This window comes from Vicia villosa, unplaced genomic scaffold (assembly GCF_029867415.1).
Source record: "Vicia villosa cultivar HV-30 ecotype Madison, WI unplaced genomic scaffold, Vvil1.0 ctg.000182F_1_1, whole genome shotgun sequence".
Lineage (NCBI taxonomy): Eukaryota > Viridiplantae > Streptophyta > Magnoliopsida > Fabales > Fabaceae > Vicia > Vicia villosa.
Window position 1 is genome coordinate 29,802 of NW_026705057.1, and position 72,089 is coordinate 101,890.

At 36.3% G+C, this 72,089-nt stretch overlaps 3 protein-coding genes across 3 annotated transcripts; 1 reads left to right on the top strand and 2 right to left on the bottom strand.

The window, feature by feature from the left end:
* Positions 1-109: 109 nt before the first annotated feature.
* On the bottom strand, positions 110-2,535 carry LOC131625048 (cationic peroxidase 1-like). The gene is made up of 4 exons (XM_058895964.1): positions 2,251-2,535; positions 1,855-2,046; positions 1,124-1,289; positions 110-807 (listed from the first exon to the last, which is right to left on the bottom strand). The coding sequence occupies exons 1-4, from the start codon at positions 2,461-2,463 to the stop codon at positions 422-424; spliced, it is 957 nt and encodes a 318-aa protein (XP_058751947.1). The 5' UTR covers positions 2,464-2,535; the 3' UTR covers positions 110-421.
* An 18,331-nt stretch (positions 2,536-20,866) lies between these two features.
* LOC131625049 (beta-galactosidase 9-like) lies at positions 20,867-25,092 on the top strand. The gene is made up of 8 exons (XM_058895965.1): positions 20,867-21,048; positions 21,255-21,343; positions 21,999-22,104; positions 23,038-23,125; positions 23,255-23,376; positions 23,775-23,978; positions 24,147-24,382; positions 24,715-25,092. Exons 1-8 carry the CDS (start codon positions 20,980-20,982, stop codon positions 24,836-24,838), a joined length of 1,038 nt encoding a protein of 345 aa, XP_058751948.1. The 5' UTR covers positions 20,867-20,979; the 3' UTR covers positions 24,839-25,092.
* A 9,424-nt stretch (positions 25,093-34,516) lies between these two features.
* Positions 34,517-41,489, bottom strand: LOC131625087 (protein TIC110, chloroplastic-like). Its single transcript, XM_058895985.1, has 15 exons — positions 40,983-41,489; positions 40,480-40,539; positions 40,267-40,390; positions 40,088-40,156; positions 39,889-39,987; positions 39,538-39,604; positions 39,141-39,205; positions 38,908-39,002; positions 38,505-38,632; positions 38,302-38,402; positions 37,423-37,639; positions 37,178-37,332; positions 36,356-36,481; positions 35,297-36,265; positions 34,517-35,191 (listed from the first exon to the last, which is right to left on the bottom strand). The coding sequence occupies exons 1-15, from the start codon at positions 41,438-41,440 to the stop codon at positions 34,949-34,951; spliced, it is 2,976 nt and encodes a 991-aa protein (XP_058751968.1). The 5' UTR covers positions 41,441-41,489; the 3' UTR covers positions 34,517-34,948.
* Between the last annotated feature and the right edge of the window lie 30,600 nt (positions 41,490-72,089).

Sequence of the window (72,089 nt, forward strand, 5' to 3'; positions counted from 1 at the left end):
TTTCATAACTTAATGTCTTTAATTGGTTAATATTATGTATTTTATTTAATAATGAAGTAGTGAAAGTGGTTAATGATTTATAAGTAAAGAAAACAGTCTCCATGTTAAATTTTTATTGTTAATGCAATGATGAAGTTGGTTAATAACACTAACCATTAAATTAATAAAACATGAAAATGTCCCACACTATTTTAGTATGGAACAAGATATTTTGTTCTATAGAAGAACAATACAACACTAAGACACATACATGTTACAAGAAAATACCATTTTATGATATTCTTATTGCATAAAACACTCTAACTGAACAAGCATGTTTTGCTCTTCATATTTTCTATAGGAAACTAGAACTTCATATTATTACATGAAAGTTTGTGACTGAACAACCATGATTTCTTCTTCATATTATAAACGAAACGATTCAGTTAACTTGACGGCAGTTCGTACGAATCTGACCGTTATTTCCTGTTAAAGGGCTGAGATTTCCCATTTTCACCATTGCATTAGCAAAATCTGCATAGAAAGATGAAAAGCTTGTGCTATAGGCAGTGACTTGAGAGTCAGTAGAACCACCACTGAAGAGTTGTTGATCAGAATGTAAAAGTCCTTTTTTGTTGACTAGATTTTTGAAATAAGCATTATCAAATAGCACATTGGTTGTGACATCAAGTGGGGTTAGGTTGCTGTCACCACCTGTGCTTGGACAGTTTGATTGCACTGAGGTTGCGAAATTTGTATCGATGGTTGTTTCGTTGTAAATTCGGCCTCTGAATAACTGACACCTGGCTTGTCCTGTTGTATGAGCACCTATGCATACAATATAAATTTTATAAAAAAAATTATGATTTTAAATTGTAGTCTGCAACCGCAATTACAACTGCAATATTGTTGCAGTCTTGCCAATTGCATCATCAGACTACAATTGCAGTGTGATTTGAAACCACATGCCTTTCTATATCACTGCATCAGACAACTTCGTCCAGATTTATTAATGTATTTTTATCAAATCTCATAATTTAGAAACCAATTTAATTTACTTCTGAAAAACTTTAATATTAAGTGCAATTTTAAACCATGATAATAATTATGGGGTTAATTTATTAATTAAGAAATATGAAGTTACCTGAAAGGACTACCATTTCTTTGGCTGTAAATCCCTTATTTGAAAAAGCAGTTATGAGGTTACTGAGATCCATTAGAGGAGATGGAATATCACTAGTGGCAGTATCTTTACTAGCAGTTGTTGAATCTCTTCTGCCTAACCCAACACTCCATGTTGGACCACCCAACTATAAGATAATGAGTTGAAGAAACAAAATATAAATTAGTTCAAGTTATATTTAGAATAATTTATCTTATAAAATTCAAAGTTTTTTTTTAAAAATTATTAATTTATAAATATAAATAAATATCAATAAAGTTACAAATTTATAAATATCAATAATTTATTTACATTAATGTATAATATAAATAAAAATTTGACACCAGAGATTAAATCCTACATCAGCAATTTATACTCACTTAAGTTAACTAGTGTATCCAAGTTCGACTACTCTACCACTAGAAATTTCAAAGTTTTGGGTTTATATAAAATTAAAATTGTCAACCTACAAGTGGTACAGGTATAAATTCAATCATACTAAGTTACATTATATTTTATATATTAAAATACATTTTAAAATTTATTAATCATTTATGGAATTATTTACAGTATTTTTCTGTCATTAGTCTTGCATAGTAAAATATATTTTCTACAAGTTTATGTGTGATTATTTTATTTTATATTTTGTTAAGTTTATTTGTGATTATTTTATTTTATTTTTTGTTAAGTTTATTTGTGTTATTAAAACTTACTGCTACAACAGAATCACGGGCAGCAGCAGCAACAATATCTGCACAAGAAACAATTCCAGGACAAGCAGTCTCCAACTGTGTTTTAATGTTATCAATCACATCAAAACCTCTCAGCGAATTCACATTTGCACCCGCCGACTTCTCTCCGGTGAAGCTCGAAGTGTCATCCAACAGGACTGATGCATCACATCCCTACAATTTATAAAACCATCATAATGAAAATTATACTTTCTATACAATATATCAAAGATTCTAAATTGCACTTTGCAACCGCGGTTGCGGACGCATGCATTTTCTAACCGCAATAACAAATCATAATCATTAGGGTAAATATTAAATTTTATGTAAGTCAAACTCACACATGCATTTTCATGCATGAAGAAATTTAGGACGTACATTGACAAAGCAATCATGGAAATGAAGACGGAGCAACGAAGCGCCCATGCGATGCTCTTCCGAAACAGCGCTACACACTGCAGAGTTTATGATAGAGAGAGCTTTGGGACATGTTGTTGCATAGAAATTTGGAGATAGTTGAGCAGAGGTAATGGCCAAAAAGCAAAACAAAATAAAGATACAAAATGTGTTATTATGTGATTGGAAAACCATTGTATTTTCAAGTTAAAGAGAACAGGAGTCACCACTAGTAAGAAATTAAATCAAGTTTTATTTGCACTTGTGATTCTGTGAGTAAGGCATGTTTCTTGAGCTTAATTTATAGGGTGGTGTTTGGTTTTGGATATGATTAACTAATTTGGTCAAAGGAGTAGAAAAACAGACTGTGGTGCAAGTGCTACATATGCATTATTGGGTTTCAACCAAACTTTCCTATTTTGTCGATTATTATTGGTTATTCATAATTGGTTGGTTGGCAATGGAACTGGCTTATTTTGAATTGCGCATTAATAGTAAAGGTGTAGGAAAATAAAAATGACCAAATGCATTGCTTTACATTAAAAAAAAAAAAACTATAACAGTTTATTTTGCGGAAACATTACTAATTTTAGAGGGAAAACATATTTTAATCCCTAAAAATAATTGTAGAGTCCAGATTAATTTTTGAAAAAGAAAAAATTTCAATTTAATCTTTTATAAAATTTAACCGAATTACATTAGTCTTTTTATTAATATTTTTTTTAAATCAATTTTTTTCTACTTTTGAACAGTGACTAGAGTGTCATGTGTATTATTTATGCTACATGTATTATTTACAAAAATAAGAAAGGAGTCATATGCCGTCAACATTGCCCTCAGTATCATTCTTCTGTTGTCGTCCTCCACTGTCATATTCCTTTTTTGCATCTCACTCGTGTTGGAACTGTAGATGACGACTTTTTCACCGGCAATGATGATAACGGTCGTACTCTCTTTGGCTCAAATTCTAAGTTCTCGATAACGGTAGCGTTGTTCCTTTTGGCCCATTCACTCTTGATTCCGGATTCTCCAACCTTGTTGTTGATAATAAGGTTAATTAGGATTTTGAAGTTGAAGGAGGAAATTTATTTAATTCACTTTAAAAAAGAGGATGATGATGATGATGATGAGAAAGAGGAAAAGGAGAAGGAGAAGAGCGGTTTGAAGAACGGAAAAACAATAAATGGTTTCAACTGTTGATTTGCAATTATTTGTGAAGGAATAGGAGATAAATCATCGCGATATTGTGGCGTTCTTTGTTTTACTTGGTTTATTATCAGATCTATAGGTGGGTGATTATGGTTATTCTTGGTACTTATTTGTGTGATTATTGTTTCAGTTGTTAATCATCTTTTAGAAAAGATATAGTTCTGCTACTTGAGTGGTTTGGGATGGTTTCTTACTTTTGTAAATAATACATGTGACATAAATAATACACATGGTAGTCGAGTCACGGTTCAATAGTAGGGAAAAACCGGTTTGAAAAAATTATTAACGTAAGAACTAATATGGCTCGGTTAAATTTTGTAAAAGATTAAATAAGGATTTATTTGCTCATAGATTAATCTGAATTTTAAAATTTTTATGAGGGACTAAAATGAGTCTTCACTCTTAATTTTATTTTTAAAATTTTGAGATTTTATAATAGCAAAAAAAACTAATTTTATATACATATATGTGTGTGGCTTAAATAGTCTTTTGGTTCCTGTAAGTTGGCGTGTTTTTTATTTTCGTCACTGTATCTTATTTTTTTTGGAAATGGTCCCTGAATGTTAAAATCTTTTTAGTTTTAGTCCCTAAAATTAAAATTCACAGGAAAAAATTCAAATGAAAATCCGGAAGAAACCTACAGATTTTCCTGCGAATTTTCATTTTAGGGACTAAAATCAAATGAAATTTAACATTTGAGGACTTTATCTCCAAAAATAAAAATACAGGAACGAAAAACAAAAACACGCTAAGTAGAAACAAGTGGATGTTTACAAGCCTTCAACGAGTCATTTTTGAGCAAGTGGAGGTAGAGATTTCTGAATGATAAAGAAGCATTATGGAGGCCTTTTCTGAAATATAGGTATGTGACCTTGGAGCATATTGTGTTAGGAGGCTGGGATCTAAGTAGAAACAAGAAATCATCCCTTTGGTGGAGGGACTTTAAAGATTCAGACAGTTCGAAAATTAATTCGAGGGACTGATTTTTGAAAGGAATATCTTGTAGGTTGGATAGCGATCAAAACATTCTGTTCTGGCATTATAATTGGTTCGGAGGAATTCCGTTGCAGTTAGTCTTTCCTTTGTTGTTTTTGAGATCTTATTTCCCTCATGTAACAGTTATGGAAATGAGAGTGTTCATAGAGAACACTTGGTATTGGCATTTTAAAGGTGATCTTTCGTCTCTGACCGACTTGGAAAGGGTACAAGAAAGGAGCTGCAAGCGATTTTAATGAACGTTGCACCAGCTATTGACATCAAAAATACATTCATTTGGTTTGCAAATGCGGAAGGGAATTATTTTGTGCGAGAAGGTTATGTGGCGTTAATAAATAAGGTCAATGAAAGCACGCTCAACATAGAAGTGGTAGAGGCAATGGCAAGCATTTTGAAGACTAAGGATCCTTCGAAAGTTCAAATTTTCAATTGGAGATGTTTGAAAGATAGAATCGCAACTAAGGAGCAATTATTCAAAAAGGGGTCATTTCTAGTGCCAACGATAAATTGTGTTCAGTGTGGGCATTATCGTTCGAAACTTTGGATCATTTGCTTCACTCATGTGCAAGTTTAAAATTTGTTTGACACAAGGTATCGATTTGGTTGGGAATTCCATATGGAGATAACGAAACAGTGGTGGATCATTTGCTATGGTTCAAAAAGGCTCTTCGCGACAAAGCTTCTCCAAACAAGAGATTACTAAGTATAAAATGGTAAGTAGTCAATAAATTTTTTATTTTAACTAAGTATAGAATGGTAAGTAGTCAATAAATTTTTTTTTTTTATCAAAATCAAATTAAACAGAAAAATTAATAAAATACTAAAATATCAAAATAGTTTTTTGATATCATTAATTATATGAATATTATAAAAAGTAATACATGTGTTTTTCAACTAATTTTTTTAAACATTTTAAATTTTATTAGATAGATTTACAATATAGAATGGAGTGAATAATTGTTTTCCCCACGCAATAGTGTTCCTCCCTAGTCCCAGAAATTAAACTTATGAGGTCAATATGAAAAATCATGACAAAATAAAATATTAATTTATTCTGGGAAAAATATAAATTTTATATTTATATTACATACTAAAATTTAATATTGTTAATAACATATCTTGCTAAAGATTTCACTTTTTTTTTTTAAATTGTTAATAACTTCTTAGAAATATATCATGAAAATAAAAATTAATTAGGAAAAGGAAGTTTTGTTTGTAACTTTTTCATTTTAACTAAATAAATTTGTTCACTACTTAATTTCTTTTTTTTGTTGCTAATATACACAAATGACAAAACAGTTTTTGTAATTGGAAGTGGGATACTATTGTAAATAAAACTTTAGGTACCAATAGTGTTCATTGTTCACCTTGATTCATTCATAAACTATTTTTTTTTCAATTGGAATGTGAACACTGAGTCAAAGGAATCAGTTCAATTAGTCAACAAAATTACTTTGAAAACTTAGAACCAAGTTTTGCTATTCTGCCAAACTAAAGAACATTCCAAAGTAAAGATAATATTAATTTTTTAGCAAATTAAAAGTAAACGTTACTAGTTGCAATAAAGCGTCCAAAAGGTTCATATTTGAAACTGGTTTGTCAAAGGCATGCATGAAATCATATGCAAAATGTTTACATCATAAGATGGCTTTATCTAACAAATTGGTAGTAGTGACTAGTGACATCAACTTTCACAATTCTTTTGAATTTGTTAGCAAATTGTCCAAATGGAAAATAATATTCAAGACTGCGACACTTACTTGCCCTTGCCCAACCCCCACTAAACTCGTGATATTTCTCTATTACAAAAATAGACTCATTTAATTTTAAAAATGTTTGATATTAAACAAAAAGCTTAATGAATATACATTAGGGATATGTATTTATTGAAGAGTAATTCATATTCAGAAGATGAGCATCAGAAGTTCTGATGTGGGCTAATCTTCTGATGGTTACTCAAAAGATAGTGTTGACCAGAAATTCTACTTTCTAGGTCCTGTTAGCTTAACTGTTTAATTAGTAAGGGTACTTTAGTATTTTGTAGTATTGTAGTGTTTGTACCTTAAACTTGTTCACTAAGTTTAGTCTGTTAGGGCTTAGGTGGCAATTTTTCTTTTGTATAAATAGCCTTGTAGTAGCTATCATTTAAAAACACAAGTAGTAGAATATACAACATTTATTCTCTCATCTCTTTTGCGCCGTTATTTCCTTTTGTTCATTCTCTTTGTTATCATCTTTAATTCTTGTGCACCAACAATTGGTATCTAGAGCTCTGGTTCCATACACGGGGAAACACGAGTGAACGTGAGTTTGTGTGATTGTGTGATTGATTTTGTTTCCGGGAAACAAAGTTGTGTTTAATCACATTTTTCTTGGTTGTTTGTGGGTTGGGAAACACTGTGAGTGTGAGTGAAATCTTTTTGTCTGCACAAGTTTAAAGATGAGTGGAAGCAATTTGAATACCAAACTTCCAGTTCTTGATGGTAAAAACTGGAATAGATGGATGATTCAAATGCGTGTATTATTTGGTGCTCAAGATGTTCTAGATCTTGTCACTGAAGGATATGTTCCGGTTGCAGCGGATGCAACGGAAGAACAAAAAGATGCGCAAAGAAAAACGAGGAAGAAAGATCAGAAGGCGTTGTTCTTCATCCATCAGTGTGTGAATGTGAATGTGTTTATGAAGATTGCTGATTCTATGACGTCAAAGGAGGCGTGGGATATACTGGTCAGGTGTTACGGTGGTGACGCATCAGTGAAAAAGGTGAAGCTTCAATCCTTGAGAAAGCAATATGAGAATCTCAACATGAAGAACAATGAGAAAGTTTCTGAGTATATTTCTAGAGTGATTTTGATCACTAATGAGATGAAGGCTTGTGGAGAAACCCTTTCTGAACAAGTAATCATAGAGAAGATATTGAGGTCACTTACTCCTCAATTTGATTATATTGTTGTATCTATTGAACATTCTAAAGATTTGGAAACCATGAGAATAGAAGAGTTGCAAAGCAGTCTAGAAGCACAAGAGTTGCGTCTGACTGAAAGAACTTCTGAAAGAGAAGTTGAGCAAGCTCTGAAAGCTTCTTTTGTCAAGAAGGACCAGAAGCATTCTTGGCCAGAGTCCAAGAATAGACGTGGTGATAGATTCCAAAAGGAAGCCTCAACTTCTGATGAGAAGAAATATCAGAAGGGAAAGGAGAAGAAGAAAGTTCAATGTTACTGTTGCAAACAGTTTGGCCATTTTTCTAGAGACTGTTTGGCAAACAAATGAAGGAAATCAGAATAAGCAAATATAGCTAGAGGTGATTCAGATGATGAACCTGTGCTATTGATGGCTTCAGAGTCTGACGAAAGATGTTCGTCATAATGGTGGTATATGGACACTGGGTGTTCAAATCACTTGACTGGAAACGAACAATGGCTGATAGACTTTGACTCTGAAAGGAGGACAAAGATCAGATGTGCTGATGACAAGTATCTTTATGCAGAAGGTATGGGAAATGTCAAAGTCAGAGTGAAGAATGGGAAGAATGTTCTGATCAAAGACGTTTGGTATGTTCCTGGAATCAAAATCAATCTAATGAGTGTGGGTCAGCTCATTGAAAAAGGTTTCTCAGTTTTTATGAAGAACAACCTCTTGAAGTTGTATGATTCCAATCAGAAGTTTATTATGCAATCTGAACAGGGAAGCAACAGAACATTCAAGGTGAATGTAGAAACAGCTGAAACAGAGTGTCTGAGTGCAAAAGGCTTAGAAGGTGATAGTAAGCTGTGGCATAAGAGGTTGGGGCATCTGAACTATAGAAGTATGGGACATCTAAGTTCTAAGAAGTTCATACATGACATTCCTAAGATTGTGAAGCCTGAGAAGTCATGTGAGGTATGCATGAAAGGCAAACAACCCAGATTGCCATTTGTATCAGAAGTTGCTCCAAGAGCAAAGCATGCTCTGGGAGTAGTACACTCTGATGTGTGTGGACCATTTGCAGAACCTTCACTTAGAGGAAATAGGTATTTTGTGTCTTTTGTGGATGAGTTCACAAGGATGACGTGGGTAACACTTATCAAGTTTAAGACTGAGGTGTTCACAGAATTCCAGAAGTTCAAGGTGAAGGCTGAGAAGCAGAGTGGTCAGAAGATAAAGATTCTCAAAACGGATGGTGGAGGTGAGTATAACTCTACAGAATTCCAGAAGTTCTGTGATGATAATGGAATTGAGCATGAGGTTACTGCTCCTTATACTTCTCAACACAATGGTCTGGCTGAATGAAGAAACCGTACTTTACTTGATATGACGAGAAGTATGCTAACAGAGAAGAAGCTTCCTCATAATCTCTAGGGAGAAGTTGTTGCTACTGCAGCATATGTTCTCAACAGGTGTCCAACGAAGAGGCTGAAGGAAATTGTTCCTTTAGAGAAGTGGACTAAAGAGAAGCAAAGTGTTAGTCATCTGAAAGTTTTTGGTTCTGTGTGTTACAAACACGTTCCAGAAGCTAGAAGAAAGAAGCTGAATGATAGGAGCAAAGTGATGTTATTGGTGGGGTACCACAGTACAGGTGCATACAAGCTCTATTGTCAAGAAACTAACAAAGTTGAAGTCAGCAGAGACGTCATTGTGAAAGAATCAGAATGTTGGGATTGGAGAGAGTCTCAACCAACTTCTGATGTAGAGATAATTTTTGAAGAAGAGTTAGAGTCAGAAGATGAAGAATCTTCTGAAGATGAGTCAGATGGTGAGTCTGATTCTTATCCAGATTCTGATGATGATCCAGAGTCTGGTGGTAGTCATGATTCTGGAAGGGAAAACTCTGAAGATGAAGAGCCTGGAGGACAAGCTTCTGGAAATGACTCAAGAGGTGATGACTCTGGAGGTGGTGACTCTGAAGTAGCTCAAAGGCCATAAAGAGTCAGAACTATACCTAGAAGGTTTACTGATTATGACATGTTGCAAGACACAGAAGTTGACTCAGAGGGAGATGTCATTCAGTGTGCCATGTTAGTAGATTCTGAACCAGTGGGTATTGAAGAAGCGCTCAAGAAGAAAGTTTGGTTGAATGCCATGAAAGAAGAACTTGAGGCTATAGAAAGAAACAAGACTTGGAAGCTGACAGAACTTCCAAAGAAGAAGAAAGCCATCAGCGTCAGATGGGTTTTCAAGGTAAAGCCGAAGCAAGATGAATCAGTTGGTAAACACAAAGCGAGGCTAGTGGCAAGAGGTTTTCTTCAGAAACCTGGGCTAGATTACTTTGAGGTGTTTGCTCCTGTAGCTAGACATGAAACAATCAGACTGGTGATTGCGTTAGCTGCAAAAAGAGGATGGTCCTTGATGCATCTGGATGTAAAGTCTGCATTTCTGAACGGTCCATTACAAGAGGAGGTATACGTGTCACAACCCCCTGGCTTTGTGAAAAATAATCAGGAAGGGATGGTGTACAAATTACACAAAGCTCTGTATGGATTAAAGCAAACACCCAGAGCTTGGAATTTGAAAATTGATTCATTTTTCAAGAAGCAAGGGTTTCAGAAGTGTGAGATGGAATATGGAGTTTATGTGCAACATTCTGGAAGCAATATGATTCTGTTGTGTCTGTATGTTGATGACATATTGCTTATAGGGAGTTGTCCAGAAGATCTGATGAAGTTCAAGAAGGTGCTGATGAATGAGTTTGAGATTACAGACCTTGGAAAAATGTCATATTTTCAATGGATGGAGATTATGTACTCACGAGATGGTATCATTCTGCATCAGGTGAAGTATGAGTTAGAACTTTTGAAGAAGTTCAAGCTGGAGAATTGCAAAGCTGCTGTTACATCGTCAGAAACGAATCAAAAGTTGGACTCTGACTCTGAAGGTGAAGATGTTGATGCTAAAATCTTCAAACAACTGGTGGGTTCTCTGAGGTATTTGTGTAATACCAGGCTTGATATATGCTATGCAGTTGGATTGGTTAGTAGGTTCATGAGTAAACCTAAGTGGTCCCATTATCAAGCTGCTGTCAAAATCTTGAGATATATCAAGGGAACTCTGAAGTTTGGCATATTGTTTCCTTCTGGGAGAAAGGAAGAACCAGAGTTATTGAGTTACTCCGACTCTGATTGGTGTGGAGACCGAGTTGATAGAAGGAGTACTTATGGATATTTGTTTATGTTTCTGGGAGGTCCTATTTTTTGGAGTTCCAAGAAGCAAGTTGTTGTTGCTCTATCAACCTGTGAAGTTGAGTACATTGCAAGCGTTGTAGCTGCATGTCAAGCTGTGTGGCTTCTGAACTTATTAGAAGATCTGAAGATTTAAGTGAAGAAGCCTCTGAAGCTGATGATTGATAACAAGTCTGCAATCAATCTTGCCAAGAATCTTGCGTTACACGGAAGAAGCAAGCATATTGAGACTAAGTATCATTTCTTGAGAAGCCAAGTCCATAATTGAACATTAGAGGTTGTGCATTGTAGCACCCAGAAGAAGATGGCAGATGTTCTGACGAAGGCGATCAAGCCGAATCAATTTCTGCTCTTAAGGGATGGAATTGGCGTTGTCAGCTTTGATTGAAGAATATGAATTAAGGGATGGTATTGAAGAGTAATTCATATTCAGAATATGAGCATCAAAAGTTCTGATGTGGGCTAATCTTCTGATGGTTACTCAGAAAATAGTGTTGACCAGAAGTTCTACCTTCTGGGTCCTGTTAGCTTAACTATTTAGTTAGTAAGGGTACTTTAGTATTTTGTAGTATTGTACTATTTGTCCCTTAATCTTGTTCACTAAGTTTAGTCTGTTAGGGCTTAGGTGGCAATTTTTCTTTTGTATAAATAGCCTTGTAGTAGCTATCATTTAAAAACACAAGTAGTAGAATATAAAACATTTATTCTCTCATCTCTTTTGCGCCGTTATTCCTTTTGTTCATTCTCTTTGTTATCATCTTTAATTCTTGTGCACCAACAGTATTGACAGTGTAAAACTTTTACACTGTCAACCAATAACGATCGTTAATCAGGAAAAGTCAGATTAAAAATTTAAAAAAAATTGTATGACATGACAGAACATTATATTCAAATTAGATGACAGTGTAAAACTTTTTTACACTGTCAGTGCATAATCATTAAACTCATAAACAAATTTTTCAATAGATTTTCTATAAAAATTCAATTCTTTGAAAAAATTATTAATTTTCAGTGAGATTGTGTTACAAATAAATAAAAATTGGATTATTAAAGTGAATCAACACAAAATAAATTTTTTTGTTGATAAAATTGAAATATATCTCAATGTTATTTTTGGTGTTCTATGAGAAATAGATTAACAAATAAATCAAGGGTTTATTTTTGGCGTGTAATTTTCTTTCCGGCTTCGTTTTTTTAGTCCGGTGTTTTTGTATCCTCTTTGAGAACTTAGGTTCTCTATTCAATATATTTCTTGCTAAAAAAAAATCACTCCAAATATAATAAATTGGAAAATCTACTTTTGCTTCAAGTATACACTATTCAGTGCAGGTTTGCTTTTACTTTTGTAAATCTAAAAATCAATTCTAGAGGTATAGAATTAATTTGAAGTGATTTTAAGATATTTGATTAGACATAATTCTTTTAGGCACACGACATAATTATATTTATGTCCACTGTTTTCGTAGATACATCTCCGGAAACACTTTTTTTTCAAAATTTGGGTTTTTTCGGAGATGCTTCTACGGAAGTATTTTAAATAGAGAAACATTTGGGAAAACTCCCAAATAATTCAGTTAAGAAAATATTTCGTAGATACATCTACGGAACAAATCAACGTAAAATTAAAAAAAAAAAGATGCTTCCGGAGATACACCTCCAGAAGCAGAAGGGAAAATTTGGCAATGCACATAGTGTGTGAGAACTCCATGAAGTGAGGTAAGATATTCTCTTAATTTTTCACCTTTGCATTTTTATCTGTCTTTTTTATTATGACAAAGGGCGAGCAGAATACTCTCAAGGGAAGTAGAGTATACTCTCTACTCATGCGAGAAGGAGTTTAAACACTCCAAATTTATTTACTTATCTTTTCTTTTACCACCTCCATGTGAGATGCGTTTTCATCATCAAAAAGGGAGAGAATATGAAACTATGTGTTTGCAGGTTTAATCAGGAAGTGGTCAAAGCTAAGCAAGTCATGCCTAGATTTATCTTGGTTTTGATGATGATAACTCATGAAGATACAACATGACTTTGATGATAACTTATGAAGATTTAACAAGACTTTGATGATAAATCATAAAGATGTAGCTTGACTTTGATGACAGCAAATCAAAAAGACAAGCAAGTATTGATATTGTTTCAGGCAGTCAAATATGAGCAAGATAGTTTGATCAAGCTCTTCCTCCAAATAAAGTTTAAAATTCAGGGTTTAATGATCACTTTGATATCCTCTGATGATAGAGTCCGACTTGATGATATCTAAAGTCTTATCTCCAAGAAGACTCAAGTGAAGTGCTTATGTGATTGGTATATTTGAAAAAAGACTCGAAGTTTTAGAGTGTGAAAGAGAAGAAGTGTGAAAGCTCGTCTAATCGTGTCTGAGTGATTAGTGTTTTGTAAAAAAGTAAGAGAATTTTTGTAAAGTAATATGGCTAAATCATACATTTTCTAAAAATATTTTTAAAGCCTCTATTTTCTTAAAGAAAATAGCCTAAAATACTTTTTGAGCCTAGCTAGATGAGTTGGAAATTGTTAGAATGATTAGAATATATTTTTGAACTATCTAATTGATTGGACCATATACCCAACATCTAGAAAGGCGGAGTCGAACTCATTCTTGAGAATGAGGTTGGGTTAACTGTCGAGGTATCATTGAGATTTAAATTTCTAACCACTAAGCTGAATACGACGCAGTAATAGATTGTCTCACGTTGGCATCCGAGATGGGAGCAGAAAGCATTAAGTTGAAAATAAATTCTTATCTAGTAGTGTTGCAAATAAAAGGTGAGGCTCAAACGAAGGAGCCAGTGCTTCAGTGTTACGTCCAACTAGCTAGAGAAATACTAACCAAGTTCACGATGACTGAGAGAGGAAAACACCAGGGTATATATATATTATCCAAGTTGGCTACTATGAGACCCTCAACTGTGAATCATTTTTATATTCAAGAAACTTTGAAGATCCGTAACATTGAAGTCCTAAGGATTGTAACAATGAATATTGTACAAAAGAGGATTGCGAACTCTCTTGCTAAAGTGTTTAAAAAATAGGAAGCCTCTCATGCCTGGCTAAAGTACATGAAGGAATTGCGGGGTAGAACCTAGGAAATTCTTAAGAGCTGGTTATTATTAGCCAACCATGATAGAGGGTGCAAAACAATATGTTAGGAAATGCGACTAATAGTAGCGACACGGGGACGTGTATAATGCACTACTGTTCGAGCTACATTTCTTAACTGTGTCGTGGCCATTCTCATTGTGGGGAATGTAAATCCTCTTACCATTCCCCCAAGCCTCGGGGCAACTCAAGTTCCTGATTATGGCCATAAATTACTTCACCAAATGGATAAAAGCAGAAAAATTAGCAAACATCACATCAAAGAATATCTTGAAGTTTATCAAAATAAACATCTAGGCATGGTATGGGATTCCCCAAGCCGTCAAATGGTACGTAGTTCACAGACAAAAGGTTCAAAGTCCTTTTGGAGGGGCTAAAGGTTACACAACACTTCACGTCATTGGAACACCCTCAAACCAATGGACAAGCTAAAGATGTTAATCAGGTAATTCTTAGATGGTCAAAGAGGAGGTTAACCGAGGCCAAAGAAAATTGAGCAGATGAACTCCCACATGTCATTTGGTCCAAGAAAATAACGTTGCATTCAACCATTAGAGAAACATATTTTTAATTGATGTATGTAATAGAAACCATCATTCCCTTTGAAATTGAAGAATTAAGTTAAAGGATAGCTTATCCCCTAATCGAAGCAGATAAATCCAAAGCAATTAGATAAGAAGTAGACATGTTGGAATAAAAAAAGAGTGTCACATCTCTGCTGAGCATGGTCGTTAAGAGAGCAACGACTATTAAATATAACAGAGGAGTGAAACCCCGAGAGTTTGAGTCGAGCAGGCTCGTATGGAGACGAGCTGACGTGGGAGGAAATAATGTCAAGGACGACAAGTTAGCATCCAATTGGGAAGGGTCGTACATAAATCAGTTCTAGCACAAGGAAAGAGACTTTAGAAGTATTACGGTTAAGTAGCTTAAAGTTACTCCACAAAGAAAATGTAATGAATATGACGTTTTTTACAAGATACTTTGGTATTTTTATTTAGCAGAAATTAAGACAAAAATGTCAATCATCGCATCACATGCGGTACACTCATTCCACTCTCTTAGGAGATAGCCATTAAAAGGCCTATGCGATAATGCCTTGAAAATGTCAAAACTGGACTAGAACAAGACCTAGGGGCACACAAGAGGAGCCGACCCTTGGCCACAAAGAGTCTTCTACAATGTTGAAGAACGAAATGAATACACACCAAGAAAAAGAGACAAGAAACAAAATGGAGAAGCTATAAATTAAAGGAGAAGCATAAAACTAAGAAAGGAAAGATTTTTTTAAAAAATTCAAGGTCAGGAGGCCAGTAACATAATCCAAATATCACTATTTTCAAAAAACAATACAAAAGATAATCATGGACATTACACGTCCCTGTTTAGACTTCTCCTCTTCATCTTTTCTATCTCTGCCCTCGGTCACTTCCTCATCATTGCTGACTATTTCCCTGTCCATGATCTTCTTTCTCATGCCTATTTTATATAAAGGAATGTCAATTCAAGGATAGAGGAACTGAATTTGCTCGATGGCCCAATGAAAAGCAAGTGAGCGCCCTGAATACCATCATTGATGGCCTTGTTATTCTCCTTCATCCATCCCTAGAAAGATTCTTGTTATTTCTTCGGAACCTTCTGAGTATCAATCAAATAAGATAAAGACTTCGTAGTATAGGCATTTGCTTCTTCAAGAGCCTTGTTTGTCGTGGCAAGATTATTCTACAAATCAATGATTTTAGCCGCCAGGGCAGAAGGAGTACGAAGAGTCTTCACTTCCTTTTGGTGATTCTATAACTTACTAGATTCGACCTTCCAGAAATAACCTCCTCCTTAGGCTGAGTCAAATCTAGTTAGAGTTTATGTACCTTCTCTTAAAGGGAACTTCGCTCACCAGTAGCCATTTTGCACTTGCTCTTCCATTGGTCCCTTTATTTTAAAAGACTGCAATGCACAAGCATATCATGTCATCCGACAGCGTCCAAGGTCAACCTGGAAGCCCTATGGAATAAATGGTATGTCGTCTCGGCCATCAGCTCCATCTTCCTAGAATTGGAAAGATTATGGACGTAGGTAGAATCCTGATTCAAGAAGGACTTATGTACTTCATGGGACGTCCGAGGAACCCATTAGGAAAGAACAGCGGGAAGCATAGAAATAGAAACATCTAGGGCTTCAAGAGAAATCCCAACAGAACGAGAATCAGAAGTTTTCATATTTTACCCAGTACCTTCTAAGACGAGATCTTTGTCTCTTCCCCTTTTAAGGGGGGCGTTTGGTGAAGAATGAAGACGGTTGTGAGAATGTTCACTCATCCTTTCACCTTTTTTGTCAAAGTCGAAAGAGAAAAGTAAGATTGTGATACAACCAGGTCGGATGATAGCTGGTTTGGTTGGTCAGAAGTCGAGTCAGAAGGACCAGATGAGGGGAAAGCCTTGGCAGCATTCATGGCTTCTATGGCCTTCCTTCTTTCGTAAAGGTTCCTAACAGAGGCCATCAAATTTGTAAACAATGAAATACAATCAACCACACAATAAAAAAACTCTCCTATCACCAAAAGTCCTCTCTTTTCCTCAACACCAGAAGCATTTAGGATAGCTTGAGAGTTAATAAACTGCTTCTGCTCTTCATAGATCCTACTTCCTTAGTGTTTTTCTCTTCCTCATAACATAAATGTTCATAGAAGTACACCAAATCCTTCATCAACCACTCATCTTACGAAGAAGGTCAGTCATCGCCAAAGCAATTTAAGAGAGTCTCGTTCAAAATGGTCCCAAGACAAGTACTTCCTAACCCTTCCTGACATCGAGAAGAAGGAGAAGGGTAGGATGTAGGGGTGGCAAACGGGCATGCCCGCCCCGTTTAGGCCCGCCCCGCAAAAGCCCGCGAAAAAACGGGACAGGGCGGGCTTTTTTGAGAGTGCGGGTCTAAAACCTTGCCCCGCCCCGCAAAAAAGTGAGGGCGGGGCGGGGAAAGCCCGCGGGCATTCGGCTTTTTAGGCCTAAAAATAGTAAAATTCTATAAAAAATAAATGCCCGCAAAAGCCCACAAAAAAACGGGGCGGGGCGGGGCGGGCACATTAAAGAGAGCGGGCCTAAAACCTTGCCCCGCCCCGCGAAAAAGTGCGGGTAAAACGGGCTTTCCCCGCGGGCCAGGCCCGTTTTGCCACCCCTAGTAGGATGGAACCTCCTGGTCAACATTTCAAAAAAAATGAATGAACCCTTAGGCTCAGAGAAGTTACTAAAATATAGTGGTCCTTGAAGTTCTTCCAACAGTCTATATACGCCAAATATCTTGTTCAACTAACGAATAGAAATGATCCCCTGACTATGAACATAATCTTTTCGAAGCCTGAGATACGAGGAACAAATTGAAAAAGAGCCGCATATATGGCCCATCCCTTTGATATTCACGCCAATACTGGCACATCTTTGCAAAAGCCCTGACAGATGAATGAAATCAGAAAGGAGATATGGCCAAATGGTTCAGCAAGCCCTCTTTGAACGCACTAAAGGGTAGCCTTAATTTCAACCGGATGAAAAGACATTCGTAGAAAGGAATAGCACACCTGTCATAACAACTGCATATCCGTTTACCCTCGCTAACATGTGAAACGACCCAATCAGAAGAGGTACCCACCTCTATATGAGTGTCGACCACCTTCTTTGAATGACCAAATGCGGAGACAGTCCCTATTATCTCAAGATCAACCCAAGGGTAGAGTCATGAATTAGAAGGCCAAACTAAATTAGGTCTCCCCCATTTAACCATATTGTTCCATCTGTCTCATAAAAGATAACAACAATCAGAGGTGGGATTATCGTTCCTAAATAGGAGGTGTTCTTTAATTTCTTCCTTTATAAGTTCCTTGCCACTAGAGGCGGCGAAAGTCTTAGAAAAGTGACAGACCTTTGATTTATTTTGTGAAACAACCATCGCCTTCATGTCTTGGTAGTAAAGAACGGAGGAAGTCAAGCATACAACAACTTCCAGATAAACCAGAGGGTGAGAGTCTCCTTCCACGTTCCCATTAGAAGGTATGGAGGTCCACCCCCACTCTCAACAGAACCTCATCCAGTCCCAGAGTTATCACTAAGAATGATCCAATTAGAAATGAGATCATTGACCTATAGAGATTCCTCATTTGAAATGTCAGGGATTTTGTAAACAGCCAATATAGGAGAATCTCCCCCACCATCTCCATTTATGTTCAAAGGTATACCCCCTAGGCCATCCATGGAAAATAAAATATAAAAAAGGAGGGTAAAGGAAGAAATAGTACCTGAAGAAAAAGGTTGAACAAAATAAGTTGTTTGGATATAAAGAGTAGCAACAGATAAACTTAAGTAAGAGGAGAAACTATTGGGATCAAAGAAGGATCACCCAGGGTAATGCAAAAGAAAACACGAAAGTAAGAGCAAAGAGAAGGAAGACGGAAATCAAAAAGTTCTAAAAGAAACACACAAGGAATTTTATATAAAGAGGGGGAACGTTACAGAATCATGGGGTGGTGTCGGCATAATGATCCAATGGCCCATAAGCCTTCTCAGGGTAACAAATACACTCAAGTGCACTCGAATGGTCTAGCCATACGCGTCACTTACTAAATTAATCACCTAGAGCCACATGTGGTTTAATCAGGTGAAACGTCTTATTGATTAGACAATAATTTATTGAAAGTGTTCCTTGACTTTTCATTGCCCAACTCGAGAGATAAAAGTGTAACATTGCCCGACCCGGTGTGAAGATTTCCTATGCTTCTCACCATAGCAAGCCCGGTGGAAACAGTTCCGCGCTGGATCGAGGCCCTAAGAGAAATGTTAGTAAGTCTCGATTCTTCCTAACTTATTAATACTTCTTCTTTGGCGCAAAAACAGTTATGAAACTCATTTCTCCAAGATTTCACTTTACTTTGAGTTTGTCCATACCTAACTTGAGCGTTGGAGTGGTAACCTTCCAGATTAACTTCATTCACCGCATCGGATACAAAGCACCATCACAATGTAAAGCTCAAATTAGCTTCGCCGATCATCATCTGGTTCTCGTGCGAAACACTAGTAATTCCTTCTTTTACACCACTTGAAAGACAAAGTCATTTTTAAAGGTGTGTAAGATAGGCTACATCATAGGGCCTCAAATTTTCCATGGTGAAATTGTCGCTAAATAGGATCTAGTAATATTATCGAGACTAAATAGGGTTCTTATTCATTTTGTCACATTGAAATATAACTAACTTACACATAATCCTCCAAAAACTTAAGACGACTTTGCTGAATTACCCATCATTTCCATTACTACATTAAGGCGTAACAACTTATAACTTTATTATTCTATAAGTCACTTATCAAAAAACAAAATTAATAGTACCCTTTCCTCTTCACCTTCCCCACCTTAATACCCAAACCAGTTTAAACATAATACACTCTTGGCTTACCCACTTTGTGACTCCAGCCATCACCCCTCATCTTCACCAAAACCACCCATTTATCACATCAACATTCCATTCTTAAAACCACCCCAACTTCTCACTACGCACACCTCTCACCATATACAATTCCCCTTAATAACACTAGTGCAAAAAGCACAATATAATTTTAACATTTACACCCAATATATTAAAAACGGGTGTAAATAAGAAACGCGGTGGCAATTTTGTAAATAAAATATTATTTTAAATATTAGCATGCGACAATTTACACCCTATTTTTTAAAAACGGGTGTAAACGAAAAATATTATTATAATTAGATCTCAATTACTCCCGTTAAATTTAAAACGGGTGTAAATTTAAATGGACTAAAAAAATATTTAATTTTATAACTTAAAATATTAATCTATTTCACTGAAACCTTATTGTATAACATGTTTTGTTATAGTATATATTAAATATAATTATCACTTATCATATGTTTTATTACATTTCATTTAATATGTCACTTAACATTCATTATGCAAAAGAAACAAAGAATAATAAGTTACCTACAAAGCGTAGCTTCAACAAACGTGAAAACGGAAAAGCGATTCTTGCTCCTCTTAAAAGTGCTTATCTAATGTGGTTTTCATTCTCGTGGCAGAGCATGGTGATTAATGGAACAAGCAAATGAGAATGAAGTTAAGAGAAACCAAAGATACATGAAGATGATGCCGACGCGGATTCATGATGGAATTCGGTACGTGCATTTTTTTCCAGTGAATTTCACTTTCAATCTTCTTCGTCTCTCTTTTTCGATTGCTGCTGTGTGATTGTTGTTCAATTATGGATTAATAACGAATTCGTAACATGCACACCAAGTGTTGGGTGAAATGCCTGAACTGAATTATTTCTCTTTTTTGTTTGATATCTACTGCGGAATTGTTTTTGTGTTGATATTCAATGTTGTAACAGGTTGTGGTTGGCGAATTATGATTTGTTATTTAAAGGTGGGAAAGGGAAGGGAACAGGTAGGGTATTTTCCCATTAGAACTGGAATTGTAGGTTGAAACTGAATAATATCTACTAGAGCAGGTGCTAGATCAAAGTCAGTTACCTAGAATGGAGAGGACTTGGATTATACATTGGTCAAATAGTTCAATTTACCAATCAGACAGGTTACTATGATCCTCAAACAATTCATGTTCCTTTATGGAAAAGTTCCTTTGGAGGAATGGAGTGTTGTTAGGGCCTAGTCATAGCCCAATATTGTTGAACCTGCCCAAAATCTCTAAATAGTCACTGGCTAGTCAGCAAACCTATAGTAGAGAAGCTCCAATAATGTCAAGCAGCTCTCTTATGTATTTCGAGATTCAGATGCCTAGAGTGTTGGCTAGGTGACAGAGAAGGATTATTCTGATTTGTTATTCTTTGTCCCTCCAAATAAATCATTGTTCAAGACTTCTAGTACCCTAATAAAAATATAGGGACAATTTCAAGGAATTTAAACGAGAAAATATTTGAGCAAACAAGAGCCATAATTATTAGTAGCATCCAATATGGGTTCAACCTGGGCCATAGCAGCTTTCGCGTGGTAAAGCTTGTGGCTGTTGCTATTTCATTTTCTTTCACGTGGATAATGCACAACGTCCAAGTAGAGTGTGACAAGGATCTTTTACAAAGTGTTAAACTTTATGCTTCCCTTTGTACAAAGTAGTGTTTAACAAGGTGTGTGACTGAATTTTATCAGATTGAGAATGAATATGGGAACATTGAAAGCTCTTACGGCAATGGAGGCAAAGAGTACATTAAATGGGCGGCTAACATGGCTCTAAGTCTTGGTGCTGGTGTTCCATGGGTCATGTGCAGGCAAACTGATGCTCCATATGAGATTGTAAATTATATCCAGTTCCATTATTGAAACAAAATGTGATTTACCTCTACTTATAAAAAATAAATATGTTCAGTTCTCTCTTTTTATTATAAAAAGAATAACAAAAAGGGAAACATAGTTAAAATATTTCCTATCTAGAATAACTGATGATTAAATTGGTTTGTTAAGTTGATATTATTATTCATAGATTATATTGTTGTCCACAGATTGATACATGCAATGCATACTACTGTGATGGATTTAAACCAAACTCTCCTAACAAACCAACTTTTTGGACGGAGAACTGGGATGGATGGTATGAATACACTCATCCTTCAAGGGAATTGTCTTTTAATACGACAAATGGTTGTCAGTAGTGGCTGTAGCAACTGCTGTTGCAGATTGCATTAGTGTACTTGCCACCAATAGTCACTATTACCTCTTTCTGGAAACTCTAGCTTTAATCATGTCTATTACTATCACTTTACAAAATTCAGAAATTGAACTTTTACTCTGCTTTCTTAGCCATAGTATCTGCCACTGTAACATTTTACGCGGCATGCTGCTGCTGTGTCATGTTCTGCTATTGCCTACTTTGCTCATATGTGATGCAGATGTCAGTAATTTAAGGAATTATGTAGTTAAGGAGGTATTATGATATCAATAAGGTACTTACTTGTAGGTGCACTAAAACTAAATGACTAGAGCCTAGAGGGTGTGTGATTATATAGTGAATGGAAGTAATATACAAGTTTAAGAATCCATGTTGTATATAAACTGTTTGTAAATCTTTCAGATTAGGCTATATATTTTGATTTCATACTTCTGTGTGTGTGTGTGTGAGTGTTGAAATGCGCGCACGTGGTGTGTTGAACTGTTGATAATTAATAAAAAGTAGAAAGGATTGTGCTCATAACTTATTTGGCTTTGTTGTGATAAATATTTTTATTGCTTCCCAATGCTTTTTGAAGGTATACACAATGGGGTGAAAGATTGCCCCACAGACCTGTTGAAGACCTTGCATTTGCAGTTGCACGTTTTTTCCAGCGTGGAGGAAGCCTTCAAAATTATTATATGGTATGATAGTTGAGTACTTGAGTAAAAGTTTTATTTGGATTTTAGAGTAAAAGCTTATTTGTGGCTTCTTTGTCAGTGTTATCAATGACAAATGGCAGATTACCTGTGGCTGGTATAATAAACTTTGTGGCCGGTGGTAGCTGGCACAGAATCTGCCATGCCATGGGGCCACCATAGTAGCAACTTGACAGCATTTTCTGTACCGTGCCAAGCTAAATAGCCATTAGTTATCTAATGGAGAATTTTTGTCCAATATTTGTATTAGAGAGACTTACTACATTGTGTTTGTTTTATCACTTTTTTGTTCGTTATTAGGATTAAACAGTTTTTTGGTTCCTATAAAACTGACAAATTTTAATATTCATTTCTATTTAAATTTTATTCGTTTTTAGTCTATATAAATAGAAATAGTGTGTTTGTATTCTATCAGCCCACGGCCTAAAAACACAACATTTTTGTTTTTTAAGAACTAAAAATAAATAAAAATTAAATATGGATAAAAATCAGAAATCACTAATTTTGTAAGGAAAAAAAGACATATATAACCCTTTTTATTAAACATCAAATTGAAACTGAAAATTTGAAAGCCCGTTACTCAGATTAGAGGCATAAACAAAAAGATTTGCTCTTCAAAACTGAAAATGCTGAATTAAAGCATATCAAAACTTAAATTCTGGATAGTATCTACTTTTATTCTTCTGGGGCTTGAACAAAAAAAGACTTGGATAAGTAAAAAAAATAGATGACTCATTGGATGAATACTATGTAGAGATAATGCACAGTGTGGTGACATGTTTGAACACCATGTTTCACTTGAGATTTAAACATATATATGTTATACGGGGTTTATCTATGTCCATTTTATAATTTAGTTTTTATCGATATATGAGTTATCTGTGGCCTGCATCTTGACAGTCTTTTTATGTTTTATAGTATCATGGTGGAACAAATTTTGGCCGCACTGCTGGGGGACCCTTGCAAATTACAAGTTATGATTATGATTCTCCAATCGATGAGTATGGTACGTAAAAGAATAGCAAAGGACTTTACTTTTTGTAGTTGAAATGATAGCTAATTTGGGGAGTTATATAACTGCTTAGTGTTGACATGGTTCATGACAATCAACTGATTAACCTTGCTTTTTTATTAGGTTTGCTGAATGAGCCAAAATGGGGTCACTTGAAAGATCTACATGCTGCTTTAAAGCTCTGTGAGCCCGCTTTAGTGGCTGCTGACTCACCAACATATATAAAACTTGGTCCAAAGCAGGAGGTTTGAGCCATGGCTGAATAGTTATTTTTTAATAAAAAGGGAATAGTGGTGGGAAATGTCATAGGAGATAGTAGCCCTGATACCATGTTGGGGTTAAAAAGGTTTTAGATAGAGGGAAGAGAGAAAATGATGACTTTGAATTATGAATATAACTTAATATGGTTGATGATTATAATTTGAGACAAGACTAAGTACTAATCCACATTCATACTAATACAATATTTCAAACCCTAACTAAATAGGAATACGAATCATGATGTTTACAAAGAAATATGGAAACTAATCTTAAGAGATAATAAAATAGTGTAAAATACTCTAAATAAGAACTAAGAAGCTAATCCTACTAGATAAATGGGTGACGTTTTCTTTTTGCTGAAAAACTTGTATATCAATTTCAGGCACATGTATACCAAGCAGATGTCCACACTGAAGGATTAAACTTGTCTCTGTCCCAAATCTCTAGCAAATGCTCAGCTTTCCTTGCCAACATTGATGAACATAAAGCAGCAGCTGTGACCTTTCACGGTCAAACATACATTATACCACCATGGTCTGTGAGCATATTGCCAAATTGCAGGAATGTGGCTTTCAATACTGCTAAGGTTAGTTATGCAAGGAATAACTAATTCATACCCAAAATTTAGCCCATGTGGTGATGGTTTCTGCATCCTTATAACCAATAATTGGCCATATCATATCACTAGTCAATGTGGGATCGCCAGCAATTTTATATTGTGACTGTCTAAAACTTTCTTCTTGAAATATGCAAGGTTGGAGCACAAACTTCAGTCAAATTTGTAGGGTCTGATTTGCTTCCATCTGCATCTATTTTTTTGCCAGCCCAACAATTGGCACACCCCAATGGCATCTCCAACATCTCAAAGTCATGGATGACTACGAAAGAGCCAATAAATATATGGAGTAAGAGCAGTTTCACTGCAGAAGATATATGGGAGCACTTAAATGTAACAAAAGACCAATCTGACTATCTTTGGTATTCAACCAGGTAATTATGCACTCCTGAATACTCTTCTATGTGTATCATTTTCATTACAAAGCATATCGTACAGTTTGTTTTACTGTTACTGACTTATGTGTGAATATATGCTTCCTGCTTAAAATCAACCTTTTTATTAAGACGAGGGTAACATGGATTAGACTTTTAACAAGTTGGTCTTAGAAGCTTTCTTGCCATCTTTGTTTATCTGCCCAAGGGGTTTCCTGGAAGAAACCATTTCTGAATTCCATAAAATGGCAATCGATTTTTTTCCTTTAAGAATTTGATCAAATAATAATTCAATTGTTTTCTGATTCCATTAATTTGTGTACAAAATGCAGAATATATGTTTCAGCTGGTGATATCTTGTTTTGGAAGGAAAATTCTGCTCATCCAAAACTTACTATAGACAGTGTTCGTGATATACTGCGTGTATTTGTCAATGGGCAACTTATAGGTAATTAAATATCATGGTACTGAACATATGTTTTATATGAAGATGAGTATTTTTTTTATTCCTTAAATTAATGGAAGTTCTATTCTGAATAATGCACTTTGTTGTGTAGTTTCCCTTGCAAGACTCTTTATTGAATCTAGAGAAGAAAGAAAATGAAAAATAATTTTATTCTTGTAAAAATTTGAGCTTGAGTCTGATATTGATTGATTCATATACTGAAAACTGTACTATCGATACTGAATAACTCAATGGGAAGATAACATTCTCAACAAAGGATGCTTTTATTATTTTATGGACTTTGGCAGTACATGTTCAACAAGTTAGAGCTTCATGTACTCATTTTAGGGAGTGACAAGGCTGACAAAACGGTAAAACATTTTTTAACCTCGTAGTTTTTAAGAAATTAGAGGTTTGTTGTTTGGCTCTGAATTGCTATATAATGAATAATTTTGTAGATTTTGCTTGAGAAGATGAAGTCGGTGTACACGAATGTAGAAGGTCTTCCTCCGGAACAAATTGTGGAAAGCAATTGCTTCTCCAGGGCGTGGTATTTTGGCCATGGATGAATCCAATGCTACATGTGGAAAGCGGTTGGATTCAATTGGACTAGAGAACACCGAAGCTAACCGTCAAGCATGGCGTAAAATTATATATGAAGAAAGTGTTATGAGTTGGTTAAAATATAATTTTTATGTGTATGATTTTATAGTACTTGAAATATTATGAATGCACATGATATTGTATACTTTTTGGTTAATATTAAAAATATTTTGAGTTAGTTAAAATATGATTTTATAGTATTTGCAATATTATGAGTGAAAATGAAATATAACTAAATGGTGTATATGAAATAGGGTGTAAATAGATTCAAATATAATATAATTGTTCATTCATAAATGACATATTTACACCCGATTTTTATTAAAATAGGGTGTAATTAAAAACATATCTACACCCGATTTTAATTAAAACAGAGTGTAATTAAAACGTAATTACACCCGATTTTTATTAAAATAGGGTGTAATTAAAACGTAATTACGCTCAATTACACCCGATTTTTACTAAAACAGGGTGTAATTAAAAACGTAATTATGCCCAATTACACCCGATTTTTATTAAAACAGGTTGTAATTAAAAATGTAATTATACCCAATTACACCCGATTTTTATTAAAACATGGTGTAATTAAAAACGTAATTACGTCCAATTGCACCCGATTTTTATTAAAACAGGGTGTAATTAAAAACGTAATTACACCCAATTTTTGTTAAAATAGGGTGTAATTAAAAACGTAATTACGCCAAATTACACCCGATTTTTGTTAAAATAGGGTGTAACGTAGAACATATTTACACCCGATATTCTTAAAATAGGGAGTAATTACGAACGTATTTACACCCGTTTTAAAATAGGGTGTAAATGCGTTAGACATTTCTCACCCTGTGGATATACACCCGATTTTTATTAAAAATAATGGGTGTAAATTTAATAAAAAACGGGTGTAAATTAACATTTTTGTACTAGTAATATGGCTAAATCATACATTTTCTAAAAATATTTTTAAAGCCTCTATTTTCTTAAAGAAAATAGCCTAAAATACTTTTTGAGCCTAGCTAGATGAGTTGGAAATTGTTAGAATGATTAGAATATATTTTTGAACTATCTAATTGATTGGACCATATACCCAACATCTAGAAAGGCGGAGTCGAACTCATTCTTGAGAATGAGGTTGGGTTAACTGTCGAGGTATCATTGAGATTTAAATTTCTAACCACTAAGCTGAATACGACGCAGTAATAGATTGTCTCACGTTGGCATCCGAGATGGGAGCAGAAAGCATTAAGTTGAAAATAAATTCTTATCTAGTAGTGTTGCAAATAAAAGGTGAGGCTCAAACGAAGGAGCCAGTGCTTCAGTGTTACGTCCAACTAGCTAGAGAAATACTAACCAAGTTCACGATGACTGAGAGAGGAAAACACCAGGGTATATATATATTATCCAAGTTGGCTACTATGAGACCCTCAACTGTGAATCATTTTTATATTCAAGAAACTTTGAAGATCCGTAACATTGAAGTCCTAAGGATTGTAACAATGAATATTGTACAAAAGAGGATTGCGAACTCTCTTGCTAAAGTGTTTAAAAAATAGGAAGCCTCTCATGCCTGGCTAAAGTACATGAAGGAATTGCGGGGTAGAACCTAGGAAATTCTTAAGAGCTGGTTATTATTAGCCAACCATGATAGAGGGTGCAAAACAATATGTTAGGAAATGCGACTAATAGTAGCGACACGGGGACGTGTATAATGCACTACTGTTCGAGCTACATTTCTTAACTGTGTCGTGGCCATTCTCATTGTGGGGAATGTAAATCCTCTTACCATTCCCCCAAGCCTCGGGGCAACTCAAGTTCCTGATTATGGCCATAAATTACTTCACCAAATGGATAAAAGCAGAAAAATTAGCAAACATCACATCAAAGAATATCTTGAAGTTTTTCAAAATAAACATCTAGGCATGGTATGGGATTCCCCAAGCCGTCAAATGGTACGTAGTTCACAGACAAAAGGTTCAAAGTCCTTTTGGAGGGGCTAAAGGTTACACAACACTTCACGTCATTGGAACACCCTCAAACCAATGGACAAGCTAAAGATGTTAATCAGGTAATTCTTAGATGGTCAAAGAGGAGGTTAACCGAGGCCAAAGAAAATTGAGCAGATGAACTCCCACATGTCATTTGGTCCAAGAAAATAACGTTGCATTCAACCATTAGAGAAACATATTTTTAATTGATGTATGTAATAGAAACCATCATTCCCTTTGAAATTGAAGAATTAAGTTAAAGGATAGCTTATCCCCTAATCGAAGCAGATAAATCCAAAGCAATTAGATAAGAAGTAGACATGTTGGAATAAAAAAAGAGTGTCACATCTCTGCTGAGCATGGTCGTTAAGAGAGCAACGACTATTAAATATAACAGAGGAGTGAAACCCCGAGAGTTTGAGTCGAGCAGGCTCGTATGGAGACGAGCTGACGTGGGAGGAAATAATGTCAAGGACGACAAGTTAGCATCCAATTGGGAAGGGTCGTACATAAATCAGTTCTAGCACAAGGAAAGAGACTTTAGAAGTATTACGGTTAAGTAGCTTAAAGTTACTCCACAAAGAAAATGTAATGAATATGACGTTTTTTACAAGATACTTTGGTATTTTTATTTAGCAGAAATTAAGACAAAAATGTCAATCATCGCATCACATGCGGTACACTCATTCCACTCTCTTAGGAGATAGCCATTAAAAGGCCTATGCGATAATGCCTTGAAAATGTCAAAACTGGACTAGAACAAGACCTAGGGGCACACAAGAGGAGCCGACCCTTGGCCACAAAGAGTCTTCTACAATGTTGAAGAACGAAATGAATACACACCAAGAAAAAGAGACAAGAAACAAAATGGAGAAGCTATAAATTAAAGGAGAAGCATAAAACTAAGAAAGGAAAGATTTTTTTAAAAAATTCAAGGTCAGGAGGCCAGTAACATAATCCAAATATCACTATTTTCAAAAAACAATACAAAAGATAATCATGGACATTACACGTCCCTGTTTAGACTTCTCCTCTTCATCTTTTCTATCTCTGCCCTCGGTCACTTCCTCATCATTGCTGACTATTTCCCTGTCCATGATCTTCTTTCTCATGCCTATTTTATATAAAGGAATGTCAATTCAAGGATAGAGGAACTGAATTTGCTCGATGGACCAATGAAAAGCAAGTGAGCGCCCTGAATACCATCATTGATGGCCTTGTTATTCTCCTTCATCCATCCCTAGAAAGATTCTTGTTATTTCTTCGGAACCTTCTGAGTATCAATCAAATAAGATAAAGACTTCGTAGTATAGGCATTTGCTTCTTCAAGAGCCTTGTTTGTCGTGGCAAGATTATTCTACAAATCAATGATTTTAGCCGCCAGGGCAGAAGGAGTACGAAGAGTCTTCACTTCCTTTTGGTGATTCTATAACTTACTAGATTCGACCTTCCAGAAATAACCTCCTCCTTAGGCTGAGTCAAATCTAGTTAGAGTTTATGTACCTTCTCTTAAAGGGAACTTCGCTCACCAGTAGCCATTTTGCACTTGCTCTTCCATTGGTCCCTTTATTTTAAAAGACTGCAATGCACAAGCATATCATGTCATCCGACAGCGTCCAAGGTCAACCTGGAAGCCCTATGGAATAAATGGTATGTCGTCTCGGCCATCAGCTCCATCTTCCTAGAATTGGAAAGATTATGGACGTAGGTAGAATCCTGATTCAAGAAGGACTTATGTACTTCATGGGACGTCCGAGGAACCCAATAGGAAAGAACAGCGGGAAGCATAGAAATAGAAACATCTAGGGCTTCAAGAGAAATCCCAACAGAACGAGAATCAGAAGTTTTCATATTTTACCCAGTACCTTCTAAGACGAGATCTTTATCTCTTCCCCTTTTAAGGGGGGCGTTTGGTGAAGAATGAAGACGGTTGTGAGAATGTTCACTCATCCTTTCACCTTTTTTGTCAAAGTCGAAAGAGAAAAGTAAGATTGTGATACAACCAGGTCGGATGATAGCTGGTTTGGTTGGTCAGAAGTCGAGTCAGAAGGACCAGATGAGGGGAAAGCCTTGGCAGCATTCATGGCTTCTATGGCCTTCCTTCTTTCGTAAAGGTTCCTAACAGAGGCCATCAAATTTGTAAACAATGAAATACAATCAACCACACAATAAAAAAACTCTCCTATCACCAAAAGTCCTCTCTTTTCCTCAACACCAGAAGCATTTAGGATAGCTTGAGAGTTAATAAACTGCTTCTGCTCTTCATAGATCCTACTTCCTTAGTGTTTTTCTCTTCCTCATAACATAAATGTTCATAGAAGTACACCAAATCCTTCATCAACCACTCATCTTACGAAGAAGGTCAGTCATCGCCAAAGCAATTTAAGAGAGTCTCGTTCAAAATGGTCCCAAGACAAGTACTTCCTAACCCTTCCTGACATCGAGAAGAAGGAGAAGGGTAGGATGTAGGGGTGGCAAACGGGCATGCCCGCCCCGTTTAGGCCCGCCCCGCAAAAGCCCGCGAAAAAACGGGACAGGGCGGGCTTTTTTGAGAGTGCGGGTCTAAAACCTTGCCCCGCCCCGCAAAAAAGTGAGGGCGGGGCGGGGAAAGCCCGCGGGCATTCGGCTTTTTAGGCCTAAAAATAGTAAAATTCTATAAAAAATAAATGCCCGCAAAAGCCCACAAAAAAACGGGGCGGGGCGGGGCGGGCACATTAAAGAGAGCGGGCCTAAAACCTTGCCCCGCCCCGCGAAAAAGTGCGGGTAAAACGGGCTTTCCCCGCGGGCCAGGCCCGTTTTGCCACCCCTAGTAGGATGGAACCTCCTGGTCAACATTTCAAAAAAAATGAATGAACCCTTAGGCTCAGAGAAGTTACTAAAATATAGTGGTCCTTGAAGTTCTTCCAACAGTCTATATACGCCAAATATCTTGTTCAACTAACGAATAGAAATGATCCCCTGACTATGAACATAATCTTTTCGAAGCCTGAGATACGAGGAACAAATTGAAAAAGAGCCGCATATATGGCCCATCCCTTTGATATTCACGCCAATACTGGCACATCTTTGCAAAAGCCCTGACAGATGAATGAAATCAGAAAGGAGATATGGCCAAATGGTTCAGCAAGCCCTCTTTGAACGCACTAAAGGGTAGCCTTAATTTCAACCGGATGAAAAGACATTCGTAGAAAGGAATAGCACACCTGTCATAACAACTGCATATCCGTTTACCCTCGCTAACATGTGAAACGACCCAATCAGAAGAGGTACCCACCTCTATATGAGTGTCGACCACCTTCTTTGAATGACCAAATGCGGAGACAGTCCCTATTATCTCAAGATCAACCCAAGGGTAGAGTCATGAATTAGAAGGCCAAACTAAATTAGGTCTCCCCCATTTAACCATATTGTTCCATCTGTCTCATAAAAGATAACAACAATCAGAGGTGGGATTATCGTTCCTAAATAGGAGGTGTTCTTTAATTTCTTCCTTTATAAGTTCCTTGCCACTAGAGGCGGCGAAAGTCTTAGAAAAGTGACAGACCTTTGATTTATTTTGTGAAACAACCATCGCCTTCATGTCTTGGTAGTAAAGAACGGAGGAAGTCAAGCATACAACAACTTCTAGATAAACCAGAGGGTGAGAGTCTCCTTCCACGTTCCCATTAGAAGGTATGGAGGTCCACCCCCACTCTCAACAGAACCTCATCCAGTCCCAGAGTTATCACTAAGAATGATCCAATTAGAAATGAGATCATTGACCTATAGAGACTCCTCATTTGAAATGTCAGGGATTTTGTAAACAGCCAATATAGGAGAATCTCCCCCACCATCTCCATTTATGTTCAAAGGTATACCCCCTAGGCCATCCATGGAAAATAAAATATAAAAAAGGAGGGTAAAGGAAGAAATAGTACCTGAAGAAAAAGGTTGAACAAAATAAGTTGTTTGGATATAAAGAGTAGCAACAGATAAACTTAAGTAAGAGGAGAAACTATTGGGATCAAAGAAGGATCACCCAGGGTAATGCAAAAGAAAACACGAAAGTAAGAGCAAAGAGAAGGAAGACGGAAATCAAAAAGTTCTAAAAGAAACACACAAGGAATTTTATATAAAGAGGGGGAACGTTACAGAATCATGGGGTGGTGTCGGCATAATGATCCAATGGCCCATAAGCCTTCTCAGGGTAACAAATACACTCAAGTGCACTCGAATGGTCTAGCCATACGCGTCACTTACTAAATTAATCACCTAGAGCCACATGTGGTTTAATCAGGTGAAACGTCTTATTGATTAGACAATAATTTATTGAAAGTGTTCCTTGACTTTTCATTGCCCAACTCGAGAGATAAAAGTGTAACATTGCCCGACCCGGTGTGAAGATTTCCTATGCTTCTCACCATAGCAAGCCCGGTGGAAACAGTTCCGCGCTGGATCGAGGCCCTAAGAGAAATGTTAGTAAGTCTCGATTCTTCCTAACTTATTAATACTTCTTCTTTGGCGCAAAAACAGTTATGAAACTCATTTCTCCAAGATTTCACTTTACTTTGAGTTTGTCCATACCTAACTTGAGCGTTGGAGTGGTAACCTTCCAGATTAACTTCATTCACCGCATCGGATACAAAGCACCATCACAATGTAAAGCTCAAATTAGCTTCGCCGATCATCATCTGGTTCTCGTGCGAAACACTAGTAATTCCTTCTTTTACACCACTTGAAAGACAAAGTCATTTTTAAAGGTGTGTAAGATAGGCTACATCATAGGGCCTCAAATTTTCCATGGTGAAATTGTCGCTAAATAGGATCTAGTAATATTATCGAGACTAAATAGGGTTCTTATTCATTTTGTCACATTGAAATATAACTAACTTACACATAATCCTCCAAAAACTTAAGACGACTTTGCTGAATTACCCATCATTTCCATTACTACATTAAGGCATAACAACTTATAACTTTATTATTCTATAAGTCACTTATCAAAAAACAAAATTAATAGTACCCTTTCCTCTTCACCTTCCCCACCTTAATACCCAAACCAGTTTAAACATAATACACTCTTGGCTTACCCACTTTGTGACTCCAGCCATCACCCCTCATCTTCACCAAAACCACCCATTTATCACATCAACATTCCATTCTTAAAACCACCCCAACTTCTCACTACGCACACCTCTCACCATATACAATTCCCCTTAATAACATGATTTAATACATGTTTTCCATATTCCAAGTCCTCCATATTTAGAGGTGTGTCTAAAAGATAGTATAATTTGGTAATTTTTAACTACCGAGTATCACCTCTAATCTTAGATAAATGCCTCAATGTAATTAAAATCTCAAAAAGCAAAAGAAAGATCCTTGAGAATTACAAAATATTACCCAAAACACCTAAAAATTAGACAAGAAATTCTGAATCTCATTAAATATCTTTCAAAAGGTAATATGCTCCTCGATAATAAAAAATTGGCTCAATTACATGAACAATTGTTCTTAAGCCTCTTGATGTAATGAAAAATGATTTTATTTTTAATATATAAGATAGAAATACCAATTTTGTGTCAACCATGACTTTCAAAACATCCCCATTTTAAAAATATCTAAGATATTTCGCTTCAATTTATAGAGTTGAAGAACAGGGGACTATATGTTGATGGTAAAAATAACAATTCAGACTTAAATCTTCAACTGTCCTCAAAAGTTATCGATTTGATCCAGCGAAGGAAACTAATGGTTATATTTGCCTAGAGTACGCCCCCTTCTTTGACTCAAAAATGTAACTTCTGAGTCATGCCCATGCGGGTATCCTTATAAAGTTATGTGTTAATCATTGAGATCCTTTATGACGGGGCATGAGTCTTGTCTTTTTTCAACATTGTTAGCATATGATGAATGGTGATAAAACTTTTTCTCAAAATACTTAACATTGGTGCATGTTTAAATTTAGGTTCGAATCTAAGACCTTTAATTAAGTAAGCATCTTACCATCGTATTCAAGTGTTGTTGAGATGTAAGGACATTTTTTTTAACTTAGTTTATATTTATTTATTTCTCTCATTACCAAAAATTAAGACAATTTCCCATCCCACTTCATGAGTTTCTTACGCACCATCGAATTGACTAAAATGCTCTCGTACTTTCATAGATGCACTTCTGAAAGCACTCTTTTTTTTGTTTAACGTTATTTTGTTCCGTAGCTGCACTTACGAAATTCTTCTGTAAATGCATCTACGGAAAGGTTTGAGGTTATAACTCGCGCCAGACATTTCGCCTCCCTTATTCTCTTCATTTCAAACTATCAACTCTTAAACAACTCTCAAATCAGTAGTGGTTTTTTTTATGTTTGTATTTCTTTGATGATGTATGTATGTTACTCGTGTTACTTTGATGATATATTCTACATTATGACCGACATTATTTATACGATGTATTTTTTTTGGTTTACCTACTATTGTATTTAAAATGTATTACTTTAATTTTACATTTTTGTAACCAAAATTTAGTTTTGGAATCAAATGAACATGATTTGAAAATATAGGAGACAGTTACGTATGTGCATCTACGGAACACTCTGTTTTCACCATGTTCCGTAGATACATCTACGGAAGGCTTCTCCAACCGAAAACATTTGCTTTTAAATTATACTATACTATTTTTTAATACTTCCCTTTTAATACTTCCCTAGATGTACCTATAGAAGAAATCAATTTTTTTTTAAAAAAAAAAACTTCCGAAAGTGCATCTACGGAAGCTGAGGACAAAAATAAAATTTCACGTTGGATGTAAAAGATCTTAGATCTTGTCAAAATTAAAACTTCCACCTTAACTACCGACACCTTTCTTATGTTTTTTCAAAATGTGTCCAAAAAAAGTAAATAAACGAATGAGTTCTACGAAAAATAAGTTAGTGATCATCAGGATGGAATGATTGAATTATTCTTAAAACTTTTGAACGTGTTGGACATGTTCATAAAGATATCAAGTTTGCAAGCCAATATGTTGTTTAGTGAAAGGTAAACACGCCTCAATTTTTATTGATTTGCATATCAATAGGGATAAGAAAAGTCTATGTTTTTTGAAAAATATTCAAGCTTTCAATGAAAAGTTTTGGTTTACCCCGAGCAGAATCTTCATTCCATATAAGTTTGTTGCATCAACTAAATATGCATGAATGCTAACCTTTGACCATTCTATATATTAGTATCATATTACAAGATATTCAACCTCATTTTTCCCACAAATGTTAATATCAGTCATATAAATCTTCAGTGCTGCTTTCCTTGGGGTATAGTATACATATACGCTCAATAATATATTCATTCAAAACATAAATTTAATTAATTGATTGATCTCAATAATTTGGTTATCTGAATTTGAACTCCAACAGTAAGTGTATGTATAAATCTGATTTCGCCTCTTTTCCAAGCATCTCGAATATGATTCTCATTTTCAATCTCTGACTTCTTTAAACAAAATCACAAACCAAAATTGGTCGCCACATGTTCCATGTGCCTATTAACCATTATTTTGTTACAGTCAGAATGCGAACTCTTCTTCCTCCACTGCAATATTGATTAATCTATCTCCCATCTCCCGAAGAGCATCTGCGGTTGAATCATGTATGCCCAAAAGAAACTGCATACGAGTCAATTTTTCAGAAGATGGACTACTTTTCAAGAATATGGTGTAAAGATCAGCAAGCTCCTCTGGCAATTCCCATGATAATGGCGGAGAGGGTATAGCTTTGTCGCAAGCCAGCATATCATTGAGTGAAGAAACCTGCACAGAAGGTGAGAAGTAATCACACTTGACAAAATCCATAACAAAATTTGGAAACCTATAATATTTTTCGAAAAAAAAAAAAAGCTTCAAAAAACCACTCACCACTCCTCTACGATTTTTCTGTCTTAATTGTGCGACTGCCTGAATAAGTGAATTTGATAACCTTGTTTGTGCAAGCTGCTGGACAACAACTCTTGATTTCTCTTTGCTAATGTTGAGATCTGAGGGGATATTTTCATATACTTCCTCATCGTCAAATTCCCCAGTGCCTGATGAGAAAATATCACCAACAGTTTTTTTGAAGAGCAACTCTCTCATGTTCTTTGAGACCATGTTGTCTAAATCAACACCAGCTTCCTTCAGTTCTCTTATCTGCTTGATATTCAGCCGTCCTTGTGTCACTGCAGTTTCAATGGCAGCTGCCATTTTGGTAGTGGTTATACTCTTGATTACCTTCTGCGCATATTCTTCGGGTAAGCCTACTTCCTTCTGCAGATTATTAAGTTGCTCCACCTTGGCCTTTGTCAACTGTCCATCAGCTAAAATCACCTCAGCTTGTTGCTTAAAAGCTTTCTCTGCAAGACTTCTATGTACATCCACTATATCTTTACCACTCAAACCGAGAATCCCACCAAGCTGGTTTAGAAGAATATATTCTGAATCATCCTTCTTTTTAGTGATCTGGGCACCAAATGGAATCTCTGTAACATCACCAGTTAGGCAATAAAGCAAGTATGTCTTGTAAAGATCAGTCCTATCTCTTTCGGGAAGGTCGTCTTTAAGAGTAATTTCCGTCTGACCAGGCTTCTTCATCTTTTTTAGAAGTTCTTTGTCTGGGTTTGTTTTCCTTAGTGTTTGAAGAGAATCCCATTCTTCGTCTTCAGTTTTTGTCACACCCTTATTTACAAGCTCTTCGGTTGAAACATCATCTGACTCCCCTTTAATGTCCTTCACCAACTCCGTCACAACCAAAGTATTGAAAGTTATCAGCTTCTTGAGTTCTTTCGCAGACTCCTTAGAATTTTCAGCAGCTCGTGCACGTCTTATGTAAGTAATAAACATCTTCCTTACCTGTAGCGTCATATAATAGCAAAGCACAAGTTAAAACCATTTTAAACCCTCATAAATGATTATCAATTTTTCTGACAGATGGATACTCACGGCCTTGCTTGCAATAGACATAGCAATTTCTCTGGTTAGTTGTAAACTATGTGCTGCTTTTCTTACTGATTTCTTAATTTCAGCATCATATCCATCAACCCCTGATGCAATTGCTTCCATGACAATCTATGAAGAAAAACATAATTCAGTAACTTGATTTTAAACATACTCTTGCAAGACAGGAGAAAACATAAGAGAAACTTTAATATCTCTACATAAGAATACTATCAGCTAACTATAATTATTGATTTTGCGTTCTTTTCAGCTTGGACTGAAGAGAATCAAAAATAGTACAAATTGATACATGTTTACAGAGTTAAAACATGTGATGTGACCTAAATAAATTTACCAGAAATTCAGAAAGGAGAATGCTCTTTGTTACGAAGAAAAAAGAAACGAAAAGCAAGAATTACACTAACCCCTACCATGATTCAGTCAAATGCTGCAGTTTTATTTTTTTTCTAAGTAATGATTTTGCCCTTCGTATCATTCGTTTCGTACAATATAGCATGGCTCATTCAGAAAATAGTTCAACATAAAAAATTTATTAAAACATAGAATCTCTCACGTGCAAATCCTATGACAGCAAAAGTATCATCCCATGTGCCGCTTCCTCTAGCCACAAACCATTCTAACTAATTTGTGGTCAGACAAGTGACCAACAAATGAGGACAAACCTAAATCTAATAGTACACAAGATTGTCTCTCAAGTCTAAAACAATAGCAGAGGTGAAGACACATGATCACTTTGTCAATAAATGTGTGCGTGTATATTTGGTAGGTATAACCAATTAACAGTAGTGAAAAAGAGAAACTTAGTACCTTTCCAAACAAACTACCACAGATATCTGAGTGAGCAGCTTCAACAGTGTCTTGAGTAATACAGAGCATTACACGCAATCTCAACAAAGCAGCAGCATCCTCCTCACTGAGCTCCCCATCAGCCATCAAGTACTGAAGCTTTTGGCGGTAAATTTCTAAACATTAGAAACAAGAATTAGATTTTGATATAGTTAGAGTAAAAGAACATAGAAGAAATATAACAAGAAAGATGTGGAACAAGCTACCTTCGTGAATTTTACAGGCTTTTTGTGGATCAAAGTGCAAATCATCACACAAATTTTGAAGGAATGCTGCTTTGCTATCTGCCTTTTCTAATTCACCACCTGTAAAAGCCTTTGCAAGGTGTTTGCGATATACTTTAGATGTAACATCAATTGTAATTTCTTCTGCATCACGTTTACCCATTCCAAATATATTCCTCAACTGAGTTAGTGCAGCAAGCTGAAATATATAATTAATATTTTAGAAATCAATCTGTCTTTACAATAAAATATCCACACATAAAAACGCTTAGCATTGAAACATGAAAAGAATAACACGAACTAATGTTATGACAAATAGGAATCTACTTTAAATGTGAATAGTAAAATGAGATTCAGAGAACAAGGATTAGGATATTCTATTAACAGATATTACCCTAACCAACTAGTTCAATTAAACTTTGGCATTGTATTAAGAGAAAAATTGGGGGCAAAGAATAAAGGACGTCTTGAAAGACTCACCAATAGATTGGATCGAGTTTAAAGGTTTAAATTAAATTTGGAATGCCAAATGAGTAGAGAAAAAAGCATGGAGCTCCAATATACGGCTAGATTTTTCCATCTATCATTTCCAAACACTCATAAATTTCTAAGTTTCCTTTTTCCATACAATTTCTTCCATCTATCTTTTCCAAAAACTCAAAAATTTCCCAGAGTTTCCTCTTTCCATACAATTTTTTTAATATCCAATGAAACATTAGGAATGTTCTCCCTCAAGAAAACATTTATCCAAACTCTTCTTCAAAATATGTTAGTTCCAAAGAAAAAATGTTTTTCTTAAATGTTTGGAATAAATAAAGAATCAGGATTTACAGTGCTTATATGAATGCAACGCCCATTTACCTTATTATCTTCAATGCGACCACCACCCAAAGCATCTGTAACATATGCTCTGTAAAGGAGTTTCAAGTCCCCTATCCTTCTTTCACCTTCATATTGACGACCTATGCCAATCAAATATGAACTACAGTCAACTTAGAATTTATATTCAAAAGACTAGAAGTTTAATGTAACAGATATAAAATGAAATCAGTCTAGAGGCTTACCATGCAAGGAAACTGGGCCAACACCTCGAGCAAAGTGATCCATATCCGCATGGTTCTTTAACGAGGTAAGTAAATTATTGAATGCCAATATCTTATCAAGCTCCTCTACCACTCGGGTAATTCCAGGACTGAAAAATTTTAAATTGATTAGAAGCAGTATATTCTACATTTGCAAATTGCTCATATTAACGAGAAATAAGAAGAATTTTATTAAAAAAAACTAAAAAACAAAATGCTAACAAATAACAATAGTATCGACAGAATTAGATATTTCATATGGAGTTATTAATGAAAACCTAAAATGATAAAATTCCTCAATAAAAAAAATTGAATCCATAAAAATCAAACATTGCTAAGGAACTTGAGTATAAGTAAATGTTTTTTTCATAACTAGAAAACTTACACAACTCTTGTGCGGGATTTAAGTATATCAAGTGCTACTGAAATATTTTCAGCAATCAATTTCATTGTATGCTCCTTGAACAAGTTTTCAGCAAGCTTCAAAGAAAATTTTCATTTTAGTCGATAAATAGTTTTTATTACCCACCAAGGAACTCTTTGAAAGTCAAAGAAAGGTTTATCCAAGAGAAAAGAAGCAATTGAAAGTTCTAGTAATAAAAGAATAAGAAAATGCACCTGATCAGATAGACGATACAAACGTTGAGCTTTTCTTAGTGTAACAAGTTGTTCTACGTCAATATCTGGTGAGCAATATTTGGTTAGAACTTAAGAGCAACAATATTGGATCACTAATTCTAAAATTTTCAGATATATTTTTTTCCAATATCAATTAATATAGAGAATTACATAATTCATAATTGGATAATGGATATGCTCTTATAATCTAAGCAAGAGTGCTGCACTTGCTTTAAATATAAAAACGACAAACAAGATATAAAATTATGGCATTGACAGCTTGAAAATTAATGAATTAATTGATAAATTAGTTATTGATCCCTTCATTACAATGAGATCAAGTTTTTTCAAAAATAAGTAAATAAGATCAACAAGTCTAGATGTGTTACAGAATTACCTCTGCCAACGGATTTCAGCTTGGATGCATACAACCGCTGCGCATTGTCACGTATAGCTACTTTAACCTAAAAAGAAATATATTATTACTTCCTAATTATACAACAAATAAAAAGAGCAAAAGAACTAGAATAACCAAATGATATAAGAACAGAACAAAATTACAAGACATGAGATGAGATATCCATGTCATTGAATACATGGGAAAATGCATGTCTGCACAATGTTAGTATTTGAGAAAACACACCCATATGCATGATAATACAATTATTCATTCTAATTGTACGATACAAATACAACAATCACAATACACATTCAAGAAGTACCGATTGAGAAATATTTAATTAAAAACCTGTGAATCAGTGAACTGGAAAATACGCTTCCAAGGTAGAAGGAAAGATGATGCTTCCCCAAAAACGAGATATGACACAAAAATCAACTTCTGAAATGCCTGCATTGGAGATCACTATAATGGTCATGTCCCAACTTTTCATTCAAAGCCACAAAGCTATTTACATATACTGGTTCAGATAATAGTGCATGTAACTTACCCTGCGTTGCTCAATATCCGCTTCACGGTCCCCAACTTCAAGCCTTAGCCTGAAAATTTTCCTACCAATCTAGGCATCAACAAGAATAAACAAGTAAGATAACTAACAACTTCCATTAATGATAACAAACCTATTCAATCACTACAACCATGCACAGAATTAACACACAACACGAATACCTCTATATGCATATCAGCCGCATCTGGATCATCAATTCCTAAGGAATTCTTAAAACTGATAATCCTATCAGCCTCATCACCTGTGAGCTCCTCATCACCAGGAGGAAGCACAGACGACACAAACCTGAACAAAAGTTGGTATGAAAATTTAACGATTCCAAGCCAAAGTAAAGGCAAATAGAAAACTGAATAATAACTTGATTCGTCACTCACTGTCTATATATATCACAAATCTCTTCTTTAAATGCCTCATCCTGTTTTTTCACACCATACCTAAAATTAAGAATTGCAACATAAAAAAATAGATATTAGATATTGAATCAATAAAAATTAATTAATCTGATCATTACCAGCACCATCGTCAGGGTTTTAAAAAACCGTTTGTGACAGAGAAAACGGATAAAATGACAAGTGCCAATACCCATACTGTTATTCACAGTTTTTATATTAAAGAATAAATTGTGGTTAATTCACATTAGGACGATAATGATCAGTGTCGTGACGTCTGTACTGACTGAAATTGTGAAAGCCTTTCTGACTCATTGCAAGTGGCCGCAACCCTTTTTTTAAAACCTTGATCATCATGATCATCAATTTTAATAAACTATGGCAGTTATTTGATGAACTCTAACTAATCTAAAATTTGAAATTAATAACAATAGATAAAGATGACAAACTCAACGCCAAAAAATAATATAACAGCAATTCAAATGAACCTATTGGCGATTCCAACAATGTCTTCATTCTTCAACATGGAAGGATGATCAAGTCCAACAACATAATTATGCAAACTGACAGCAGCAACTTGCGGAGCAACCGCGTTCAACGCGTACGCCGCAGCACTGCCAGCAACGCCTAAAGCAACAGCACCACCAACCGCTGCATTTCGGCTACCACCGAACTTTGAACCAAGACTGAACCCGGCGGCTACAGCGCCAGCAATAACAACAGCAGACGTAGCCAGGCGGAGTTGCGGAGATAGCTTGTCGACAACGTTTTCGATTCCGGTGAGGTCTTTGGAGACAGGCGGAGGAACGGATGATGAAGAAGAACAACGCGGGAATGAGACTTTGAAACGGTGTCGTTTGGAGGATGAAGAGAGTGAGAAGGGTAAGGGAAGGAGAGAAGGGTGGTGGTGGTGAGAAGAAGGTTTGAGAGTTGATGAAGGGTTCATTGTTTTGGTTGTGTAAGAAATGATTCACGAAACGTTGTAGAATATGTAAGAGTCGGTTGTATATAGTTGGCGTGATCCATAGGGTTTAACGAAAAAATAAACGAAGAAATTTTGTAAATGGGCCTGTTGATTTGAATGGGCTTTTTAACTTTTACTAACCGTTTTCCGATTGTTGAACTAATTTGTCCCTCCCTAGTCAAAGTGAAATTACAAAACTATTCTTTAACTCTACTCACTCATTTCAGAAAATTTGCGGCCTGGTCGGCCAAAAGCTCAGATGGCTAAGACCCAAATTAACTTAGATCAACTACAGTTAATTCAGAGTATAAAAGTCATCTCACACGAAACGCATAGTACATTTTCACATCTCATTTCATTACACTTATCTTGAATCTTGAAATGATTTGGATGTTGGAGTACTAACATTGCAAGTCTACCCTCTCGCCATCGTAACGGAGATCAACACCATCGCTTCAGAATTTTATACCAATATATGACATCCAATTATAGTTTCAAAACGGAACAATGGCGTCGTCTGTGGGAAGCAATATTCGATTCCCGCAAAATTCTACGAAGAGATCATTCTCGTTCTGTTTACGGTGATTTCCAGTAAACAACCGCTAGTCCTCCAAACTATAAAATATACTTTGGTTACTCGCAGGATCGACTAGATTGATCATAGGACATAGTCAAACAATTGCCTCTCGATATGATTTGATTCATGTTTGTTTGTTCTGACTTCAAGAAAACTTGTTTGTGATGTGATCGAATGAATATTCACTTAAAAACAACACTTGTTACATATGTTAATATGTCTTTCGACAAAGAAACGTAAACAAAAGCATGTAAATTGCAGGAATGCAAAGTGGACAAATATAACGTGCAAGAATGTAAAAATGCAGAAATGTAAAGTGCTTCGAAATGAAAATTAAAACAAAGAAAATAAAAGGAATTGAAAAGATACTTGAATAAAGAAAGATACAAATGTATTTAAAATGGTGTTGGTGTCATACGTACATTTCTCAGCGAACTCGTTCTCTAAACACTTGATACTTGAGTGATTTGTGAGTGATTTGTACAAAATGAACACACGGAATCCTAACATTAAGACCCTTATTTATACTAATTTCGACCCTAACGGTCCTACACTAATCTGATGCCACGTTGCTCGCAAGAATCCCTGGGATGCCATCTGTCCTTGTGCAGTTACACAAACTACTTCGAAATTCAAATCCTCCCGCCTGAATCCTCTTTCGACGCGTGGCAACGTGATCAGAACCGAGAATGCCACGAAAACACGTTCAGCCCCAGTACCTTACGTATTTCGCAAAACGTTTAAGTCTTTAAAGATAATTCACTTCGAACTAGCTCCAATTCTAACTATCTTCGTTCCAACTCAAACAATCATTCTCGAAACATGGCCATCAGTAGCCATTCTTAATCTCAAAAATGGTCATCAATAACCATCTTCCTTCGAATTCTAACTCTTCAAAGAATATCCTTTCGAAACGAAATCTTCAGCCAACAAATTGCCCCCCATAAATGCCTGTTTCGAAAACAAGAGAAATAAGCGTTTCTTGTCTTGATGAGATTTCGTTTTACTCACTTCTTAGAGTTCCAAGACAACTGACTAACGTCATAATCATTTATGACTCCACTTTCAAAACGTCTTGTCATTTTCAAAGATGTCTTCTCAGAACTTACATTCCCACGTTCTGGCATTACTTCATGATCATTACTCCTATATACTAGGAGTAAGGCTAATAATTATTCGACCGCCGTTGGATTAAATCAACGCCTGTCGCGTGTCTTTTGACTTTTACCCAAAAGATTTGAAAGGGTTTCCGTTAAACCTTTAAATACTTGAACTTCTACCCTCGCATAACTTCCACTCCTATTTTCCTTACCTTCAACATAGACAAGAAAAATCCTCTTTGGCTTAGTTTAACCTATTTCTTAAATCAAATTTACTCATGGAGTCTTCTTCAAATGCTCTTCAACCCATTCAAAAGCTTCAAAATCCTACACAGATAAAGAATCAAGAACACATTCCAGACCCAAACGATGCAGAGGCGCGCGCCATCTATGCTTATCAGGTAATCACCCCTTTTGAACTTTCTGGAAAAACTCATGCTTTCATGGGTCCTTTACCAGGAGGAAAAAACCCCTCTTTGAGTAAATTTTTCCCTGCTTATTATAAAACTAGACCTTTAGTTAGCAAGAATAAGATAGATGAAGAATGTCATCCAATCTCAGTTGATCCTGACAACACAAAAGAATCCCTGACTGAAACTTCTTTGGTCTTAGAGAAAATTAGGTTAAACTATGTAACCAATTTTGTGAAAGTCTTTAGGTCAATCCCTTTAGCAAAAGATCCTGAATTGTATTACGCTTGGCTAACGAAGGTGGAAAAACAAAAGGCTTCTTTCTGGAAACAACTAGGGATTTATGACCTAATCCAGTTATCCAAAACAGGCTTAGAATATAACCAAACCATGTTAGTAGCGTCAGTTTATTTCTGGGATGCTTCTCACAATACCTTTCACCTTCCATGTGGAATGGTTACCCCTACCCTCTTCGACGTAGCTGCTATCACAGGGCTTCGACCAACTGGAGAAACCTTCGACCCCAATTTCATGGATACTGACACCATCAATTTTAATGAAGCAACAGTCACTTACACTGCTTTCATTCAACAATACCACAACGAAACGACCACAGAAGTCTCAGATGAAGAACATATTGCGTTTCTAGCACTCTGGCTTTCGAGATGCGTCTTTTGTTCTAGGTCCATACAAGTAGCAAAGAGATATCTTTGCATGGCTAACCAGCTGAATGCTGGGAAAAAGTTAAACTTAAGCCAGTTAATTCTAGGATTTCTCTACGAGAATCTTGGTGAAGCAATAGACCTTGTTAAGAACTACAAAACAGGATCTCTTTTTTTTGCTGGTCCTTTCTGGTTGTTGCAACTATGGCTTAATGCCACTTTTGAGGCTCACCTCCCATACAAAAGTGTTGTGGATGAAGAAAGTGCAGCTATAAAGAATCGAACAGTGGAAGGAACCAGATTAGCATACCTAACTCCAAAAGAAGAAACTGGCAAACTTTGTGAAACCTTCTTGGCCTACATAATGATGTTCGCTAAACGTTACCAATTCAGTCCCTCGATGGCTCCATTCGTACAACGGAAAGTGGGTCCGGAATGGTTTACTCGAGAATTTCCAGTAACTTCTTCCGACCAACAAGCCGAATCCATGGCTATCTGGGAAGCTTTCCTCACCCCAAAGTTGTTATATCACCGACTTCAATCTCCAAAAAGTCACTGCTGTCTTCTTTGTTATCAACCAAATTTGGTTTCGAGACAATTTGGGTTGGTTCAACTCAAACCAAAATGCTTGTATGACAAAAGGAATCACATGTGTCTACATACTTCGCATCTGGCAGAAGATGAATATGAGTCAAAAATCTCCAAATATGTTGGCATCACCACTTTGTCTCCCGTCTCTTTCGAACCTGCTTTTTACTCTACCATAGAATTTTATCAATGGTGGACAGATTATTATTCTATGCAAATCTTCGATGCTGAAAGCCTTACTCGGGAACTAACTGAAGCTTTTGCTGATGTGCAGGCGAATTTCCATAAAGGTACTTCGACTCATATTAAAGAAATCCAAGCATTTCAAAAATTCTTTGAAACTATCTACAGGCCTGATGATCTTAGTCGCACCGTTCGTGAGGCTGCGGTCACTTTACGTGAAAAGTTTTCTGCTAAACTGGATAAGCTGAAATTGCCCACGTCTGTTCGACCTGAACTACGTTATAAAGTGGCTTTCGAACTTAATCCTCCAAAATTTCCTCCACTACCTAGTGCTGATTTTGGTGTGGCTTTAAGCCCTCCTTTTCCAGACTGGTTCGTGTGTGGGAATCTCATAAAAATCCTTCAGGAACAATCTAAAAAACGCGCTGAACGAGTGGTCCCGACTAAGCATACCTTGGATACTTTCAAAGGACTTCTTCATATAGGTCTTGAGCACGTTCGCGTCTTGACTCCAATACTTGAAGGTTGGGGTTTAGACAATCCTTCGACTAGCTTTTCTTTCTTTACTGAAACACTGATTTACATTTTGTTCACAGCCATTACTCGAAAGAGACAAATCAAGGAAGCCCCTGCACAGAAGGGTTCTGGAGCTTCGAGGAATACCAAGGCGAGTGGGAGTGATTCTGTCCCCACTGGCAAGAAACCCACGGTACATACATACCTTATATTTTAACTTGTGAAATTTTATGAATATTACTCATTTGGTTTTAATATGTATTTCAGAGCTCGAAACCTCCAGCGTCTTCGAAGCGAAAAATTCCTCAGACAGCTGCTTCAGACGACGAAGATAAATCTCCTCCTCGTACTAGAAAAGCAATAAAGAAAAGACAGAAAGCTGCCACCCCTTCAGCCAAAGGAAAGGGATCTGGGACTTCGAAGCTTACTTCGTCAAGTGACAAGGTATCTTCTGATGAATCACCCTTGAAGGCTGCTAGTACTATCCCCATTGTAGAGAGCCACAACTCAAGCCCAGATAATGTTCCAACCAAGGTATTTGGATTTCACAACATAATCATCTTTTCAAATTCTAATTCTAATGATTAAGTTCACATCTTACCTTGTAAATGTAGGATGATGCTGGCACAGCTACTTCTGATCTCAAAACCTCAAGTCTAAACATCGATCTTGACAATCTTCGAGGTAAATGTCTGCCTTTTCAAATGACAGACGAATTTCTTGCAACTTTCCATTTTTATCAATTCTAACTGTTCAACACAGGTGCTCCTCGACACAAATCTCCTGTGCTTTCTCCTGTTCTCGAAGACGCTCAACCCCTTGCAACCATCATTCCAACTGTGCCTGCTGAAGAAAGGCATTCAAATGATGAGTCTCCACCTATTCATCAAGATGAAAATATGGAGGAGAACCCTCAATGTTCGGATAGTGATAATGCAGCCGGACAACCAACTGGCAGCGAAGATAATATATATGAGCAAGAGGCTACAGAGGAAACTTCCAAACTGCTTACACCTGATCCTCATAAAACTTCGACCTTCGGAACTACAGTCACTCCCGTGACTACTTCGAAGCAGGCCTCCGCAATGCTTACTCCTTCAGAACTGGAGCAACTCAAGAAAACTGATCCCGTAAGCTTCCTCAAGACCATGATGAGTGTTGATAACGTTTCGCCTATTGGGCTTGGAATTCCTCTAATGTCTTGGCGTGTACTGGCGATAAGGATGATATTCCTAATCTCCTTCGTAAAATAAGGGAAAAGTTCTTCGAAACCAACCTCGTCGAAGCTCTAAGCAGGGATTCCACCAAATGTTATAGCTTAAAAAATCTTTTGAAGAAAGTGGATTTACTTCTGGTCTCAGAGGAAGTCTCAGAAGTGATTGTTTTACTGGGTTCTCTGATTGATCAACTCCAATCTAATCTTCTTCGAAAACGGAATATTGACGAGCAACTCACAACAAAGGTGACTTCTCATAGTTCTTCTTGGAAACCTGCAAATGATGCAACAAAAAAGGCTGACGCCCTTAAGCTTGAACGTTCGAAGAACCAGAAGGAATATGAAGATTGTGAAACGAATATCAAATCCTGGAAACAAGAAATTGAACTCCTCGAAGAGAAGATAAAGAATGCCCAGTCTCGTCAGGCAGCAATCCAACAAACTCATCAGGAAGAATTGACTGAAGTGGCGCAGTTAGGGATTCAACACTTCGAGACGGCACAGAAGCTAGTGTCAGAGATCGAAGAACTGAAGAGACAACAGGCAATAATCGAACGTCATATGTCTTTATGGGAGACTCAATATTCGAAGATGAAAGATAATCTTCCCAAGGATTTTAATTAGCCACTTTGGACCTTGTACTATTTTTTGTGTTTCGTACTTAGTTATTTTCTTTGTTGTAATCAAACTTCCTCAGGAATGTGTATGCAATTTTAACTTTCAATCTTCCATACTTCAAATTCTGTGGTTGTCACGAGTAGCATTTTAACAATTCCTAAAAATTGTCAAAATTATTTTTATTATCATAATGACTTTAATAATGCCCCCACGTGACATGATTACTCTTCGCAGCCTCTCACGCCTAGACTTGACGTTTCCACTTCCCTTATCCGTAACCATCATTAAATGATGACATCACCTTTTTCAAAACGTCTATTTGAGACGTGCGTGTATTAGTTTTCAACATGATTACACTTCAACTTCCAAGGCGGGAAACGGCGGAGGCCATAACTTCTCTTGGGGATACCAAACGCAGTCCAATCAACACTAAAAATGAACCGTTCTTTTATGGCCAACGTATTCTATATAAAGCGTTAGCATTCTACTCCTTTCTTCATACTTTCCCCAAACTCTTATCAAAGTTTGCTCTCTTTTCCTTACATTCTTTCAAATATAGAGTTTGATAAAATCTTTTGCCTTCTCTTTCTCAAATGGCGCAACCCTTGACTTATGCTACCATTAAATCCTGCATCAAAAAGGAATTCAAACTTTATGAGGAAGAGTTTGATGAGAACCACATCAGTATCAGCGCGCTCTTTGCCAACCAACAACTCCAATTCTATCACGAAATCCTGGAGGGGTCTGTTTACCCTAACATGTTAGCAGATTTCTGGATGTTTGCGTCCCTGCGCATAGATCCAGAAGGGAGAACCACCATTGTGTCTGAGGTTCGAAGAGCTCACATTACCATCACTCCCTCAACCATTTCTGACCTGCTGAGATGTAACAATTTTGGAGAAGTGTTTGATGACAACACCATCAACATGACTACCTATGTTACGTTGAGGGCCCTCATGGACAATGATCCTTTCAGTGCTAAAGTCATTAGGATTTGGCACCAGCTTTTAGTGGGCAACTTTCGTCCACGAAACCATGATCTAGACAGCATCATGATGGAGGATCTGGAGTTCATACTCTGTGCCCTCCGGGGAAAGAAAATCAACTTTCCACTACTGATCTTCAAACAGCTTGTCGAAGTTGTTTCTATGGCTGGCGCTCGTCAAGGTGTAGTGACATGTCTTCCCTATGGAAGATTGTTGTCCTACATGTTTCTCAAAAAGGGTATAGTGAGAAGAATGCGTAGGTCGGTATCTCTAGACATGTTCAAAGCAGAAAGCTTGCCCCTGCTATCCTTGGAGGGTTTAGAACAAAGGATTAACTAGAGGGTGCGTTGTCTGAGGCTTTTGATGGAGGTGTTATAGGTCTTAGTTTTATTGTTTCTAATTTCGAATGCTCCTTTTGTTAGCCTCTAGAATGCTTTTATTTCTGTAGTTGGTGGAAACATAATCCCCAAAATAAATGTATTCTCCTATGCTTAATGAAAAATATTTTGGCATTGCTTTGTCTTTTTACTTTATTTGCCAAATATCTTGCTTGAACACGAAGCCATTTTGGTGTTTGTTCAACCATTTTGGCCTACATAGTATACTCTGAATATCTACGTTTTTGCAATTTTTACTTCGTGCATGCTTGGTTTGTATCTTTTCAGATACTTCCCATTTACTCTTAAGATCCTACGATCTTCTGCCAACTCTTCTATCTCGTAAGCGTTATTCGAGAATACTTTTAAGATTCGAAAGGGTCCTTCCTAGTGTGGGGACCATTTACCTAGTGCCTGATTCTTTCGATCTATAGGTAAAATAACTTTCCAAACTAAGTCATTATTAATAAATGTTTTACCTTTCACCTTTTTATTGTATGCTCTGGACACCCTTTCTTTTTGTCTTTTTATCATCTCCAGCGCTCGAAGTCTGTCTTCGTCTAAATCTACCAATTCGTTCATCATCAATTCCCAATATATGTTTGGAGGAATTTCTGCCTGTCTTTGGATTCGGACTGATTGCAAGTATATCTCAATTGGAAGCACTGCATCGTGTCCGAACGTCAATTGGAAAGGTGTAGTGTTTGTAGCTTCTTTTGGCGACGTTCGACAGGCCCAGAGTGCTTGATCTAAAATTTTGTGCCAACTCTTGGGTTTTTTCCCTACGTGTTTCTTTATGAGACCAATTATTATCTTATTTGCTGCTTCAACTTGTCCATTTGCCTGAGCGTAGTAAGGTGTAGAAGTAAACAACTTGAACCCCATTTCTTTGGTGAAATCTTGCATCTTCCGCCCAGTAAACACTGATCCTTGATCTGTGGTTATACTTTCTGGGATTCCGAATCTGTATATATTGTGTCTTTGGATAAACTCAATCACTGCCTCTTGATCTACATTTGCAAGTGGTATCGCTTCGACCCATTTTGTGAAGTAGTTTATCCCTACTAGAATATATCTTTGACCTTTAGAAGACTTGGGGTGGATTTCCCCAATTAAATCTAGTGCCCAACCTCTGAAAGGCCATGGCTTTATTATTGAACTTAATTCATTTGCAGGAGCATGTTGAATACCTGCATGTTCTTGACACTCTTGACATCCTTTAGCGAATTCTATGAAATCTTTTAACATATAGGGCTAATACATTCCTTACCTAAACAAAAGCCATTTCATTTTGTGCCCCCGCTTGGTGTGCACCACATGCTCCACTATGTACATTCGAGAGAGCCAAATATGCTTCAGCTTCACCCAGACACTTTAGCAAAACTCCTTCAGGATTCTTCTTAAACAATTCATTTCCCATCAAGAAATATGATAAGGCTCGATACTTTACCTTTCTATCCGTGTCTGTCGAAGGATCTTTTAAATAGTTCACAATTGGACTCCTCCAATCTGTGTCTGCTAAAGAGTCTATATTTAAAACTTCAAACTCCTCTTTGTTAGCAAAACCTAATTGTGAATTCTCCAGATCACTTGGGAAGAGCTTGGTGGTCATTGCTTTGCCTCTTACTTCGATCAACTCTTCTAGTTTTTCTTTTGATACTCTGTATCCTGAGGCTAACTGTGCCAAATCATTTGCTTCTTGATTATTCAATTTTGAAACGTGACTTAAATCCACGTACTCGAATTTTTTAAGCAGCCTGTTTGATATGACAAAATACATGATCAAATTCTCTTTGATACATTTGTATTCCTTCGTCAATTGCTTAATCACTAGTTCGGAGTCTCCTTTAATTTTGACTCTGGTTGCCCCCAATTCTAACAAAGCTTCAAGTCCAGCGATCAGTGCTTCGTATTCAGCTTCGTTGTTGGAGCATAAGGGACCTTCAATCTTGTACTTGAGCTTTGTTGGAATTCCATCAGGAGAAATTATCAGTATTCCAACGCCGGTTCCTTCTTTATGAGTCGAACCATCGAAGTATAACTTCCAAGGCTTCAATTCTACATATTGTTTAGGATTCTCAACCACTGCATGGTCAACAATGAAATCTGACACGATCTGACCTTTCATTGCTTTAAGAGGTTGAAATATCAAAGAGTACTCAGTAAGGGCTAAAGCCCATTTTCCAATTCGACTATGCAATATTGGTTTTGATAGCATATGTTTAATAACATCACAATGAGACGAAACATAAACATCAACTGGCTTTATATAATACTTGAGTTTGATACAAGAGAAATATAAACAAAGGCAGAGTTTTTCTATTACGCTATACCTAGTCTCTGCATCATCGAGTACTCTACTTAAATAATAAATAGCTCTTTCGACACCATTGTCATCTTCTTGTGCTAACATGTTACCTATTGTATTATCTGAAGCTGAAATATACAGGCGCATGTGCTTCTTCCCATATGGGGGAGACAATATTGGTGGATGCATCAAGTATTGTTTGATTTTTTCAAAAGCTTCTTGATGTTCAGCACGCCATTCAAACTCTCCTTGCTTGAGTCGAAGTAAAGGGGAAAAGGCTTGCGTGCGTCCACTCAAGTTTGAGATAAATCTTCTCAAGAAGTTTATCTTTCCTAGTAATGACTGTAGTTCTTTCTTCGTGGATGGAGGCTTTGTTTCCATAATAGCCTTTGTTTTATTTTGATTAATTTCTATTCCCTTTTTGTGGACTACGAAGCCCAGGAAATCTCCAGCCTGCACAAAGAAAGCACATTTAAGGGGATTCATCTTTAAGCCATGTTTTCTCATTCTCTCGAATGATTGGCTCAGATGGTCAAGATGACTGTTATCGGAAACAGACTTTACAACAATGTCATCTATGTATACTTGCATGAATGTTTCTATAAAATCATGGAATATAGAATTCATTGCCCTTTGATAACTTGCCCCAGCATTTTTCAGACCAAAAGGCATTACCACCCATTCGTAGGTGCCTATTGCCCCTGGGCACCGAAAAGCTGTTTTGGACACATCTTCTTCTGCAATGAAGATCTGGTTATACCCAGAATATCCATCCAACATACTTAGATATTCGAAGCCTGCGGCTGAATCTACTAGCATTTCTGCCACAGGCATTGGATATTCATCCTTAGGCGTTGCTGCATTCAGATCACGAAAGTCTATGCATACTCTTAATGAACCGTTCTTTTTAATAACCGGCACAATATTAGCAATCCATTCAACATACCTTGTGGTTCTGATGAACTTGCATCGTAGAAGTCTTTCGACCTCTGCTTTGATCTTCGAATGAATTTCTGGTGCGAACCTCTTAGGAGTCTGTTTGATGGGCTTTTTACCTTCTTTTATGGGCAGCTTTAATTTGACCAAATCTCGCCCTAAACCAGGCATCTCATCGTAATCCCATGCAAAGCAATCTTTGTTTTCTTTTAATAACTTAATGACCCTTGATTTCAACGTTGGCTCTAATTTTGCACTGACATATGTTACCCTCTTCTTATCTCCGTCTCCAAGATTTACTTCTTTGAGTGGATCTTGGGCTAACATTTCTATATTTTCCCCCATTGGGTCTTTCTCGAATCCCAAGGGTTCTTCCTCGTAGATTGCGTCCAGCCTTTGACTCAACTCTTCACCTGAGATTTTTTCGGCTTGAACTGTGTCTTCAAGGAATTGAGGGATCGAATGTGTCCCAGAATTCATCTTTTCTTCCTTTCTTGGAATTGCATCAACAATCATATGTGATAATTCGGCTTCGAGAGCCGTCTTTCTTTTATTCTCGGCTATATAAGCTGAAATCTTTTCGAAGAAGGATGATTCAGACATCATCAACGTCGTCGTCCCAGCCTGTTGGCCGTATTGTTGGAAAATGCTCTATTGGTGCGGTATCTTCTGGACCGTCCATTATTTCTCTATTCCATTGGAATCCATTTGGGTGTAAAGACAAATAGTATAAAGCATTTTTATTTGGGGTGTATATATCTTCTGCAGCATGGCAAGGCCCTATGTTTGCCAAATTCCTGTCGAAGCTGGTTTTATTGACTTGATTAACTTCAGCCATGTAGTAACTCTGATCCCCTTCAATGTTCTCTACTATACCATCTTCCCTCCAAATGGTTAATCTTTGATGCATTGTCGAAGGCACCGCAGCAACTCCATGAATCCATTCTCTTCCTAGCAAAAGATTGTAGTTTGCCTTCGCCGGTATCACCATGAACATCGTTGGCCTTGTGACCGAACCTACAGTTAAATTCACTTGAATGACACCGAGAGTTTGCCCTATTTTGCCTTCGTAGTTAGATAAGACCATGTTATGTGGCCTTATATCAGTATCAAACATACCAATTCTCTTCAACATGTATTGGGGCATTAGGTTAACCGCTGCCCCCCCATCTACTAGGACTTTATTAATGCCAACATTTTCAATCTTAGCCCTTATGTAGAGTGGTTTTAGATGATTTCTCATACCTTCATCAGGCCTTTCGAAGAAGGCATTCTGCTCTTCAACTGCCCCGTTGTTTAGCACATAATAACACACAGGTTTGTGTCTTGCCATCTCTTCCACATCAGCTTCCTCACAATCTTCAGCTTCTGTTTCTTGGTTAAACTCATGAGGGAGTACTGACACAACATTTCAATTGAGGTTTATAGATGACACTCCATCTGAGTCGAAATCATTTGTCATTCTATCGTCTTCTTTCCAAGGGCTGGAATGCATCTTTTCTTCCTCCTTCTCATTTTCAGAATCGAACAACTTGCGTTCCACTGGAGGTTTACTTGTCCTTGCCCCTTGCGTTGGGATTTGGTTACTACTAGACTCTCCAATCTCCCTTGGCTTGTATTCCCTTTGGGCCTTCTTCATCCTCTGGTGCCTTCTCCACTGGGATCTAGACATAGGATTTTTGCCTTTGTAATTCTCCAACCTGTACATCTCTCGATTTGAGGTTTGGAATTGCTTCCTACATGCCATTGCAGTTCTTCCCCCTTAGTCCCAACTTCGCCATTTGTTGGTTCTCGCACCAGCTTACATCCATCTATCCCTAGGTATGTCTGCAGGGACTTTGAATGTGACCCTTCGAGCTCTAGGATGCGGGCTGTCAGGCCTCTTCGATGGGGTCCAGTTATCGAACCCATACAGGTTAGGACGAAGCCCCTGAGTTTCTCGACCCATATAGAAATATACCCTTTCGAATGATCGGGCCAACAATTCGTCATAGACTGTTCCACATCTGGGGCACAATGCAACCTCGGTGTTTTCTTTGTGACATTTGACCAAGAAACCCACTAAGCTTTCTTCCATCCTTGGGTACACATTTAGCAATAGGTTTCCTCCTCTCCAGAGTTGTTCCAATCTTTCTCGTAGGGCCCTTTCGAAGTTAGCCTGAACCCTTCGATTCAGCATGATTGAACACCTTGGGCACATCAGCATTTTTCCGCCATTCTTCTCATGGCAATTACAGAAATAATCTTTCAAGCCTTCCCCTCTTGGTGGGATTTCAATGTTTCCCTTCTCCCTTATCAGCCATTTTTCTAGTTCAGACAAAGGCCGCCTAACATTGACCATGTTAACAACTGCCGGAGGAGCTTCAGAAATCTGTATCTGCTGAAGTTTCACCCTGAGGTCTTCAGTGGCCTCGCTAGTTTTTCCTTTCAGATCTTCAGTCATATCTGCATCGAAGGATTCTTCAACATCAGTGTTGAAGACTGCATTGTCATTTAGGCTTTCAGTAGCCTGCTTTCCAGTTGAAATTATCTTCGATTCAGCAACATCTATTTCAGACACTTCCACCATGTTGACATCGAGTGATTCACACAGGTTAGTGGCAGCAACACTCAAAGGGTCTATGTCAACCTTCATATGATTCTTGGCTTTATCAGCGAATTTCAGACGTCCGTCCTTGATAGCATTCTGAATTAGATCCCTGAAAAGAAAACATTGTGAGGTTTTATGGCCTAAAAAACCATGATATTTGCAAAAGCCTCGCTTCTTCCGTTGTTCTAACGGAGGAACTTTGGAATTGGGAGGCACTATCATCTGGCCATCCTTTGCTAACAAATCAAATATTTCGTCACATTTAGTGACATCAAATGTATAAGTTTTCTTAGGAAATCTATCGTTTTTATCATTGTCTACTGGATTTTTTCCATTGGCAGGGGTGAGCAATTTGCAAGAATAAGGTGGTGCTTCTTTTAATTCAGCAAGATCTATTTCGACCTCTTCCACGCTGTATGAATCCTCGAAAGATTCGCCATCAATGTCTTCGGCCTCAACATATGCTACCCTCTCCTTCTTGTAACTTTTATTTGCTCTGGCCTTTTCTGCTTTTAGTCGTTCGACTTGTCGAACCCTATCTGCCAATTGAGCCATATCCCTTAGGTATTGGGTATCTAGTTTCTTTCTGATTGAATAATCTAGACCACCTGCAACCATTTCGACTAATTCATGTTCTGGTAAAACCGTGAAGCATCTTGATTTCATCAAACGGAACCTGTTTAAGTAATCATCTATAGGCTCTGTGAACTTCCTCTTGATGCTAGCCAATTCTTTCAGACTTATCTTGGTTTGACCCATATAGAATTGTTCATGGAATAATCTTTCCAAGTGTGCCCATGCGTCTATGGAATTTGGGGGTAATATGGTAAACCAAGTAAAAGCATTTTTTGTTAGCGAACTAGGAAAGTATTTAATCCTAAGGTCCTCGTTGCCTGCTAAATCGCCGGCTTCCGTCAAATATCTGGCTATGTGTTCCACCGTTGACTCACTGGTGTCCCCTGAAAATTTAGTGAATTTTGGTATTTTGGTACCCCTTGGTAATTCTGTTTGCATGATATATTCCGCTATGGGGGATGTATAATTTGGACGTCGAAGTCCAGTATTGAGGCCATTATTGGCCATAATTCTCTCTATCATGGCAGTTAAGTTATTTTCAGTGGCCATATTCTCTCTTCTAACCCTTTGAACTACTTCGTCTGGGTGTTCGTTCCTACCTACTACCCTTAACCTGGGTATTTCCTCCGCAATCTCCTGATGGACAGGAATAGTCCTTTGACTCGAACCTTCTAGGTCTATTACTTGGTTTCTTTCAATTGCTGCTGTTCTAGGTGGGGGAACTATGTCAGCGGTGGTTGCCCTAGGCGGAGGGACTACATCAGCGGTTGTTGCTCTAGGCGGAGGAACCGTATTTTGAACACGTTCCATAATGGGTTCACCCTCTCGATAAGGGGGTTGATTACTTTTTCGCCTAGGTTGTGGGACTCCTAAGAAATCCGCCATTTGCCCTATTTGTGATGATATTTTTTGATATGTTTCCACATTGTCTTGGTTAGTCCTTGTAATGTTTGCTACTAATGGATTGAAAATCGACCCCAATTCTCTAGCGAGGACTCCTAACATATCATGGTTACTTGCATCCATCTCCTGTCGAAATGTTGCTTGACTATTTGTGGTTGAGGGAGGTATTTGGGCAGAGAAACCAGTGGTTTGTGCGCTTCAACCTATCGAACCGATATTAGGCGAAAACGCTATTGGGTTAGTTGTAGTGTATGTAGGACCTGTTCCTCGTAATCCTGCCATGTATGAATATGGCATTCCATATGGATTGTTGGGTCTCCAACCTTCGAAAGCGGTTGATAGTCCTGGGGTAAATAATTGACTTGCGGCGTTTGTCGAGAAAAGTGGTATCTCGTTTACGCCTGTGAGTGGAGGCACAGTAGTCAAACTCGAGACTGGAACAGACCCTGTTTTCCCTGAAATATTCTCGGGTATAGCCTGGGAACTACTTATGGGTCCAGACCCCGTCGAGACCGGTATATCCTGCGCCTCTTGAGTAGAAGTCGAAACGTGCGTGGAATTTGCCGCTACTGTTCCTGACCCCTGTGGGGGATCTTGATCTCCCCCTCCACTGGCCGTATTGACCATTTTCTTGTTGTACCTTCGTTTAGGAACCGGTTGTGCACTGTTGGTTAATTTACCGTTCCTAAGGTTCATACAAGGTCTTGATATTTTCTAGACAAAACAAAACAATCAATTAATAACAATCTGCTTGACACTGTCCCACCGGGTGTGCCAATTTGTTTACGGTGATTTCCGGTAAACAACCGCTAGTCCTCCAAACTATAAAATATACTTTGGTTACTCGCAGGATCGACTAGATTGATCCTAGGACATAGTCAAACAATTGCCTCTCGATATGATTTGATTCATGTTTGTTTGTTCTGACTTCAAGAAAACTTGTTTGTGATGTGATCGAATGAATATTCACTTAAAAACAACACTTGTTACATATGTTAATATGTCTTTCGACAAAGAAACGTAAACAAAAGCATGTAAATTGCAGGAATGTAAAGTGCAGAAATATAACGTGCAAGAATGTAAAAATGCAGAAATGTAAAGTGCTTCGAAATGAAAATTAAAACAAAGAAATTAAAAGGAATTGAAAAGATACTTGAATAAAGAAAGATACAAATGTATTTAAAATGGTGTTGGTGTCATACGTACATTTCTCAGCGAACTCGTTCTCTAAACACTTGATACTTGAGTGATTTGTGAGTGATTTGTACAAAATGAACACACGGAATCCTAACATTAAGACCCTTATTTATACTAATTTCGACCCTAACGGTCCTACACTAATCTGATGCCACGTTGCTCGCAAGAATCCCTGGGATGCCATCTGTCCTTGTGCAGTTACACAAACTACTTCGAAATTCAAATCCTCCCGCCTGAATCCTCTTTCGACGCGTGGCAACGTGATCAGAACCGAGAATGCCACGAAAACACGTTCAGCCCCAGTACCTTACGTATTTCGCAAAACGTTTAAGTCTTTAAAGATAATTCACTTCGAACTAGCTCCAATTCTAACTATCTTCGTTCCAACTCAAACAATCATTCTCGAAACATGGCCATCAGTAGCCATTCTTAATCTCAAAAATGGTCATCAGTAACCATCTTCCATTGAATTCTAACTCTTCAAAGAATATCCTTTCTAAACGAAATCTTCAGCCAACACGTTCTCAAATCAAATTTATACCAGAAGCAGAAACTTAGTCAGTCATGACCAAGAGATCTGTTCCATCATTCGATTCAATTCTCCATCAGTTATCATCGATCGACGAATTCCATGGTGCAACGTCATCCAACGTCTATCCCTCCCTAGTCAAACTGAAATTAGCAAACTATTCTTTTACTCTTTAAAACGAAGGATATTCTTTATTGCGTCTTATGTCTTACTTAGTCTTTTTTATAATCCAAAATTCAAATTTTAAATTTTGAGCGCATGAAAACACACGCTAATTACAAATAAAAAATGTCTAGATTTCAAAATTCAAACGCACCCAACACACCACAACAAACTCAACCTCTGAACTGTGGTCATATTAAAATTAAAAATATGTTCGAATTTTGAAATCCGGATCCAACTTACAAATATTGAAATCTGGATTTTGAAATCTAGATTTTTCAAGGGTGGGTGTTTTTAAAGAAGAATTTTGACGGCAAAGACATGCAAGGAGCTCTAGAACGAATGTTTTCTGCCATTAAAGACCAATTTTTACCTAGAACTTCATGTATTGTTTCTTTAAACTAATTGCCAAGATTTCCTATAGTATGACTAACTATGTTTTTTAGATTAGGTCTGTTGAGATTAAATTGATTTGATCTGTTGAGACATATGACTGGCTTTGTATTATTTTTATAAATTGATATTCTAGTTTTTATTTAGTTAATCTTGTTCTTATTGTTTTTGTGTGTTGACAAACATATGAATTGAACTTAGATTTATAGTAATTACTAACCCTAAATCTATAAACATTAACAAGATTAATTGTTCAAACTTATTAACTGATTTAGAAATAAATAATTATAAGTTTGTCACTTAGAAACTAAAGAGCTTCATTCTCCTATTTTAACTTCAAACATGCCATAGGAATTAGGGAGTTGTGGTTAAAATAGTGAGGTATACACCAAGGTATCGGGTATAACGATTGTGTCAATTTTTCGTAACTCTGGAAAATCAACTTGAGAAAATAGACGCAATCATTAATAATGAGATTCAGTGGATTCGAAACGAGATCTGGTCTCTTTTGCTGGTCTCTTTTGCATTATTATTATGTTCCAATTATTTTTAATTATTTTTAGCTCAAAAAACCTTTCAAGAAAATCCTCATTTTAATAATTTTAGTACCTTTTAATTACTTTGTCAAAATATAAAAGTCCTTGTAAATACAAATGTTATCACTTGGAACGAATATTAGTTCACTTGCTAAATGTTCATCAGACACCGTCATCAGACAAACAACGTGGTTAGAGATCTTTGGTGACTCCCAAAGAGACTTTGTTAAAAATATCTTAAAGCACCACCATTAGATAATCACATTATATGACACCTATGTCTTTAAAAACCACCACTTGATCACAACACCAATTATGACTTTACCTCACAATGTTGTCATCATTAACACCACATAGACTTGATCAACACTTTTGATGAGACTTTTCTTAAGAGCGTTGTCAACATCAAAATCAAATAGATTATTACAAACATCATACCTGGAAACACATAGATCCACAACGTCATTCTTTTTTATGATGACAACACATCTCTAAAAAAGGTGGACAAACAAAGAAATAAAATTGATAGATTGTAATGGTTAAACTTTCTCTAACAAATATACAGAGTTTAACCTACTCCCCATGAGAGTATATTTCTTGCATTATCAAAAAGGAGAGAAAAATAATAAACAGATATGACAGCTATTCAAGAACATAGATTACCAAAGTTTAATAAGCATTTAAAAATAAAAAAAGACTTCATTAATTAGAAAAATAGAATTCAATTACAAAAAGAATGAAAAAAAGGAATTAAAATATTATTAAAATCATACATGTATAGGCACTAATGTTTATACTGGTATTCGTACTCTATAGCACATGTATTGCATATCAAATAAAAATAAATTAATTAAGGGTTAAATATACAACATCCCCTGCAATGTAAGCGAGTTTTTATTTAAATGTCTTTTTTGTCTAATATGGATTATTTTTTCATAGTGAAATCTTATTGATCAGAAGCAGGATCTTCAGGAATGGGAACTTCAGAAGCCGAAAGATAGAGCATTTGAGGAGTAGGAGCAGGCAGGCATGCAGCAATCTCAGCATTCTTCTTTCTCATAGCCTCCTTGAAGCATAAGAACTGGACTTCAGAAGCGCTGGAGTGCATCCATTGCTTGAAGTTATTCCAAACAAAATCAGTCTCTTCTGGACTCAGTCTATCACAAGAAGCATATACTACACTGCGTAGTTTATCCAGCGCATCATATTCAAAAAACAGTAATAATTCATTGGAGGGAGGTGTAGCGGTGAAAAATGGAGACTGGGGTCATTGGATTGACCCAGCTCGTTATTTTTGTGTAAGTCCCCACCGTGCTTTATTGTTTCCAAAGAAAAAGGGAAAAAGAGCGAAATAAAACGCAAAGAAGTTTTTAAAACAAAACTAATAAAATGAATAAAGATCTTAGGTTCGGGGGTTGGTTATTTAAGGGGAAGGTATTAACACCCTTCACATCTACGATACTCCTTAGGAACCTCTTTGAAATATATATGTCTGTTATTATTGTTGTTTTTGTTTATGTGTTTTTTGTTTAAATAAAGGGATGGTGAGAAAAGAAATTTTAAAAGTGTGCTCGACAAGACATCGCATCTTGTTCCTACATACCCCTTTAACAATAGGGAAGTCAGAGCATTTGTAGTTCCTCTTAAAAGGAATATAAAAAGAGCCAAAGCGGCAAACATCTTTTTGGGTGTTGAGCTTTAACAATACTCAACGGGTTTTTAAAATATTAAGTTTTAACACTACTTAACAAGTTTTTTTAAGGTGGAGAAAAACACAAAAAATTGGGGGATTGAATTGTGTTCTTTATCAATTAAAAATTCCCTTTTTTAAAGTTCTTTTCTTTCTTCTTTGAATCTCATTTTCTGGATATGCTTTTGTGTTGCGGAAGCATGCTTGGAATGGAGTTCCATAACCAATGATATGCTCATTTAAACTTCTTATGTGTTATCAGAACTTCTGACTTGCTCAGTACAGTTCTGAATATATTAACATGAGTTGAATGTTCTAAGTTAAAATGAAGAGTATAGAAAATAAAAGACACATTCATTTTTATCTTGGTTCACCTTCTAAATAAGGCTACCTCCAGTCCACCTTTCTCAGGTGATTTGCCTCTGTCCAGAGGTCTTAATCCACTATAACCAAACTTGATTACATCTGCATGATCCTCCGTCGTGACTAACAACCTACACATCAAACTGCTGTGACTAACCCTGCACAAGCTACATGCGAGTGACTAACCCCTATATGACTGAACCGTTCAATGATCCCATCTGGATATAACATTCATCAATCTAGTAACCTGCACAACAACACGTTGTGGCTAAATCCCTGCACAGCTACCTGCTGTGACTAACTACAACAGACTGTTCAGTGATCTCCACGAGATATAACATCCATTGACTTCTGGACTTCTGACCTTCACTTGGTCTCCAAGAGAATTTCCACAATGACTACCATCGTTGTCTTCTCAAGCTTCTGACCTTAACTTGGTCGCTCAAGACATCTTTTGGAGATTACATGAATGCTTCTTATTTAAGCAGATTTTCTCCTATTCTAAGTACATATGTTTATGACTCACTGACTAGAAGTCACTTCTGGAGCCTAAACAATCTATCATAAGTTTCTAAGATATAACACACTACGAGTAACAACTCTATGTGTTTTACAATTAATTACAAGAATAATACATAATCTTGTAGTCTTCTATTCTTGAACTTCTGGGTAAGATCTTCTTCTTCTGAAAGCAGGTTAAGAGCAACAGCTCTTGTCTTGGTTGCTTCTTCTTGATCTTCATCTTCTTCTTCAATACTGATCACGAAGCTGATTTCAGCTGATGACACATTGATCAACATCAGTAAACATGAAACACTCTTCGAGCAACAACTCAGTGTATTCAGTTTCCTTTATCTTTCAATATGATCAATTTAAAGATTGATCAAGTATTCGTGGATGTCTTCTAATTTCCATATGGAGCATTCTGCATAGCATGCAGGTTTTCTTCTTAAACCTCTAAGAGATTCTTCATGGTAGGCATATGATGTATATTTTAACATTTAATCATCATACACATAATGTATGTTGCCTCTTAATGGAGAAGTTGAATTAGCTCATCAACTTTCACGATCATGCTCTTCATTTCCTTCTTTCTTTACACAGGCTTATGGATAACAATACTGTGGATTGATTCATCACCTACTGAGTATGTGTTGCCTCTTGTGTAACTTCTGATGTGTCTTCACATACTCACACATTTTCTCTCTCTGTCTTCATATAGGCATATGATTAGTGTATAACAACACTATAGCTTATTTCTGCACATACAGAGTATGTGTTGCCTCTTGTAAATCTTCTGACGCATGACATCATATTTCTTTACTTATACTTTCATGCTCTGCTTCTCTCTACAGATTTTCTCTCAAGATTTCTCCTTTTCTTCACTCTGTAGATGTATCCTGGATACATACTTTGATGCTCACTCTGGATGCATACTCAGATGCATACATGGACACATACCTTTAAGTCTGAAGTTTGATCTATTTATAGAGCTTGGTACATTACCGTTGGAATCTAGCCGTTGAGATTTGTTTAAATGTTGCTTTGAATGCTTTGTCTAGATTGAGCCTTTTGTGACATGTGTTGTTCTTGGAAGAACCTTATCCTCAACATGATGATTACAGTTGATGGCGTGTTTCTTTGGTTAAGCTTTGTCTTTCCAACGCGCTGCATGTGGCTTGCTTCTTAAATCAATCTTTAGGAATTGTTCCTTTTAAATGTTGTAATCGTTTTGCTTATGATGATGTTTCTAACGGCTTCCCATTTGATTCTAAGCTTTTTATTTCATTTAATTTGTATAATGAGATGTAGGTTCTTCATTGGTTCACAAGTGACTCTTTTGTTGTTTGTGTTTTGTATGTCACTGTGTTATTCTATCAGAACTTCTGATCTTCTATTCTTGTTGTACTGAGACTTCATGTATCTGATAATTCTTTGTAATTCCTTGAAGTTTGTCTGATGTACTTTCTGATCCTGTGCTTGTTGTATGTGAGCGTTGATATTGCTTGTTCTTCTGAGTGGTCTTGTTTTTTATTGTTGCTTTTGCTGTCTTTGGCTTGTTTGACGTGTTCTTAATCAGAATATCTGATGAATGATGTTTTGGCTTCGTCAAACTTCTGGATGTTTGATTTCATATCTGAGCCAGTTTCTGATGTAGTCATTATACTCTTTTTCTGATGAATCCTATATAAGGCTTATAATATCTGCACACTAAGTGAAACCATTAGTAATAAAATTGTTACTCCCAAAAATATGCTTGTTATCATCAAAACCAGATTATGAACATAGATTCGCAATCTTGTTCTAACAGTTTTAAAAGGTGTCAAGCTTTAACAATACAAGGCAAGGGTTGATTTAAAAGAGTGGTGGTTGAGCTTTAACAATACAAAACCATGGTTGATTTAAAAGACGTTGAGCTATAACAATACAAAACCATTTTTAAAATAGGAAGAAAGTGCTAAGCTTTAACAATACTAAGCACAAAGTAAAGGAGGAGGAAAAGAGAGTGAGTACCTTGACAATTTTAGTCAATACTATCTCATTCCTTTGAATTTTAGCTATAATGAGGAATCATACATCTCAAGAAAGTATTAAGGGTGAGTATCTCAAGTGGTGTGTGAGACATAGCATGTGTATCATGGATACAATCAAAGGTGAGTTAAGCATCAATGTATCTAAACAACTCAATTATAAAATTTTAATGAATAAAAGGGATAACATAACTAATATCATATCATGTATAAATGAATATGACGTGATGATTGATAAATGTCTCATGCATGTGGGGTTAGTTCAAAAATGGTATATACAAAGATGATAACATAACCAAAATATAAAGTACAAAGTGTAAATCAACAAGCATGTATATACAAGTGGATAAACAAGGAGAGATCATGGCAATCAAGTTATATTAACATGGCATTACATTGAATCAAGGGAAAGATCAAACTGACTTGGAATTAGGGTTTTGATTATATACACTATCTTAAACCTAGTCATTCAAAAGTTCAAATAAATCCTAAGTGAATCAACTATGTGATCATGTTATTATTTTCAAGATAAGCTTATCTTAACCCTAATTAGGTCACACAAATATATACAAGTCATTTGGTGAAGAAACAATTAAAAATATTTTGATTTGAAGGATTTTAAAAGGATATAAAAATACTATTTTTGATTTAACTAAAAGGTGATCAAATAAAAATATTTTTTTAATTTTTAAATATGGCCTAAAAATGTATCATATGAACAAAGTGTGTACAAAAAATTAGACAAAAATGAGTTGACTTGCTTGGTTAAATAATTAATCAAAGTTGTGAAGAAAACAAGAAACAATAGTGATAAAAATATAGGAATGCTGCCAAAGGGTGTTGAAACCACGCCACTAGAGTTACCAGGTCAAAACTTTACCACTGAACCAATGCGCTACAAGTGATAGTCCAATTCACTCATGAATATATAGTATAAAATGTGTCCTAATTTCAAATTGAGATTCATCTTCAACCTCTAGCTAGTGATTTCCAGAATATGCATCTTACTTAAAATGCAATCATTTTCAAAGTGCGAACATGAAAGTTGCTCAAAATTTGATCACGATTCTAGAAATGTATCAAACATGTATTTGTTTTAACCATAGCTCAAGAATTTCTTAGAAAATCATATGACTCCTAATTTTCAAAATCAAATTAAACGATCCATTACAACAATAAATGAACACCAATAGCTTTTGATCCTTACATTGAAACAAACAAATGCAATATGAGTGATGCTACAACTTCTATGTGGTGTAGGGAAGGTGTTTGAGTGATTGGTTTGCACATAAGTCACTTGGAATTCAAAAACTATAAGTTTATGCAAGTTACAATTTTTGAGATTTCAAGTGGGGGGTGAAGTTTAGATTTTCGGCGTATTTGTTTCAAGAGGCAAGGCCTCCTATTTATAGGCAATATTTTTGGTTTGTGGGGGGGATAATCAGATCAAATGGTTGTCCCAATTTCAAATTGTGTAACTTTGCTTCTTGGTGAAGAAATGAGAAAGTTATGGTTTCAGTGGTACTTGCCATGCTTTAAACATACCTTATGGTGGCTCTTCTGAGTTTTAGATGGTTGCTTGTTGTCTTTGGAATGCTTTAGGTGCAGAGCAAACATTGTAGAGGCTCGAGATCAAAAGTGTTGTGATTAAAGCAACTTTTCAAGAATGGAAGTGCCATCTTTATGCCATAAATGGAATAATCTTATGAATAAAGGCTTAATCACTTGGTCAATGGCTCAAAAGTTTATGTATTCCTCTAATTAGTGGGAGATTTAAAAGTAAGAAGGTCTGTAAATAAAGATTTGGTAGGTTTGGTTCATGGTTGCAACTTGGTTCATCACAAGATTTGACATATAATTCAAGTATGGAGGTTCAACTTCATCCCTTCGAATCTCCTACCTCATAAATGCTATGGAGGCGTTCTTGTACTTTTTTGAAAGCCCTAAACATCCTCTAAAACTTTTATGTTTGAAATTTTCTCAAATTCTCAAAGGATCTTGATGGCAATTGGCCTAAAAAATGCTTACTTTTAAAGAACAAATTTACCTTCATGAAATTTTTCTAAGTGTTTAAAAAAAGTCAACAACTTTGCGGCTTCATAACTTAAAATCCATTCATTTTTGGAAAAATCTTCACAAGGTCAAAGTTGTAGATCATGACTTCCGCTTAATTGAGGCTTTGGAGCATAAAAAATGGTTACTTATTGAATTAGTTATGAGCTTTCAAAATTTAGCATAAAACATGCATTTTTTCATGAAAAAGTCAAAACCCTAATCTTTGACTTTTGACTCCTTGGTATATTTTCTTGATTTTCCTTGATAAAAAAATGACGTCAATAATCTCATATTCATGATTTTGATCTTCAAAAGTTCATGGTTAACCAAATTTCTCAAAAGTCAAAGGTGATCTTGACCAGTTGACTTTTTCCAAATGAATTGCATTCTTCTAAATGTCAATTGTGAAGGTGGAGAAAAACGCAAGAAATGAGGGGGATTGAATTGTGTTCTGCCGAAAACATATTTCCCTTTCTTTAAAATCTTTTCTTTCTTTTAGTGTCTCATTATTTGGATATGCTATGATTTATATTGCGGAAGCATATTTGAAATAGAGTTGCATAACCAATTAGATATTCATTTTAACTTTTGTATATTATCAGAACTTCTGACTTGGCTCATTACAGTTCTGAAGATTTCTAGGTGGGTGTTCTGAGTTAAAAATGAAATGTACACCCTCCTATGGTGTTGGATCTTCACCAGCCATCTTGACTTAAGCGTTTTTCTCTTCCTGAATCTTTTCTAAACACGGTTAAGTGCTTGCACCATAGAACCGGCGCTCTGATACCAATTGAAGGATAGAAAAAGACTTAGAAAGGGGAGGTTTGAATAAGTGTAGCTTTAAAACTTGTAAGATAAAAACAATTTGCACAATGATTTTTATCCTGGTTCGTTGTTAACTAAACTACTCCAGTCCACCCCCTTGGAGTAATTTACCTCACCTGAGGATTTAATCCACTAATCACACAAGATTACAATGGTTTTCCCCTTAGATACCCTCTAAGTCTTCTAGAGTATTCTGATCACAACCTGATCACTCTAGGAACACAATGCTTAGATACCCTCTAAGACTTTCTAGAGAAACCGATCACAACTTGATCTCCTCTAGTTCTTACAACTTAATGTAAACAAATTCTTATAAGAGTTACAATGCTTCTTAATAAGCTATTATTACAACTGTGATTTTTCTCTTAAATTTAAGCTTAATCTCACTAAGATATTACAACAGCAATGTAGTGAGGTTGAAGATGAAGTTTGAGAGCTTTTGAATTTGACAGTGTTTTTGTAAGATTGCGCAAAGTGTTGTTTTCAGCTTCTCTTCAGAACTTCTATTTATAGGCGTTTGAGAAGATGACCGTTGGGAGCATTTAATGCGTTGCGTGATCCGTACAGCATTGCATTTAATGTTTCACTCTTTTGTCAACTACCTCGAGTCTTGCTTTTGCTGTGTCTACTGACGTTGCCTTTAATAGCTTCTAACGTTCCTTTTGTTAGTCAGCGTAGCCTGCCATCTTGTACTTGCTTCTGATCTGATGTTTGTGTAAACAACGTTTGAATATCATCAGAGTCAAACAGCTTGGTGCAGAGCATCTTCTTGTCTTCTGACCTTGAAGTGCTTCTTAGCGTGATACCATGAGAATCTTCAGTGCTTCTGCTTCTGATATCAAGTTCTTCTGATGCTTTCATAGACCATGTTCTGATTCTGCTTGACCATCTTCTGATGTCTTGCCAGAGCATGTTCTGATGTTGCATGCTGAACCTTCTGAGTCAGTGCTTCTTGCGCTGATTTTGTGCATACTCTTTATATGATTCATGAAATGGAAATCGCATGGGATTAGAGTACCACATTATCTCATACAAAATTCATATACATTGTTATCATCCAAACGAAGAATATTGATCAGAACAGATCTTGTTCTAACAGTAACCCTGCACAAGCCAACTGCTCGTGACTAACTGCAATGAACTGTTTAGTGATCAGATCCACAGATGTAACATTCATTGACTCCTGCATAGTCAGCAACTGTGACTAACCCCTACACAACCAACCTGTTGTGACTAACCACAATGGACTGTTCTCTGATATGATCTACAGATATAACATCCATTGACCTCTCTGGACTTCTGACCATGACTTGGTCTCCAAGAGGATTTCCATAATGACCCCAGTCAATTGTCTTCTCAAGCTTCTGACCTTTACTTGGTCGCTCATGGCATCATTACCAAATTGAATTGGTTTTAATTCAATGCTTCTTAATAAGCAGATGTTCTAAATATAAACTATTTGATACATTGACAAGTAATCACTTTTAAGTGAATAAATAATCTTTGAGTCTTCTTGTCTGCATCTTTTGACGAGATCTTTGTATCTTTGTTGATAAGCAGAATATGAGCATCAGCTCCATATGTTGAGTGCTTCTTCAAGCTGATTTTCGTCTTCAAATCTTCTTAAGCTAATTTAGAGCAACAACTCTTTTTTGAGTTGCTTCTTCAAATGATCTTCTTCTTCTGATGTTGATCTTATTGTCTTTGTAAAGCATATAGCAGTCCAATGATCTCAGACATAATTATTATACTGTTGAGCATCAACTCAGTATATATAATTTCTCTAAGTCATTCTGATGTAGAGTGAATTATGATTTGATCTTCTTGATTCTTTTCACTTATTTAGGCATATGGTTCGTGTATAACAACATAGTGAATTATCACATACTGCGTATGTGTTGCCTCTTGTGTAACTTCTGAATCATGGTTTCACATTTTTCTTTTACGCTTCCATGCTCAGTTGTTCTTCTACATATTTTCTCTCAAGATCTCTCTTTTGTTACACTCGGTAGATACACTATGGATACACACTCTGGATGCACACATTCAAGTTTGAAGTTTGATCTATATATAGCTTGATATGTTGCCGTTGGAATCTAGTCGTTGAGATTTGGTTGAAGATTGCTTTGAATGCTTTGTCACGATTGAATTAGTAATGACAAGTGTTGTTCACGGCAGGATCTTATCTGTAGCATGATGATGACAGTTGGTAGCGTGTTTCCTTGGTTAAGCTTGTCTTTTCCAACGCGATGCATGTGGGTTACTTCTTCAACCAACCTTGGGAGTTGTTCCATTAATTTGTTGCAACTGTTTGCTAATGATGATGTTTGTAACAGTTTTTCTTTTGATTCTGAACTTTTGCACTTTGTAGGCTGAGGTTGTATTCTCTTTTCTTGTCTGCGTGTGATTTTGTTGTTGTAGCTTTTTGTATGTCACTGTGTTACTTTATCAGAACTTCTGATATTATATTCATGTGATCTTCTTGTTGTAACGGATCTTCATGTATATTAATATTTTTGTTTAAATTCTTAACTCTTGTCTAAGTTATTTTGATGATGTGCTTGTCAGATGTTGTGCTTTTCTTTCTAATGTTGTCGTATAAGGCTTATAATATCTGCACACTCAATTAAATCACTAGTAATAAAATTGTTACTCACAAAATATATGCTTGTTATCATCAAAACCAGATTTTGAACATAGATTCTCAGTCATGTTATAACAATCTCCCCCTTTTTGATGATGACAAAAACCATGTATTTTGATGGAACAATTTTATGAGGTGATAATAATTAAGCAAGTATATTTCATCCCCTTTTATATGTTCAATAAAGCAACTTATTTTATTCATCAACTAATTCATCAAAATCTATTCTTTCTTTCTCCCCCTTTTGGTCATAATAAAAAGCAATAAGAGGTTCCGGTGAAATGATGCAGGTTTAAGAACTAATTTCTCCCCCTGAGATGTATAATCTCCCCCTGAATTGGATAAACCTATGAATTAATTTCTGATTTATAGCTCCCCTTAAAATAATTGCTTGATTCTTCAAAAGATTAATAAATTTAGTTATGTATGCGTGCATCTTCTTAGAAGTTCTAAAAATATGTTCCTTTATTATCAGGTCTTCATGCATATTTTTAAACACTTACTTCTGGCTCATGAGTTGAGTTTAATGACTCCTAAGACTTATCAGAATAAATAGACCTGTATTGATCAGAATGTTACTCATAATCAAGTGATTTAGTCATTTTATTCAGTTCTTCTTCTGTTTCATAATTAAGATTGTTGTAAACAGTTTAAAGCTTTCAACAGAAAACATATCATGCACATCAATAAACAGAACTAGTTTTATAAAAAATAATACAAAAAAGGGATACAACAGAAACAAAATACAGATTTAAGCATAGAATGCTTCGCATTCTTATTCAATGAGAATGTCATCATTGTTTTCAAACTCTGCCTTGCGAATGATCTGAATGACTTCAGCGGATTCAAGCAGAGCAGTCAAAATTCTCCCATATGGAATGTGAAAACTTTGGCCAAATCCAAAAGCAGTGAGAGATTCCTAGAGATGACAGAAGATGATCTTGGGAAGGTGCAGTGGACGATCATTTTCGAGTCGGTGAATCAAAAAACGATATCTACACGATAGGCTTTGATGGAAGTTTCCTCTGGGCGTTATGTTGGATAAGACAAACCTAAACAGAACTTGTCTGAAGGGTGTCAGAAATTCAGCATTGTTGAAAATGCGTATGATATCTCTATTCATAGTGTGGTTTGCATTCCATCGATCAAATGCAGCAAGACATATGGCAGAAAGGTTGGATTCGTATCCAATCGTTTCAGCGATGGATTCTTCCGTAATAATGAGTGGAATGCCAGAGATATTGGCTGTAATGCTGTGATTATCTTCACTAATGGATGCTTCCATCCAGATGGTTTTCACGAGATTGGTGAAGACTGGTTCGCTGAGAAGGACAACATAGTCGAACCATGCTTATCTCTCCAGAAGTTCCATGAAATAATCATTTCTTTCAACCAGCCTTATGTATTGTTCTTTGATGATGGTGAGACGGGGTTGGAAGTCCATTGAAGATGAGATTTGAGGAGTAACGAAAAAGCAAGTGTAAGAGAAAATGAGAAAGACGGCAAACGAGAGTTGAGTGCTGAAGAACCTAGGGTTTTGAATTTATAACAATTGAGACTGTGTATTGAGAAGGAGGGAAAACAATGAATTAAAGAACAATTATTGCTGGGCATTAATTGAATTCGACTGTTTCGTTAGGGGTGGTGTGTTTCGAGTGATTTGGAATAGTTTCCTAGAATTTTTGTCTAAGTAGCTCGACCGCATGCGTCTTTTCAAGAGGTTTTGAACACGTGTTAATTAATCATGTATCTTTGTAGAAGTGAGACATTTTAATATCATGAATTTCTGATTTGTAAGATATTTTACTCGTGACATTTGGGTTAAGTTCTGGCTTTTTCTAAGCTTCTGATCTTTTTGTTTTATACGTTCTCTTACCTTAGTTGGTTTTATTTTTACACGTAGTCCAAATCCTGATGACAGTGTTTGAGCACATTTTAATACGGTTTATGCTTAAGTGATTTTAACTAGATCAGAATGTCTTACATCTTATGGTATAGCCTAGTAAACAGAGAAAAAAAAAACTAAACCATAACGCAAATACCACATCATAACTTCATTAGAAAACAAGATTACAGAATTGGCTTTGTTTACTAATTTCTAAAGAAATTTCCCTTAATTCTCAGCAACATATTCTTAGGATAGTTTTCAGATCCATCTTCTTCTATCATTTCTTTGATGATCTCTACAATTCCATCTTGAAAGAAAACTTCGGACAGCACTCTTCCAAAAGGAATATAGGACTTAGTGCGATTTCTGGAGTCAGAAATTGAGTTCCATAGATGATTGAACATAGATTAATGCACATGTAATTCATCAATAGATAGATAAAAGCCTGATCACCATATGTTAGGAGATCTTGGTTTTCTTTTATGGGGAGGAAATTTGAAGTAAAAAGCTTGAACCTGGTTTTTGGAATGGGCAGGAGACTTTCGGGATCAATGGGGTTGTATCCTAGTGAAACATCATGAAGAGTTTTTAACATCTCAGGATTAATGAATTGAGTTTCAAACGAGTTAACAGGAATCCCTAGGTTCTCACATCCAGTTGCAAGAGCAAATGAGGAACAATTAATGGAAATTGAAATATGTAATATGAAGGATGAGATGGAGTTATCCTCGGGGTTAAGAGAGGCATGTTTCCAGAAATCTTTAACAAGATTCTCATAGATAGGTTTCTTTAGTATCGAGAGATATCTTGTCCATTTTTGACAGTAGACCACATTCATGAGACTACATGCAAAAATGTTTTCAACAGATGAGACTTCAACTTGGTTTTCTGAGATAACTTCAAGAAGGTTTTGGTTTCCTAGATAGGTTAGTGGCGGCATATTGAGAAAGGAATGACTTATTTAGGAGCTTAAGGTATAGGAACTTATATTTCTAAGGGAATTGAATATGTTAGACAAATGAGTTAATGAGGTGGTTGAGTAATTTTCTCGAGGTGAATGAGTAGATTGCATCTGGACACTGATATCCAGTTCACGTGCATGGAGAATAAGACTCATAGTAGAGTAGGTGAAAACTAATACTAGACATGCAAAAGAGATTTATATACATTATTAATAAACTCATATTGAAGTCAACAGAATTATAAAAGAAAAAGTTTTAGAAAGATCTGAATGTTCTAGATGATAAACCTTTCTTCCAGTTTCTTCAGAGA

Bases quoted from the DNA above. Each gene is read 5' to 3' on its own strand.
- LOC131625049 (XM_058895965.1), top strand. From the start codon at position 20,980: ATGGCTCTAAGTCTTGGTGCTGGTGTTCCATGGGTCATGTGCAGGCAA. The intron at 21,049-21,254 runs GTAAATTATATC...TGTTGTCCACAG, and splicing joins CTGATGCTCCATATGAGATT to ATTGATACATGCAATGCATA. The intron at 21,344-21,998 runs GTATGAATACAC...TGCTTTTTGAAG, and splicing joins ACGGAGAACTGGGATGGATG to GTATACACAATGGGGTGAAA.
- LOC131625048 (XM_058895964.1), bottom strand. From the start codon at position 2,463: ATGGTTTTCCAATCACATAATAACACATTTTGTATCTTTATTTTGTTT. The intron at 1,290-1,854 runs GTAAGTTTTAAT...ATTATCTTATAG, and splicing joins CCCGTGATTCTGTTGTAGCA to TTGGGTGGTCCAACATGGAG. The intron at 808-1,123 runs GTAACTTCATAT...TTGTATGCATAG, and splicing joins AGAAATGGTAGTCCTTTCAG to GTGCTCATACAACAGGACAA.
- LOC131625087 (XM_058895985.1), bottom strand. From the start codon at position 41,440: ATGAACCCTTCATCAACTCTCAAACCTTCTTCTCACCACCACCACCCT. The intron at 39,605-39,888 runs GTTTTTAATTAA...ATTTCTTTTTAG, and splicing joins TCCAGTTCACTGATTCACAG to GTTAAAGTAGCTATACGTGA. The intron at 35,192-35,296 runs GTGAGTGGTTTT...CCTTCTGTGCAG, and splicing joins AGAAAAATCGTAGAGGAGTG to GTTTCTTCACTCAATGATAT.